The 72,089-nt window shown below is 36.0% G+C and overlaps 2 protein-coding genes across 3 annotated transcripts; one reads left to right on the top strand and one right to left on the bottom strand.

Annotated features, from left to right (window-relative positions):
- The first annotated feature begins 45,193 nt into the window (after nt 1–45,193).
- Nucleotides 45,194–50,187, top strand: LOC120629123 (protein ALP1-like). 2 transcript variants are annotated; one of them, XM_039897910.1, is made up of 3 exons: nt 45,194–45,263; nt 45,489–45,605; nt 46,678–50,187. In XM_039897910.1, exons 1-3 carry the CDS (start codon nt 45,217–45,219, stop codon nt 47,555–47,557), a joined length of 1,044 nt encoding a protein of 347 aa, XP_039753844.1. In that variant the 5' UTR covers nt 45,194–45,216; the 3' UTR covers nt 47,558–50,187. The 2 variants fall into 2 exon arrangements, with proteins under 2 accessions (XP_039753844.1, XP_039753843.1); XM_039897909.1 differs by lacking the exon at nt 45,194–45,263 and having other exon boundaries at nt 45,291–45,605.
- Nucleotides 45,603–50,950, bottom strand: LOC120629124. Its single transcript, XM_039897911.1, has 2 exons — nt 50,469–50,950; nt 45,603–46,357 (listed from the first exon to the last, which is right to left on the bottom strand). Exons 1-2 carry the CDS (start codon nt 50,653–50,655, stop codon nt 45,744–45,746), a joined length of 801 nt encoding a protein of 266 aa, XP_039753845.1. The 5' UTR covers nt 50,656–50,950; the 3' UTR covers nt 45,603–45,743.
- Nucleotides 50,951–72,089: the final 21,139 nt, after the last annotated feature.

Raw genomic sequence — 72,089 nt, 5'->3', positions numbered from 1 at the left:
GTTTATGTGGTGTACAATAAAAGTGTATTCATTCATTCATTCATTACACCGGTAACCACGGTCGTCAAACCCGCAGGGTGATTACGTATCCCACGACAGGCATACAATAAAAACACGAAAGTGACGTTTGACGGCAGTGTTTGCGAGAGTTACGACAAGCCTGCGGACAAGCTGCCTGTGTAATAAATAATCACCCTGCGGAACACAGCATTGCAATAATGCTGCTTAGCCGCAAAAATAAGCAGTGGACAAGCTGTCACAAAAAGCTCAGTACTTCCCCGGACAAGCTGTCACAAAAAACTCTACTAAAAATAAATATTCATGTTGCCATCATCATTATTTCTACGTGCCTTAAAATTCCACATGAAGCTTCAATTTGAAACGGGTTCAAGGGTGCTTGGGGTTCATTAAAATGTCGCAGCGTTGTGTGAAGTACGGTCCAGTAGCCTTAGTACAAGATTTGCTCGCTCGCAATCGAGGAGTCGTTTTCGAGTATGAGTTAACTTGAACATCGTTGTATAATGGATCTGCTTTGTAATAAAGCTCAAATTTGCCTTAATTCTTAAGGCCAGAATTATGATAATAGTAAAGGATTTGTGAATCTAATACGACTTTCATTTCCATATCCATATTGAGGTGACAAAAAAAAATCACAGTGGTGGCGGCCATATTGGACCTATTTTCATCAAACATAGCTAAGAACACTCTCGACTAATTAAACTTTAAAACGAAAGAAACGTAATCCAAAACGGTGTATCCGTTCGGGAAATACAATGCAACAAACACACACAGTGGCGTGCAATGAGGGCATGCACAGGCAAGACAAGCAAGACAAGCAAGACTTAAAAAATCTTCAGTACTAGTTATAAAAAACTTAAGGAATGCCGCAATAATGAACTTAAATAACGCCGATTATTGTAAAAAACATAAAATGCCTACCCTAAAGTTTTTATTAAATCTTACTGGAGTTTTTCTTGATTTTATATTACCTGCATACCCTGTGCATACCCTCTATGCACGCCACTGCAGACACACTCAAACACATACACATACACACACACACACTCACACACACACACACACACACACACACACTCACACACCCAGATACGTCAAACTTATAACACCTTGTCGGTTTTGTGTGTTGAGGTTTTTTTTTCTAGCCCCAAAGTAAGCGTAGCTTATGGTATAGGTACTAAGATAGCTGTTGAATATTTTTTATCAATATAATACATAAATACTTATAATATAGATATAAACACCCAGACACTGAAAAACATCCATGCTCATCACAAACATTTTCCAGTTGTGGGAATCGAACCCACGGCCTTGGACTCAGAAAGTAGGGTCGCTGCAAACTGCGCCAATCAGCCGTCTCAGGTTCGTCAGGTTAGAAATGACCCCTCGATTACGAGTTTGCAAAACTTGTGCTAAGGCTACAGGACTTGCGGCGCGTCGAGTGGGGCTGTGGAAAGCCCGTTGAGAGCCAGTCGTGTTAACAAGACACTGCAATATGTACATCTACTGTTATGCATGTTTTTCAGGTCTTCGACAAGTAAGGTATGATATCACAATGTTTTGAATGATTCAAGTGCTGCTGAAAGGTTGGAAGAACTGAAACTATTAATATATAGAAATTTTTTGCGCGATTAAATAATAGACAAATACTTTTTTTCTTTGGGGCACAATAAAAGTGCATTCATTCATTCATAGATAAATAAATTAATAAATAAATATACTACGAAAATACACACATCGCCATCTAGCCCCAAAATAAACGTAGCTTGTGTTATGGGTACTAAGATAGCTGTTGAATATTTTTTGTGAATATAATACATAAATACTTATAATATACATATAAACACACAGACGAATGAATTTACACAAACATTACATTATGCAAAGGCAGTCTTATTGCTAAAGTATTTCCATTTTGAAAAGTAATTTTAATTTTAAAAAATTATGAATATCCACTGTAAAAAAAATAATATTAAATTATTAATATATAATGAATAATTAAAAACAAAATTGAGAGAATGAGAGAGTTAATTAATGGCTATCCGACGACTTTTATAAATATAAGAACTAAGTGTTTCCCATATTATGAACAAATATATTATTGTGCCATTGGACCTAATTTATAAAAATAACTAATAAATATGTAGTTAATATGCAGTATACTGCAGTTAAGGTGAAAATTATGTAACTAATTAGTCTGAAGGCTAGAATGTAATTTAAATAAAGTAAACAACAACTGGAAAGTTTGAAAAAAAAAGAAAAAAAACAAAGAAAAACAACAAAAAAAGTCTATGTATATCAATTGTTACTATAAAAAGTGGGTTAAGGCATTTCTGCTGAACTAAGTCCAATAACGGTACCTTCAAAGACAAAAGAGCAAAGACGTCAGGTCTTCATACGCTACGCATGTAGCTCAAAGTTAATATAGAATGCTTGAAGTACTTGAAGCTCATTAGAATGTCGCCCCACGTCGTCATGAACTCCGGTATGCAGGACTAGCGGCTTTTAAGTGGTTATCAGTGAAGAGGTTCTTTATGTGCCACGTTCGGACTATAAATCGTATTAGCTGTGTAAAATTATAGGTGCCTTACGAGCCTTTACTTTTTTTATGTCTTCGAACTTTGAATCTAGAACATTGATTTATATAATCACCATAATCATCATCATCATGCCAAGCAATGGCAAAGTAACGAGCCATGTAATTCATGGAATTTTTTTACACAAAACAACAAAACACAATTATTACAGCGAGGTTACTATACAATTGATGAATTTCTTAATGACAAGGTTGCTTGGAAGCATCCAGCTCCGCTTTCATCTCTCACAAGACAGAAACATGAATTATAAAATGTAAAATGTAAATTGTTTATGTTGGAAAAGAGCAACTGCTGAGTTCCTTGCCGGCTTCTTCTTGCTAGAATCTGCCTTCCGAACCGATGGTAGAGTCTACACACAGACAAACTTGTCGTTTTAAAAGTGCTTATATTAGGCCCACTTGAAATAAATGTTTTTTTTTTTTTTTTAATACCTCGCTTTTTATATACATAAGTATAATTGACGGACCTAGCCGTTAGAATCTGCCTTCCGAACCGGTGGTAGAGTCACTACAAACACACAGACTTGACGTTTCAAAAGTTCTTATATTAGGCCTTCTTCAAATAAACCAACTTTGAATTAGATTTTGAATTTTTGAATTTATGACCTTGCCGATGGTAAGTTGCAAACCATCGCCTTTAAACAGAGCAACACATCATCATGTGATGTTGTGTACTGTTTACTCATTACTGTTTCTTTTCCTGTATGTTATACGTGCAAAAAAGTGTTTCTTCTTCTTCTTATTATTGAAAACCTCATGATCCGTACTTGAACCATTTACGAGGCATACGAGGCATTTGTTTCGTTATATTCAGGTATTTAAAAGTAGAGACTGCGAAGACATTTTCACAGAAATAATTCAATTTATATCTCAAACCTGACACATAAAAAACCTCTTCACCGATAGCCGCAGAGTCCTACGGCAAAGGGCTCTTGATTACTTGGGGGCGTCATTTTAAAGAGCTGCGAGCACTTCAAGCATTCTTTACCAGCCTTTGAGCTTCATGCACAACGTATGTCTATACTTGAGGTCTTTTTCCCTTTTGTCTTTTGAAGATACCTACTGCAAAATGCTTTGAATTATAACCATTTTAATGAGTACTTTAACTGTTTACGGCTGAGAGCGTCGCTGGTGAGCTCTTAGACTCTGTCTATCTATGACTCGCATAACCTGATTTTGTGCTAAACGTGCGGCTGCATTCGCTACACGTCAATATAGTTATATGATACGTTTTCGGGTGGTCAGGCCTTTAACTCATCGCGTTTAGCATCAAGCTTCATAATGAGGTTCAAACGATAAATCAACATCGTCATCATCATCATATCAACCAATCGACTCGACTTATAAAAATATTCGTATGTTGTCGCGGACTGTTTTATAGAACTTTAAAGAAACAACAATTACGACAATTCCGATATATTTACTACCTACTTCCGTCGTTTGGCGTAACGTTTACTGTTCACGCATCGCACGCATCAGAATCTCTCAAAAAGGATATGTTTTGCAGTTCTTGCAACATTTCTCATTTATGGTAATAGTCATTGTTACTACGAATCCAAAAAAAATAAAAATCAAAACTGAATTTTCTGAAATTAGCGTTTTCAACCAAACAACATTTAAAAGTTTTATAATATTTTAACAATGCCTATCCAAAAAACCACGTCAATCTAAAACTCCGTTGCGTGGATTTTGAAAGACAAATGCAGGAAAAATAGCGATGCTCTCCTGTAGAAGCTGTTTGCTTTTCCAGGATAAAAAAAGCCTATGAGCTATTCCAGACTATATTGTAGGTATCTCTGCCAAATTTCAGCCAAATCGGTTCATTCGTTGTGGCGTTAAAGCGTAACAAACATCCATCCATCTAACCAAACACAAACTTTCGTATTTATTATATAAGTCAGTGGCGGTACTACCATACAAGCCGAAAAGCCGGGCTTGCGTTACAATAAATATCTCTTTTAAATTTTTCTCGACTATTCCGAAATGAAATTAACAAAATAATTAAAACTTGATAGCAATGAGGATATAAATACAATGTTTTAACTTTTGCTTAACAATATATATACTCTTTGTCTACTTTACTGCAAGCACTACGTTACTGTGGCAGGTAGTCTCTGTGGTAGCAACCAGCCGAACGTACCAGTAACCAGCTTCGCGTGTCTTCGTACGCGATCGGAGGCCCCGCTTTGTCTCGCTCACACTCATTTGCTTATATGGGGCTTTTATTTTACTGCTCTCTCTCATAGAAATTTCAATGTATTTAGCAGAGACAATCTAGATTATTTAATAATTTAGTATGGAGATCAGATGCCAGATTGCTAGTTGAAGTTAGTGAAGATGACCAGCGAGCGAATTGAAACAACTTCACGCGTGTTATTGTTTGCGTTACAACTAGTTGACACTTGACAGATTCATTATTATTGATTAGTAACTACTTAGTTAGGAGTTTATTATTGTTTTTTTGAGTTGAATAGTGCATTTTACTGGTTTGTTTTCTTAAAAAATATAGTAAATATTGTTAAATATGAGCTCAATTTGTGTGCAAATTGTTTCTGTGGCGAAATCAAAAAATAATTGGCGAACAACAGGTACATTTTTGCATATTTTTTTTCTATAGAAAATATTGGTTGGAACGCGGCTGGTTACGACATAAATTACCAGGCATCATAAGAATTAAAGAGAGCAGAACTCAAATAAAAACACTTGGGATTACTATGATTACTTTTAAATTTTGGCAAACATTGCATAGAAACTACTTTATCATAATTCACGTGCTGACCCTAACCGTAGTATTTTTCAAACATTTGTTGATATGGTTTGTCATTTAGCACAACAAGAATGGTGACTTAGAGATCATGACGAGTTAAATTTGTCCTTTAGGTAACTGGGCTTGCTCAAATTCAAAACCCTAGGAACGCCACTGATATAAGTAGGATGGTATTCATACTCTGGTTGTACTCTGATCGTTGTCCCATATGCCTTGCGACTTGCTGTAATCTGAGAAGAATTATGTCCTTGATCTCCGACAATATTCATCAGATCTTCATTAAAATTAGACAATACATGGTTGGTAGTATACAGTGTCAAAGACGTACGACCTACGTAGGTACTTGAAGTGTTTTTTTTTTATTTTTTGAACTTGATGTGGTGTATAAAAAAAAGAGTATAAATAAATTGTCGCAAAGCTATGTTCCGGTCTGAAGGGTGTGGTTGCCGGTCTAATTACTGGCTTAACACCTACGCCTCCAGTTGATTCAGTTAAATAAATAATAAAAATTCAAAAATTCAAAAATTCAAAATTTATTTATTTCAAGTAGGCCTAATATAAGCACTATTGAAACGTCAAGTATGTAAATAAAGAAATAAATATACTACGACAATGCACACATCGCCATCTAGCCCCAAAGTATGCGTAGCTTGTGTTTTGGGTACTAAGATGACTGATGAATATTTTTAAGAATATAATACACATAAATAGTTATAACATACAGATACACACCCAAACACTGAAAAACATTCACGTTCATCACACAAACATGTTGCAGTTGTGGAAACGAACCCACGGCCTTGGACTCAGAAAGCAGTTTCGCTACCCATTACGCCAGCCAGCCGTCAAATGCCAAATGCTGGCCGTAGTGGCAGGATGTCCTTACATGACTTTGGAAGTGTTGCTCTGTTTATAGGTGATGATTTTCCACTTACCATCAGGTGGGTTATCTGGTTGGTCAATCAGTTAATAATTAGAAAAAAAAATCCCGCTCCGATGCACGGAAGGTACAAATGGGTAGTGGGTACCGGTTACAGAATCGGAATTTCACGACATCGACTTTGTTGCATAGCCGTATTACCTCTACCAATGGCCACACTACGTGTACCAAAAACCTGTCGCAAACACAAAATTCTATACACCACTCAAATTGAAACTGTGTGAACACGGCGGAGTCAAATGGTTCGGAAACGGAGCCTAGCAATTTTATAAGCGCAGCATGCTCAATCAGTTGGAAAACCACTTGGTAGCGAGCGTGCGGCCAAATAAATATGCTCCGCACTTGTTCAGCTTTTGCGCGATTTGTTTTGGTCTAAAGGCAAATCCTGAAATATTTGACAAACTTTTTAACGCAAAGTTTAGCTGACTGCGAGCTAGTTATTGAATAGATTTCCGACTATATAAATGTGATATAGCTCGGAGAACCGATGGACGTTGGGGCCTACTGAAACTGGTGACTGATGCCGTGTTAACTCTGTGCTTTTTGTAAAAATATAAAAAAGCAATGTGTCATCTCTAGTTTCAAACGTGAAGCATTGTAATATGGACCTTTGAAAAAGTTTCCTACTAGATGACGCTACAGTCGCTATGAGACTGATGTGAAAGGCATATACTAATTTCGGCATCGATGGTAGGAGAGCCGTAGCTTAATTGGTGAAAGCGCTCAGGCCGCGATTGCCCGAGAGTCGCAGGTTCAAGTCCTGTCAGTTCCTTTTTTTTATATGCATTTTAAATTTATTAAACTCTGTGCTTATTATCACTTAAATATTGTACTAATAGGTTTGTTATCTATCCAATCAACACATTTCCCCGCGGATTTAAAAAAATAAAATAGAAGATCATTTAAAATAAAAAAATAAAATAAAAAGCCTTTTATTATTCCTTGATTGAAAATACAAACAAAAAAAACATAATAAACATAAAAAAAATAGATAAGAACATAAGCTTTTGCTAATTTGTTACGTTAGATAATTTTTTTTTGACAAATACAGTTATGAAACCAGGGACCCCTTGTGGGTAAAGGCCTCCTCCATTTTCTGCCACTCATCTCTGTTTAGCGCTCTTTCAAGCCAGTTCTCGCCAGCCACACTCGCAATTTCACCCGCCCATCGGACCTTAGGTCCACCCCGTTTTCTATTTAGAAGAAGAGCATTTATTGAGGTTAATTTAGACATTTCTTCATACTGTCAATATTGACCCTGTCCATATGGACACTGTTAATGGTTTTTAAGCCGTGGTCAAAGCTAAATCTATACTGAATTGAATTTCATCCACAGAACATAGATCAAAGCCTAAAAAAATAGAGTATCCATAGAGGCAGGCTTAAAACACGACCGGCAATCCACAAAACGCAATAAATCTTCACTAGAAAGAATACTTCATGGCCTGTGTAAATTTCTGTTACAATACAATCCAACGTTCAAGCTGTAGGCTGCCGGCCGAACTTTATGGAGGACGGAAAATTTTCAAGGTATTTGTTCGAGTGAATTATTTTTGAACATCCATAAAGGTGATTTTTGATGGGTTTTTTTATTCCACTACCGGTTAGCCCTTGGCTGCAATCTCACCTGGTTATCTAAATCGGTTTATAATAGAAGGGGTGATCGCGTAACGAATTTACAAAAAGAAAAAAAAAGTATTCTGTCGATTATTAAGTCCGTTGAAAAATTTAAGTTACCATGTAAAGTTTTATCAAAATCTGTTCTGTAGTTAAGGCGAGAATACGTAACAGACAAACAGAGTTAATTTGGAATTTATAATAATGGATTACTATTTACTGTTTATCTCAATATAGTATCGTACTAAATGTATTACTATACTTTAGATAAAACATCTAATCCCATCATAAAATATATATTTAGGTAGAAATAATATATATTTTTATCAAACACCTTACCCAGAACATGAAGTATTTTCCGAGAACCGATATTACATTTCCCTCCCAACTTCCAATAAAAAAAAAATCACGTCTATAAATTGATCCCATTTCCCGATATGAACGTGGAGCGTGCAAAAACCTTCTTATTGCATCTCAAAAGTCTGAGATTCGCGATAAAACCTTGATCGATTCTCGTAAGTGGCCGTCATTTGATTTATGTCCAGTAATTTGAGAACTTCATGAACGTGGAGACGCTTTTAATAAAGGGCGCTAAGATGAGTGGTATTGAAAAATGACGTCAATATAATTTACGTAAATCGTGAATTTGATATCTTTATAACTCGCTTTCCTTGTATTTAAAAGAACAATTTTTAATTTCAGGCGTAGTCCACATGTATTGATATTATAATTTGAAAGATACAGTTCATTAACATTAAAAGAAACACAAATGAAATTAAATGCAATAATAAAAGTAAAAAAACTATTGTATGAGAAAGCGTTAGAGCCAACCAAATGTATTAGTAGAGTATTTTCTAAGAGCTTTATAAAATGACATAATAAAAGGATTGTGTGGTCTTACGATATTCCATTAAGGGTAAAAATCGCTTTATCAATTTTAATTTTTTACTTGGACAATAGGAATGATAATGGGAAATGGTAAAAGTAAACCGGGTCTCTAACTAATAGTTTTATTAAACTCGGCATCTACGACAGAGTACGACATACATAATACTTAACAATTATTTAGATGATATACCTACACATATTAAAAAATTGAAAACAATATTTTACACTCGTGAAATCATTTTGATCCGTTTTTCAATTTCATTCTATTATCAATTCCATCTTCATCATGAGTTTCACAGTTTATAAATGAAACCAATATTTCATGGAGCACTGGCACAAATGAGTGATAAGTAGTCTATACACTACACGGTCAGCTGTTGCGAACTATAGGCGCCGCCATATTGGCCTCGGCTGCTGTGACGAGCGCCTGTCACTTTATTCCTACTCCGCGGCCGACCGTCACGCGACATGCAACACACCGTCGAAAAAGTCTGAAACGATGTAATAAAAGTTTCACTTTAATAAAATAATCACAAAATAACTATTAAAATAAACCACTATCCTAAGTTACCTTAGCTACACCGGCCCAACAAACCTTAAAATGGGGCCCCACGATAATATTTACGCTGCTCCACGTTCATCATGCAATGGTACATCGATTATGTACCATAAACAATTAGTCACACAGTCAACAATAAGTAACAGTCTAGATATATAAAATCAAATATAAATCGCCTTTCATAAAAAAAAAACCTTACCATCTATTTTCACAAACAAACGTATTTGTTTCATCTAAAAACTGATGTTACATATTGTTTTAAGGTTCCATATTTAAAAAATACGTTGACACCCATATCTCTCTGCAAATTTAAAAACCTTTGTACCTCAGAAGAACGAAGGACAAAACATTGATCAATTCGCGTAACGGTCGCGCAAACGGACTAATAGACGACCTCCCTTGCGCAACGGTAAGCGCAGTGAATTTAAGTAGGAGGCCCCGGGTTCGGGTCTATTTGGGAAGTTATAATTTCTGAATTTTCTCTTGTCTAGTCTCGTGGGAGGCTTTGGCCGTTGCTAGTTACCACCCCACCGACAAATACGTGCCGCTAAGCGATTAAGTGAAAATTCAGACACCGATTACGGGTATGACTACCATACTCCCTATTAGGTTAGCCCGCCACCATCTTAGACTGCATCAGCACAGGTGCAGTATAGGGCTAACTTGTAGTGGAATAAAAAAAAACAGACGCCGAAACGGTTCGACAAGGGGCCTTAGCAACGCAACACCCATTCCTTATCTTTTTCATTTTCGAAAAACCATCAGACAGACGTAAATAAACGTTGAAACGGGTTTCATCCTGCTCAAGATTGATAGCTCTCCCCATCGCCCGCTGGGTGCGATTTGCGAACACTACACTCCAACATTTTTTCTAATTTGTCCTCGGCGCAATCAAATCTGAACTTTCAATCATATTTATAAGGTTCACTTCCGATTGTTAAGTTTGGATAATGCGTGATGGTAGGCAGTGTAGGGAAAATTGCGGACATTTTGAAAGAATGATGGGACGTTTAACGGAACTATAGTACATTATTCACGAATGTCTCAGTTACCTGAGGTCTCATCTTCCCTGGTGTTAAACAATTCATACTTCTATACTTTTAAATACTATACTATTGACGGCTGACTGGCGCAGTGGACAGCGACCCTGCTTTCTGAGTCCTAAGCCGTGGGTTCGATTCCCTCAATTGGAAAATGTTTGTGTGATAAACATGATTGTTTTTCAGCGTCTTTCTAAAAATTTTCATCAGTCGTCTTAAGACACATAACACAAGCTACGCTTAATTTGGGGCTAGATGGCGATGTGTGTATTGTCGTAGTATATTTATTTTATTTATTATTTTTATAAAAGCTATGATAGCCTAGCGGTTAGTTATTCAGCTACCATTTAAAGGGGACCGTGTTCGATCCCAGGTACGCAACTTTTTCGGAGTTATGTGCGTTTTTAATTAAAGCGATTTAAATATCACTTGTTTTAACTGTGAAGGAAAACATCGTGAGGAAACATGCATGCCTGAGGGTTCTTCTGAACGTGCTCAAAGGCTTGTGAAGTCTACCAATCCGCATTTGGGCAGCGCAGTGGAATACTGCCTAAGCCTTTTTGATTCTGAGAGGAGACCCGTGCCCAGTAGTGGACCGGAAATGCGTTGATAATAATTATATTGATGGTATTTATTTATTTATTATTTATGTACCATAAATTGTGATTTTGAACATAAAATACATGAAGTGTACAAAGAGAGGTAGATTGGAAGCAGCCAGCCTCGCTCTCATCTCCCGCAAGATAGAAAAATGATTGTAAATGTTGATGTTGGAAAAGAGCAACAGGTGGTAGAGTCACTACAAACATACATACTTGACGTTTGAAAAGTGCTTATAAAGTAGGCCTACTTGAAATAAATGAATTTGAATTTGAATTCGAAAGGAAAGCTTATCTCTATAAGAGATCTCTTCCAGCTACCCCAGGATGTGAGTAAGATGGCACTTTTATATTCACCCGTACCTGCTAATATTTAAAATAAAAATTTATTTATTTATACTCTTTACTTGCACACTGCAAGTTCAAAAAAAGGAGAAGAATAAAAAACACAAACAGAAGCAATATACATAAGACAAGGCCGTCTTAATCGCTTAGTAGCGTTATCTGCGAGGCAACCTTAGGATAAGGAAAACATGAGGATAACAGACTGCAGGTTGTGCAAAATTAAAAAAAATATATACGAATAACTACATACTAATACTTGAACAAGATTACACAAATAAAATAATAAATAATACTAGCGGACCCCAGAGCCATCTGTCGGGCTGATTTGTAAATCTAAACCATCCAGGGTGCCACCCAAACGCATACCAAAAAATTCATTCAAATCGGTCCAGCCGTTTAGGAGGTTCAGTGACATACACACGCACACAATAAATATATATATATAAGATAATAAATAGTAAAAAATAAATAATAATAAACTAATATATAGGTACTCTAACATATCATAAATACATCATCATCGTCATTTCAACCAATTGACGTCCACTCCGCCTCCAGCGGCTACCAGCGTCTCGCCTGGTGTCATCTGTCCACCTCGTTGGCGGCCGACCTACGCTGCGTTTACCGGTGCGGGGTCGCCGTTCCAACACCTTATGTTCTCCGAGCTATGTGCCCTGCCCATTGCCACTTCTGCTTCGCGTCTCGCTGAGCTATGTCCGTAGCTCTAGTTCTTCTACGGATCTCCTCATTTCTGATTTGATCACGCATAGCTCTCTCCGTCGCCCTGCCTTAGTTGTGGGTCTAATAAAGAATACTAAAAAGTCACCCTAATCTAAAAACAATTGAAGAATAGCTTGTGCACCATGGACAGGCATAGTGTTTTTTTTTTCTGAGTAAAGTGATGAAAAATTTGGCGTGTGCTTCTAGTACTTAATATATTAATCGTAAATTCGACAGGAACCCTGGTACGCGAACCGCGGCCCCTAGAGGCCTATAAATTTTAACTAGAGGCTCTATTTCATGGCCGTTGTAAAGTTTATTTACAATAGTGCCCGCAGAAGTTGTAAAACTGTAGTTACGTATCGAAGTTTTAGTTTTTTATGGGCGATACCTTCGCATGACTTCGATTTTGTGTGAACTACTTTACTAAAAAAAAGAAAACAAATGTTTCATAGAAGCAAATTTTAAAACCCCTCAAGGGGAGTTTTTTAATAACAAATAAAAGTAGATAGCGTTGGAATACTCATTCCGTGCTTTGTCACGTTCTGTCATTTAAAAGGTGCTTTCAGTCGAGCTGAATAACTGTTCCAACGTGATTTTACTATAAGACTTATTTTTACACTATAAGAAAAAATATTCATTGATATAATTTTATCAATGAGTACTTTTTTATAGTCTCTATCTTTGTTGTAAAGCAGGTGTTGCTTATTTTTTTACTGTTACAACTAACTGCAATGTAGCTCTTGACTTCAATCTCACCTGGTGATAAGTTAAGATGCAGCGCGAGATTGTAGCAGGTTTAGGGCCTTATTATTATTACTAGGTATACAAGGGCTACGATAGTTGAGAAACAATAGTCTATGGACGCAGCGACAGGTAATGTTTTCTTAAGGTAGCTTTTAGGTTACTTTCACTTTGAATACTTGTGAGTAGTTTATATTAAACCGATACCCTTAAGGTAATTGGTAAATGCAAAATACTAAATCGTTTGCAGCACTTATTTTTTAACCGACTCCAAAAAGGAGGAGGTTCTCAATTGATTGGAATATTATTTTTTTTTCACCATCCCAGAACCGAAAAAATTTAGAAATTACCGGTACTGCACTGAGAAACACAGTGTACACCGCACAGACACCAAACAAGTTGCAAGCTGTCGCTGGACACATGCTGCACTGGACTGTTGAGTATCGAAGTCCTTAAAAAAGTCGAAACAATATATAAATATACTATAAAAACAGGCATGGCAGGCAGGCATTCCTTGCATCTGCTTTTTCCATTAATTAATATAAATAAAAAATAATACAATTATTAAGATACCAGAAAATAAAACGTGTACAATCCCTGTTACAGTTCACACTGCAAGATAACTTTAGCAAATACCATATAATATACTTTCTAGTTAAGATTTACAGCACCCGTAGGACTACCGGGGCCGCTACAGCTTCGCCCCGCTGGATTTTACGTTTTAATTTTCAACGCGAAATATTTGCTCCATATTGAGTTTCGTCGGCAAAATTTTGCTTTTAATAAAGGATGAAGTTAGCGTAGGAATTTACTTGCTAAAGTTTCACTTCTGATAATGAGTGAGCGAGTGATTATCAAGAGTGAAATTTAATGGTTAACAAACTTATAAAATTTAAAAAAAATTCTAGGTGTTTTAATTTAAAAGTTTATTTTTTTTATAGTAATCATTGATAACCAAACAGATGGCAAGCAGAATCTAAATATAAGTATTATCTATTAGCGAATCGAAATTAAATATATCGTGAAAATTCATTTTGTACTTCCTACTGTCATAAAATATCATAAAAGACCAGGTATTGTACGAGTAGATATAGCAAACTTATTATGTTTTGAATACGTTACAATTAAAATCGAGGATTTTTCTTTCTCTTCTTCTTTCCTATTCCATTCAAAATTCAACTTAATACGAGGCAATCGTGGCAATGGTCACTGTTGACAGACATGGCGAAAACGTGGAAAACAAATTAGTGTTAACTTAGTATAGTCGTGATCTATTCCCTACGGTTTGTAGTTAAATCTGTAGTATCAGTATGTTGTTACTTATGATTTTCTTTTTGCATGGTATAAATTTATTTTACCAATTGTCATCTTGGAGATGTCTCTTAAAAAGTTCAAAGTTTGTATTAAACGTAAGCTTAAAGAAAAGTCCTATTATAGTATAAAGGACTACGTAAACGATAAAAAAGCTTGGGTGTAAATTATTGCTCTAACCAGGTTGCTCTTCTAATAATTTAAAATGACATTGTGAGATGGTGATAACAAAAAAAAAAAAACACCCGGCTAAGTTTGTTGTGGGCTTCTTCTTAGACCAGGACGCGTTTGGAACCCTCTTTAGGTAGCTTTAGTTTTAAGTTTACGAATGTGGTTATCGCCATCATCTCACTACCGTGTGGTTCTTATGTACGCATCAAAAGTGCCACCTGTGGGCCTACTTGAATAAAGATATTTTTGACTTTGACGTTAGAATTTTCTATACTCTGCGAAGAAATTATAAATTACACCATGCGTAATCATCGTGAGGTAACCTGATTAGAGTTCTCCATTAAATCCTCAAAGATGTTTTTTTCGAGAATTTTAAATACAGGTCGTATTTAAAATTCTTGTCACTGTCACTTCCAGTAAGTAAGTTAGCTATTTAATACGAAAACAGGTTATAATTGTCAGTGTATTAACCAAGTGCACGTCAGCACGGTGCTAAGTCTGGGTACGAAAAAAAATACATATACTTCGCTGTGAAGAACTACACAGATGAATTATGTATTAATATTTTTTTTGTGAAAAGAACAAATCTTTATTAATAAACCAACGAAAAATATATTTTTGTTGGGAAATAAATAAATATACTACGACAATACACACAACGCCATCTAGCCCCAAAGTAAGTGTAGCTTGTGTTATGGGTACTGAGATAGCTGATGAGTATTTTTTTATGAATATAATACACATAAATACTTATAATACAGATAAACACCCATACACTGAAAAACATTCATGTTCATCACACAAACATTTTCCAGTTGTGGGAATCGAACCCACGACCTTGGACTCAGAAAGCAGGGTCGCTGCCCACTGCGCCACTCGGCCGTCAGAATCAAATAATAATTACCAACTAAAATTAATATTTACAATAAATATAAGCCGTCTAACAGTTCACTTATGGGCATGGTACCCAAAATGCTGGCGCTATTGCCCCTTTGTATAGCTAGACTTAGCCGTTGAGCTAAATAAGCGCCAGCTCTTGGGTCACCAGACGTAAGGACCAATTTTTGTGACACTATGTTAATATTTTTTTTTTTTAATCCTCTAAAGGTTAGCCTTCTACCAATACGCACTGGGCCAGCGTGGTGGACTTTGGCCTTAGCCCCTTCTCATTGTGGGAGAAGACCCGTGACTTGTAGTGGTTCGATAATGAGTTGAATATGATGAAGTAAAGTGCAAAGTCTAGTATCATCAAATAACTCACCACATTTATTTGGTCGTATACCAAAACTTTTCCAAATGAATTCTCTTTAACCGTAAAATGTTAGTCTCTTCCGAACCGTTTAATTCCGAGGTTCTCAGTTTATGAGTTTATTTAAATGGATTTTATTTTTGACCGAGTTTGATATCCGGTTTGCACCTCTAACTTTTCGGAGCTATGGGCGTTTTTCACGTGAAAACATCTTAAGGAAACTGGTATGAGAGAGAGAGAGTTCTCCATAACGTTTTCAAGGGCGTTTGAAATCTAGCGATTCGCAATTGGCCAACGCGGTCGATTACGGCCCTAAACACGTCTCATTCTGAGAGAAGACCCGTGACTTGTAATGGACCAATAATGAGGGTATTATAATGATGATGGTAACAGTTTTATTGTTGACAAAAAACTGTTTCTAAAAAACTAAAAAGCAATTAGGTAAAGAAATACTAAGTATCGATATACTTTGTATACGGTTTCCTGTTATATACCCAGTAGCAAGGAACTGGAGGAAATGTCCTATATTTTACTTCGCACCCACTTGAAAAATGTCGGTTACTAAAATTAAAAAAAAGAAATCCACGCTTTGTTAAAAAAAATCCACGCATTTTAGTGAGTAGGTTCGCAATTGTATCTAAGTTATAACAGTCAAATGTCAAGTGCTAGTAATTTTTTACAAAATATTGCTTTTCCGGAAACCGGGGCGTTGATGGTCGAGGAGTTCCCCCGGCGCTTCACCATCAGGTCCTTTATTGTTACGAGCATAAATTGCTTACCTAATATGGACCATAATCAAACCGCAACTAGCTTCATCATCAGTTTTAGTTTACCGTATTGCAATTTTTGAAAATAATCCTCAAATTACCTATATAGTGTACACATAATATTTGAAAAAGCCCACTTGATTTTTCCAGGATCCCTTGAATAGATTTTTACCAAATCAAAATGTTAACAACTCGTATGACATACGTAACAAAAAAGCATCATTAAAATAGATTTATAACAAACGCGTAACAAATATACAAAAAAAAACATACAGTCGAATTGAGTACAGTACTTCCTTTTTTGAGTCGGTTGATATGGCGCTAGATAGATCACATAAGTAATATGCTCACGCTCGCTTACAACTCTGTGGCCTCGTAGTTAGCATAATAACGACTAACGAGGTCCTGCATTCAAAGAAATCTCAATTTCATCCTAGTAAAGTAACAATAAATAAATAAACTATGACAATACACACATCGCCATCTAGTAGGTTGTGTTATGGGTACTGAGTCACATGGTATAAGGCCGTTAACAATAAACCTACAAGAGATACTTGTGAAATCTAGCAGTTTAATTTCATCAACAGGGTGTAGGTATATTCACTTGATACTGAGCTTTTTTCAGGACCTATATCACTACTTAGATGATTGATGAGTACTTTTATGAATAATATACATAAATACTTATAATATACGGGTAAACACCCAGACACTGAAAAACATTCTTGTTCATCACACAAACATTTTCCAGTTGTGGGAATCGACACGGCCTTGGACTAAGAAAGAATTGTCGCTGCCCACTGCGCCAATCGGCCGTCTAAAATAAATTAATTGGATCCAATTTTCCGATATGAGCATGGAACGCGCAAAAACGTTTACGGATCTCAAATCTTAGATACCCGATAGGGTCCTAAACGATTAGCTTAAGGGATCGTCTTCGCTTGATTTAAATCCAACTATTTTATGCCTCCATCGAAGCGAAAACTTTAAATTCATTCAATTTCAGTTTATTAAAATCTTCTGATAGAAGATGGAGATTTTGGCGATATTGACAGCTGCCTAAGTCAAAGTCAAAGTCAAATGGGCACGTAAATGGCACTTTGATGCGTTGATTACATACAAAATATGTACATTGTAGTGAGATGATCGCGATAACTACTTTCGTAAACCTAAAACTAAAGCTACGAGGGTTCCAAACGCGCCTCTGGGCTAAGAAGAAGCCCACAACATACTTAGCCGTTCTAACTTACTAGTTATTTTTGCTATCACCATCTCACATACAAAGTCCTTTCTACAAAGGTTGCCTGTAAGAGATTGCTTACGGCAATACTCCTTAATGATTATTTTCATGTGTGTTTACCTGCAATAAAGTGTTTCTTCTTCTTCTTCTTTACATAGTAATTTTAAACTATTCAAGAAGCGACCTGGTTAGAGAGATTGTTTGTCCGACAAGTGGCGGTATAACTACCGTGGTAAGACCTATGTCCAGCAGTGGACGTCGATTGGTTGACATGACGATGATGATGAAGATTGTTTATAGGTACTAAACGTTTTACCATTTGTTTTTTTATGAATACTTCTCATCATTCTCTGGCTGCTATCGGGGTTCGATATCTCGTGACTTAGACACCCTACCGACTTATATATAGTTTTAGTATTTATATTACACGCGTCCTTTATGCTTACCAAATACCCTTGTGCTAGATGCTTCTAGAATCTGGACCTTGTATTATAAAATTGACGGCCGATTGGCGCGGTTTTCTGAGCCCAAGGCCGTGGGTTTTAACTACCGCAGGGGACAGGGCTTCACACTCATGAAATGTACACGTTTATTTTGATAAAATAAAGATATTATTATAAAGATGTTATTATTATTATTCATCTACCACTGAGACTTGAGGCCTTATCAATTTAGTATAGTTTAAACATCATGTCATCATCATCATCATCACATCGACCCATCACCGGCCCATTACAGGGCATTAGACTCCTCCCACAATGAGAAGGGTTAAAGCCGTTGTCCATCACGCTGGCTCAGTGCGGATTGGTGGACTTCACACGCCTGTAAGAACATTACAGAGAACTCTCAGGCACGCAGGTTACCTCACGATGTTTTACTTCACCTTTGAAGCAAGTGATATTTTAATTACTTGAAACCCACATAACTTAGAAAAGTTAGAGGTGCGTGCTGGGATTTGAACTCGGCTTCAGAAAGTGAAGCCGAAATCCTTAGCACTGGGCTATCACCGCTTCTAATATTTTTGTGGCAGTACAGCATTCGCACTGATACCTCAATTAATTAAAATGTGGTTTATCTTAATGTATGGGATGAATCGAAAATGTATGCTTTGGATATTAAATTATAACAGTGCCGAGCGCTTGTGTTATATAATACATACTCTTTCATAACTTTCAAGGTTCAAATTTTGTAGGTAAGTTTAAATTTATTCATTTTGTGTTTGCCTACAATTTGTTAAACAATAAATTTTGCGTTCTAAAGTACTTAATATAAGAAAACTTTTGTATTTAGGATCAAACAACTTGTACATAATAAGTTATTCGCAAACATTCATTTGAATTCAATATGAAATACCTATAAGGACCAATTTTGTTTTTGAAAAATTGCCTCTTCTTATTTCTTTCAAATTTAATATGAAATACTTACCTATACCCTATTTTTATTTTGAAAAATTGCCTGTCTTATTTCTTATTTCTGTCAAATTTAATATGACATACTTTTATTTATCAACTAACGCTGCCATCGTGGCTAGTTATCACCCTATCGACTAAGACACCCTACCGACCAAGATAGCCTACCGATAAAGACACCCTACATTATATTAATTTTATTCGCAAACATTCATTTGCTTTATTAATATGAAAAACCTATACGGACCTATAGTCATCCAAATAAATAAATTTGTATATTTTATCTAATATTTAAAAAAAAATCCTCGTATTTCTTTTAACTAAGGCTGCGATCAGGGTTCGTTATCTCGTGACTTAGACACCCTACTGAGTGATATATAGTTTTAGTGTTTATATTACACGCGTCCTTTATGCTTACCAAATACCCTTGTGCTAGATGCTTCTAGAATCTGAACCTTGTGTTATAAAATTGACGGCCGATTGGCGCGGTTTTCTGAGCCGTGGGTTCGATTCCCAGTACTGGAAATGTTGTAAGATGACTGATGAATATTTATAAAAATATTCATCAGTCATCTTAGTACCAATAACACAAGCTACGTTTACTTTGGGGCTAGATGGCGATGTGTGTATTGTCGTAGCATATTTATTTATTATTATTCAAATAGCAATTACAAATTGACAGGTAACCGAGACATTCGTGAATAATGCGCATAGTTCCGTTAAATGTCTCATCACTCTCCCGAAACGGTTGCAATTTTCCCTACACTGCCTATACTCACGCATGACCATCCAATCCACGATGTATAATCAACTGTATTGTTTCCACATAAGATTGGTTTTTGTATAACAGTGGAGGAAATTAGAAAAAATATAGGCACGTTGTGTCCACAAATCGCGCCCAGCGGGTGTCTAGGAGAGTTATCAATCTGGAACCGGATGTAACCCGTTTCAACGTTTATTTATGTCTGGTCATTGATAATATAAAACCATAGATAAAGTTTCGCGCAAAAAGCGACGTGACTTTCCCATTCCTATCCAAGATTGTAAGACTGCAGGGCTAGCACGGGCAGGAGATAAAAATTATATCCCTCGATTATATCCTTTAACAATAGATATAATTAACCTGCTCAATCACGGGAATATGTATATGTTTACCCCCGTTTTTTTATCTATCATTTTTTTTTTAATTCTTAATAATAAAAATATATAAAAAAAAACATCCACCCTCCACCAGGGCTTTTGAATGCCCAAGCAACCGGCGGTCAGGGCTCCAGAGTCAGGAACCTCCACACAATAAACGCCGTTTCAAGGACTGCCTTCTGTATCCGACCCTTGATCCAACAACCAAGCGAAAGCTTCTTAAGATGTTGGTCGAAGCTTTTCGCTAGAAGGCCATTGACTGAAACGACGATCGGAACAATACCGGTCGACTCAACATTCCACATGGCGGTAATCTCGTGAGCAAGGTCCAAGTATTTAGATATTTTATTACACATATATTATTGGGATATTATTTCGACTTCTGCTCCAGTGCTCTGAGAGTTGATAAAGCTGTGAGTGAAGATAATATTTTATCCTTTCCCCGCCGATATAATTGTCTCCTGACCATGCTATCCGGGCAGGTATAGTTTATATATGCCAATGAAATGGGTAGGGCGATGGCCCAAGGGTAAGTCTGGAGCTTTCCTTTCGGGTACAAGTTCGATACCGGAACGCACTTCGAACTTTCCAGTTCATATGCGTTTTAAGCGATGATACTCCAGTGTGTAGGACTTCGACTTCACTTTCAGAAGGCCAAGTTTAAACAATTAAAAAATTTCACTTGCTTCAACGAAGAAGGAATACGTTGTGAGGACATCTCCAATGTTCGCAAAGGTGTGTAGATTCCACCAATCCGCACTGGACCAGCGAAGATAACTACGGCCTTGACCACTTCTCATTGTGGTGAGACCCGTGCCCTGTAGTGGGCCGGCAAAAGGTTGATATGATGAAGCAATTAAAATAATATAATCACAATAGAGAAAACCTACTCGTTATAAAGGCGGACGTTCTAACCACAGGATTGTAGCAAGAAGTATTGTTTTTGTATACGTTAAGACTAAAAGTTTTACCGGTTTTGGGAATTCTGCTACGATATTTAGTATTAATACATATATTGACGGCCGAGTGGCGCACTGGGCAGCGACCCTGCTTTCTGAGTCCAAGGTCGTGGGTTCGATTCCCACAACTGGAAAATATTTGTGTGATGAACATGAATGTTTTTCAGTGTCTGGGTGTTTATCTGTATATTATAAGTATTTATGTGTATTATATTTATAAAAAAAAAAATCATCAGCTATCTTAGTGCCCATAACACAAGCTACGCTTACTTTGGGGCTAGATGGCAATGTGTGTATTGTCGTAGTATATTTATTTATTTATTTTTAATATCTATCAAAGATAGCAGGACAGAAGTTTATATAATTTTTTTTATTTAGTTTTTTTATTTTACTTCGATGTTCAATTATTTCCATACTCGATAACCCTACCGAGGGGTAGCGAGTGAGTAAATCTTGTATTAGGGCTACTGCGAAATTGTATTGTGCGTTCTTCCCCCCCGATGTCGTCGAGCCCTGGGGCTCTTCTCATGGCGAGCTTTCGCGCTCGCCCCACTCCCCCGGTGACGCCGTAGCAACCCCTCAGGTGGTTATCGGCAAGTGTCCTTCCGAAAAAGCAAAAAAAAAAAGTATTGTGCGTTCGTGGCAGTGAAGTTTTGATATAAGCAATTTATTTTTAACTAGCTGTATATCTTTGATTTTATACATCATTGGCTCCGGTCGATGTTTTATTTGAAAATGGGAAAGATAAGGGTGGGCATTGCGTTATCAATTCCATTGTCGCACGGTCCTGCGGTTTTGCGGCCGCTTTCAAAGGATCCGTTAATTATGTCCGTTGCTCGGCACAATGGAGCTTAGGACATTTTATTTATTTATTGCTCTGTATTCGATTTCGTCATCAGATGAGTTACTGTTTTTAAAAGCGGGACGGAATATATTAGAGGCGTGTTGGATAATGCGTGCATTATTACTAAGTACTATTGTGTTTAAACAAAGGGTTTTAATTATATTATATTATTTTTGTTTTTTAATTATCGAAAAGGGTTATCGAGTCTACCGGTGATCCTAGAGCGGGTAGTAACCTTGGCCAAAGAATTAGTTTGGCCATCCAAAGGGGCAATGCTGCCAGCATCTTAGGAACTGTGCCTCGCTGCGGTGGTTTCGAGGACGTTTTAGATTTTATTTAGTTTTTAAATAGTTTATTTTAGGTTATTGTTATGTATTAACAATTATATTTTAGAGATAAACAATTATAAATGTATTCGTTTTCCCTAGAAGATGGTTGAATTCTTTAAGTGTGTATTTCATTAAATATTTATTTGTTGTTTAAACAAAGCAAAAATAAACTTGCAGTGAAATGTACTAGACTACATAAATAACTAATTCATTTATAGGAAACTAGCTGTCCCGGCGAACTTAGTACCTACCGCGGATATATATTTTTTTTGATGAATGTTATATTTTAATACTTATTTTCCTACTCCGGTCTAAGAGGAATCCAAATAATCACATATCATAAAAATTGGTCCAGCCGTTCTTGAGTTATAAATCGTGTAACCAACACAACTTTCTTTTATGTATATAGATTGTACACAATTTAACAATAAACTATCAGTTGATATCCTTTAGATTCTAAAGGATATCAACTGGTAGTTTATTGTTTAGATGTCTCTCAAATAGTTGAAAGTTTATATTAAACGCAAGCTTATAGAAGTCCTATTATAGTATTAAGGACTACGTCAACGATGCAAAGATGCAACTAAGCGTAAATTATTGCTCTAACCAGACTGCTTATTTAATAGTTTTAAATGACAATGTGAGATGGTGATAACAAAAAATAAACAACCGGCTAAGTTTGTTGTGAACCCTCATAGCTTCTGGCTTAAGTTGGCGAACGTAAAAATCACTATCACCTCACTATAATTATGTAAACATATGTGTATGGACGCTTCATAAGTGCCTGTGATAGGCCTTCATGAATAAAGAATATTTGAATTGGAAATTCATTTTTACAATTTTTATCAGTGTTTTTACCTACACTTGGAGAAATTATCAAGTTTATAAATTTAAAATGCATATAAAAATTTTCAGTCAATTTTTTACAGTCGCTATACGACTGATGTGAAAGGCATATACTAATTTCGGCATCGACGGTAGGAGAGCCGTAGCTTAAGCCAGAGAGTCGCAGGTTCAAATCCTGTCGGTTCCGATTTTTTTTTATGCATTTTAAATTTATAAACTTGGAATAAAATGATGTTTGTTTGAATTCGATATTTTTTTTTTTATAGCAATTATTGGCGGACCAAGCAGATGGCCCACCTGATAGTATGTGGAAACCCATTGGCTATAGACAGAGCAACACTTCGCAGAGCATGCAAGGATCACGTCCTGCAACATGCCCTGTGTCCATCAATTTGGGGCGTAAGTGTTAAGCCTCATGTGTCTGTTATCACACCGGCAACCATGCTGCTTCGTAGCAGGAATAAGCATGACGGCTGTAGCTGTCTCCACATTTCTACACTAGATGGCGCCACAAAGATCTTGCATCGCACTAACGAAGTGCTCACCAAAATTATCCATATATACAACTTCCAAAGGAGGAGGAAGAACTCACTATCGTTACGGGTAAGTACCTACTATCGTACATTGCCCCGCACGAGCTCTGTCACAAAAAACTGTACTACTGCAAAATGTTTTTCAACTTGACGGCCGATTGGCGCAGTGGGCAGCGACCCTGCTTTCTGAGGCCAAGGCCGTGGGTTCGATTCCCACAACTGGAAAATGTTTGTGTGATGAACATGAATATTTTACAGTGTCTGGGTGTTTACATATGTATTATAAGTATTTATGTGTATTATATTCATAAAAATATTCATCAGCTATCTCAGTACCCATAACACAAGCTATGCTTACTTTGAGACTAGATGGCGGTGTGTGTATTGTCGTAATATATTTATTTATTTATTTAACTATCAGACAAACAAAACTGTGGCAAAAGTTATTAAACGGGAGCACAGCTATTGCCTGTATAGCGTACGCGCAAAAACCCTAAGCCTACAATACAGAATTGATAACACAAAGCCCCTATCTTTTTCATTTACGAAAAACTGTCCCCCGGATTTAAATATATTGAACCGGGTTTCATCCCGGTCAAGATTGATAACTATCGCCGACACCCATCGGGGTCGGTTCGTGGATATTACAAAGCAATTTTTCTTCCTATCATTTCCTTTTTCCCTGGTTAGCTAGCAATCGCGGCCTGAGCGCTTTCTCCAATTAAGCTACGGCTCTCCTACCGTCGATGCCGAAATTAGTATATGCCTTTCACATAAGTCATATAGCGACTGTAAAAAATTGACTGAAAATTTTTATATGCATTTTAAAGTTATAAACTTGAGTGTAGGTAAAAACACTAATAAAAATTATAAAAATTAATTGGATTTTTATCGTTCATTCAAATACATTTTTTTTAGTCCACCAATCCGCACTGGGCCAGTGCGGTGGATACGGCCTAAATCCCTTCTCATTGTGGAAGGACACTCGTGCTCTGTTGTGGGCCGCTAATGGGTTAATGTGATGAAGATGACGATGACAGTTAACCCATGACTATAATCTGACTTGATAAAAAGTAATAATGCAGTCACAAGATGGTAGCGGGCTAACCTGTTATGGGTCTGGCAGTTACTCTATATCTAATAGGAATTTAAGCAATGTCGTGCGTAAACGCTTAGTAAGTGTATGTATCTTATATCTTTAAACGAGCAATTCTTGTATATATATAAATGGAATGGCGGAATCGGCTCCAACGATTTTCATGAAATTTAGTATACAGGGGTTTTGGGGGCGATAAATCAATCTATGATCGATAGATCGATCTATCGATCTATCTAGGATTCACTTCTAGAAAATGTCAATTTATTCGTGTTTTCTGGTAATAACCGATTTGGTGCAGACGAAGTTGCACGGGTCAGCTAGTGTATATTTCTTTGGCACGCCCTAGAGCCTTGTCGTTTTTTTATGTGAGTGGTGTCAATAGATTCGTCTTAGTCGTGAGAATGACTCAAAATTAAAAAGGAAACTAAATTAAGGATTTTTGGCGAGTACGGCTAAATTAAAAAAAAACATGAAGGATTTATGGCCCGAAGAACTAATATCAAAAAATTATGTTTCCAAAATACATGCAGTGTGGTATCGAGATAAAGGATTTTTAACGTTGATTACGAATATACAACGTGTAAATGAAAACCGAAATATAGAGGTAGAGGTAGAGGTACTTTATTAACTGTATCTAAGACTTATCTGTGAAACAGAAACGCTAATAGTTTCTGAGTAAACCACTGCCATAGTAGCCCTAACATCATTTGCAAAATTAAATCAAGTAACTCCTGCCAATTTATTAGGTACGCGACGCGTAGAGTAGGTACTATACGCGTGTCGGTCTTTTATCTTCGATAGGGTTGTCATAAGTAAACACTTTGAATGTTTTGAATTAGTTTGTATATTGGATAGAAGCAGGCGTTATTTGCGGAAATCCATAATATATTATGAAAATTAAGCTTAATTTGCTATAGCTATTAATTTGCTATTATAATCCGCGAACAGCAGGAGTATCTCAGTGGCGTGCTCAGGGTTTTTGACCAGGGTATGCATAAAGAAGGAAGATGGCATAAAATTGAAAAATCCTTCCCCTTTATGAGTTATACAAAAATTTTAGGGTATGCAGTGCTTTTGTGCTTGTATGAAGTGCACGCCACTGGAGTATCTGTATGGTGTAATTTATAATTTCTTCAATCCGTATACTCCACACCAAACAGATTAACTTAACAATTATTCATTGAAGAGTCAACATCTCAGGATGCTGCGGTTTCGGAGCGAAACGTGCGTAGAGAGTACATTGCCGAGGATCTGTTTGGTGTGGAGTATACGGATTGAAGAAATTATAAATTACACCATACAGATCCTCCTACTGTTCGCGGAGTATAGCAAATAAAGCTTAATTTTCATAATATACTAGCTGTCCCGGCGAATTTCGTACCGCGGATAATTTTTTTTTTTTTATGAATTTTATCTTTTAATACTTATTATCCTATTCCGGTTTAAGAGAAATCCAAAAAAATCAAATATCATAAAAATTTGTCCAGCCGTTTCTTAATTATAAATGGTGTAACTAACACAACTTTATTTTATATATATAGATTAGTTTGTATGGAAAAATAAATTGTGTACACTGTCACTTAGTAAAACCTTTTTTTTTTTATATAAATAAATAAATATACTACGACAATACACAAATCGCCATCTAGCCCCAAAGTAAGCGTAGTTGTGTTAAGGGTACTAAGATGCCTGATGAATATTTTTATGAATTATATACATAAATACGTATAATATACATATAAACACCCAGACACTGAAAAACATTCAAGCTCATCACACAAAAATTTTCCAGTAGTAGGAGTCGAACCCACGGCCTTGGGCTCAGAAAGCAGGGTCGCTGCAAACTGCGCCAATCGGCCGTTAAATTAAAACCTAAATAAAATATTTAAATTAAAATCTTGTTAGTAATGCTTCATGGCAGCAGTACTTCCATAAACCAGCTCTTATCGCAAAAAGCTCAACTACTACTGAAATACATGGAGTATGCCAAGCCGATTTAATTTATTTTTTATGATAATAGCATTAGGTACATAAACAAAGATAAATGTAGAAACTAGTTGTAATGCAAGACGTAAATTTTAATTGCCTTTGTTGGCGCATCGGAGTCGTGCGCTTCGAGGTGTCTTCGTTCACTTATCTCTACAATTGGATTCTGGTGCAAGTCACAAACTTCGGCTTCTAAGTTTTTTTTTTTTTTTAAATAGTAATAATTGTGGAAAATCGTTGCCTTTGAATATAGCAACACTTGCACAGGGTATGCAAGGAGCACGTCCTGCAACATGCCGCCCAGTTTCCATAAATTTGAGACATAGTTGTTCAGGCTCAAAAGCCAGAAATAAAACCGGCAACCGGAGCACAGAACTGCAATAATACTTCTTAGTGGCAGAAATAAGCATGGTGATAGTGAAGTGGTGATAGCGCATTGGGTAGAAGCTTGACTTCACTTTCGGGGGGCCGAATTCAAATCCCAGTACTCTAACTTTTCTAAGTGATGTCACGTGCGTCAACGGTGTAGAAAAACATCGTGAGGAAACCTGCATGCCTGAGAATTCAAAGTCAAATTCATAATTCATTTATTTCAAGTAGGCCTACTTTATAAGCACTTTTGAAATATCAAGTATGTATGTTTGTATTGACTCTACCACCGGTTCGAAGAGAGTTCGGAGAGAGAGAGAGAGAGTCCTACATAATGTTCTCAAAGGTTTGTGGAGTCCACCAATCCGTTTCGGGCCAGTGAATTGGACCTACGGCCTTAACCCCTTCTCACTGTGGGAGGAGACCCGTGCTCTGTATTGGGCTGGTTATGGGGTTATGTGAATGAACTGTGAGTATGTAACCGCGAATGTGTCGTAATATGTAGTACTGATAATACTAAATTAGTTTTAAAGTTTCACAGATTAAAAAATAAAAAAGTTTTGGTTTTTTTTTTATTGCTTACAGTCCTTCTCGCTTCTCGCTTATGCCATAGAGACGACGCTATTACGCGCGGTTAGTGAGCCGCGACTGATAACAATGCAGGAGTTGATTTGATCTGCAGCACAATGCTCCGGGCGGAGTTTGCATTACTTCTAGTGGCGTTCAGCGCCGTTTGTTATGATTGAATTTATAAAAGTTTAGTTTACAGTGAAAATTACCAGATAACGATATTTATGCCTAATAAAACTATTACACAAATACTAAAAGTATTTATTTATATTATTCATTAAAATATTCATCAGTCATCTTAGTACTCATAACACAAGCTACGCTTACTTTAGGGCTAGATGGCGAGGTGTGTATTGTACTAGTATATATAAAAAAATATATATATATAATAAATCTTCAGGACATAGACAGAGAGATTGACTTAGACAAAAAACTACTCAAACTACTTAGACTTTAGTCTGGTGGGAGGCTTCTGCCGTGGCTAGTTACCACCCTACCAACAAAGATGTGCCGCTAAGCGATTTAGCGTTCCGGTAAGATGTCGCGTAGAAACCGATTACAGGTATGGGTTTAACGATAAAAATGCTTGGGTATAAATTATTGCTTTAACCAGGTTGCTTCTTTAATAGTTTTTAAATGACATTGTGAGATGGTGATAACGAAAAAAAATAACAACCGGCTTAGTTTGTTGTGGGCTTCTTCTTAGACCCGGGCGCGTTTGGAACCCTCGTAGCTTTAGTTTTAAGTTCACGAATTTATTTATCGCCATCAACTCACTCCTATATGAAATAGGAGTGAGTTGAGTTGTAATGCACCCATTAAAGTGCCATCTATGTGCCTATTTGAATAAAGAAATATTATAGTATATAATAGTTCTCTTAATTTTTTTCTTGAAAATATATTTACTTTTTAACCGAATAGAAACACAATATGAGCTTAATTCAAATCTTTAAAACAAAGCTCTACCCTAAATCTAAGAAAAACACGGCAATCTCATCTGAGAGCCGTGTAGCTGTCTGCTACCCCATACCTACAGAGTATGGCTTCTAATAAAACAAATTAATTTTATTCAAATTAGTCCATTCCGAGTGGCTTCTGCGTAAACATTTACTTTCTTAATTGAAAAATTATCTCGAAAACACTCTGCCTTTGTTTTTCCATTCTATATCTTTAGAGAACCGTTCATTTAGATTAAGTGGTTGTTTAGAGCTTCTGTTTTGGTTGTTTTCAAATTCAAAAGTTCTTTATTCATGTAGACCTATCACAGGATGAAAATGATGAAAATTTATATGAAAGTTTCTGATTATTTAAGTAATTTCTTAAGTAATGTCAATTATTCTTGGTATATCTATATAGGCAAAGGCAACTGACTGACTGACTGACTGATGTATAAACCGATTCTAATTTATGTCCAGTAAGGCGATTACGATTTTGCCTGGCCGCCTGACCGCCCGCCTGTCTGCCCACCTGCCTGAGCAGAGCAGAGTAGGTTTTTAATAAAGGTGTTTGGCTTACGCTGTCGTTCAGTTAATAGGAGACTAACAAAGGATTTTTGAGAGATTTTTTAAATTTTTTGTGATCTTTAAAACCGTCTTCAAAATTTAATTAATTTTAAAAGTAAGCTGTCATACAATACAAGAGAAACGCTATATTCGTGGCCCCATTTTAAGTTCAAATTGATACGGGTATCAATTAGGTAGGAGGCGGGTAAATAAGGTCTGATCCGCAATTGTTTTTGTCGCATTTTCCGCTGACTGCGACATTTCTTGTACGGACTAGACCACAATAGCGATACTTTGGTAGACAAATAGTAACAAGATAATTTAACAACCTTATTACTATGGCAAATTTGGTGATGCATACTCATATGTGCGAGGACCTTAATCAGCTAATTGCAGTAGGTATGGAGTGCACGGAAAGCAGATTAAAGGCAATACTCACTCTTTGTCCATTTCTGAATCAAAACCTCCATCAGATGATCAGCAATCATACAAATTCTAGGCTGCAAAACTTAGTTTATTCTTTGTTCATTTATTTGTTCTTTACGGCCGATTGTCACAGTGGGCAGCAACCCTGTTTTTTGAGTTCAAGGCTGTGGGTTCGATTCCCACACTTGGAAAATGTTTGTGAGATGAACATGAATGTTTTTCAGTGTCTGGGTGTTTATCTGCATATTACAATTATTTATGTACATTAATTATAAAAAAAAATATTCATCAGTCAATAACACAAGCTACGCTTACTTTGGGGCTAGGTGGCGATGTGTGTAGTGTCGTAGTATATTTGTGTCACCGGTCATTGAAACTAATACAAGATAATAATTGTTCTTAATAATTCTTCATTCAGAAGAAGAAGAAAAATACATATTTATTGTACATCAAAAGAAGAACAGAAGAAATAAAAAAACCAACAAAACACAGCGCATACAATTTGGCGGCATGGTTATGTAGAGCAACGTGGTTCCGTTTGTTTCCTTCTTTTTGTTACTGTGAGAGAAGCTTTACAAGTCTCATTACAGATATGTGCCTACCTAAAAAGAGATGTGGGAGAGGGTGGGGAGAGATTTAGGGTCTACCCACCTCTCCTCTCTCAGTGCAGGATAGCGCGCTTATTATTATATTACTACTTCTGCTTCTAACTTTGATCGTCATAGTTTCTGCAGAACAAGACAGAATAAATTTAAACTTACCTAACTAAAGTCAATGTTGGTTTACCACTGCAATACACCTCCATACACTCTTATTGACAGCACTTTGCAAAGATAAGACAAAAAGTATTAGGACAAAAAGTCTCCACACTGCTCTTAAACTTATTGTAAAGAGCCCTAGCGAAAAAATCCTGACAAAAATGCTTTAAGTAAAAGTGCCTTTTAATGGATCTTTTGGAGCAAATGGTACGAGAGAGAAGAGGGATTTTAAAACGCAGTAAAATGTTGAAGTAGTTATACAAAAGCCAATAATTTTTATCGTACTTTCCAGCGAATCCATGCTAATATTCTATATATGTAACTGTGCAGGATTGTCTGTTTACTCCAAGGCTCAAATGCTGGACAGATCTTGATTTAATTGGACACTGAGATCTCTTAGAGACGGATTAAAAAATAGTATACTTTTTTATTTATTCCGCTACAAGCCCTTGACTGCAATCTCACCTGGTGGTAAGTGGATGATGCAGTCTAAGATCACTGGCTAACCTGTAAGAAAGTATTTTAGTCATACCCCTAATCGGTTTCTACGTTACATCGCACCGGAACACTAAATCGCTTAGCGGCACGGCTTTGTCGGTAGGGTGGTAAATAGCCACGCCTAAAGCCTCCCACCAGGCTACTATTACACATACATACTATTTATCTCATGGAATTTTGAAAAGCTTAAACTTACGCCGATGAAGTTGAAGGCTACAGCGGCTTTATGGGCATAAGGTACAATCCGCTAATACGGATCAAAGCAGCGTGGATAGTCATTGTTCTAATTCCCTCTCTTCTACTGTGAGATAGCCTTTGCGCAGTAGTAGAAAATTATAGGCCAGAGATGTAGAATAAGTTTTATCGAAGTAAAGAGTACAGTGAGCTTTTGGCCCAAGGCGTTTTTTCACAAACATAAATATACTACGACCAGTGGCGTGCACTTCATACATGCACAAAAGCACTGCATACCCTAAAACTTTTGTATTACTCGTAAAAGGGAAGGATTTTACCATTTTATGCAATTTTCCTTCTTTATGCATACCCTGGTCAAAAACCCTGTGCACGCTACTGACTACGACAATATATCACCATCCAGCCCCAAAGTAAGCGTAGCTTGTCTCAGGAATAATATATAATATAATTTTTTTAAGTTTTATTAGTGTTTTTACATACCATATGCATTTTAAATTTATACTTCGTACCGCGGATCATTTTTTTTTTTTACGAATGTTATATTTTAATACTTATTATCCTATTCCGGTCTAAGAGGAATCTAAACAATCAAATAGCATAAAAACTGGTCCAGCCGTTCTTGAGTTATAAATGGTGTAACTAACACAACTTTCTTTTATATATATAGATATAATATACATACATAATTCTTACAATTCGCAGATAAGCATCCAGACACTGAGAAACATTCATGATCATCACACAAACATTTTCCAGTTGCGGGAATCGAACCCACAGCCTTGGATTAGAAAACAGGGTAGTCTTAAAATTATTAGGTTTAATCAGCTACACACTGTCGAAAAAGAAAGAATATCTGTTTTGTATGAAGTATATAGATTGCAGAAATGATACGTTAGTAAAATAATTATTTAATCAAAGTATATATATATATATATATATATATATAACACAATACACCATGCAGATTCTCCTGCTTTTCACGAGTAGCAAATAAAGCTTAATGTTTATGGTACATCCTGGAATGTCGCGAAGTAACGCCTGCTTCTATGCATATTTAGCAAGCCTATAAAAACTTATTTAAAATTTATTATCATTCATACACATTTACATTAAGATACCCCCTGGTTAACCCAGTGAAATAGGTTATTCTGGCCCCTAATTATTCGTAACTTTAAACATACATGTCCTAATGACCCACAGACGCCCCAACTTACATATTTATATAAATAAACTGGAGTAAATCGACCATAACTTCATACATTTAACATACATACAAAGTTTGGGGTTCTAAGGAACTTTATATGTTACGATCTTAAATACCCGACGCAAATACGACGGAGTGCTATACGTTTGGTATGTCTTTGTGTGTGTCTGTCTGTGGCATCTTATTTCCCGAATGGATAAACCGATTATGATTTTGATCTTTTGTTTGAAACGTGAATACGTCGGGCGTGCTGTTAGCTGTTTGATGAAAATCGGTCTCAGATGGCCACCAACACAAAATGGCGGATTACATATTTTTTCAATACTCTCTGAATTTTTTTTGTTTGTTTGAAAACTTTATTCCACACACACACATTTTATACAGAACAGAAAAATATACAGTATAAACTTAGAATAGAAAATGGGGCGTGCAAAGGCGGTCTTATCGCATATGGGTATCAATTGAAAGGGCTTGACTGTTATGAGAATAATGTAGACAAAATCGATAGTCAGGGATTTTGACATTTAAAATTTTATATTATTTGAAAATAATGAACAGCCAACAATTCAAATCGATTAATCGTGTCGCAGCACTAGAAGGGGTTTGCCAAAATACCTTAAATTAAGTGTACGTAATGAGGTGTAAAACAGCGTTGTTTAGTGAACTAGTTACCGAGTTGATAACCGAGCGGGCTTTGAACTCTTAAAGGACTCGTGTTTTACTGTCATTTCGTTGTTTTCTAGAGATCATAGTTTAATTCACATTACAATGAATACTCATCTTATTTTGCTACCATCCACGACTCTGTTCTGAGCTTTTTGTGATAAAGCTCGTCTGGGTAAATAATTATTACCATCGAACTGTGAGGTAACAAAAGAATCTGCACCGTTACGTTGTTGAAATACCATCAACACGTGCGAAGCGTTTTGCTTCTTCCTTTCTGATCCGCACCGCAAAGGCCTGGAATGCTCTCCCATCTTCCGTCTTCCCCGATACCTATAATCTGGGTATCTTCAAATCAAGAGTGAATAGGCATCTTCTAGGCAAGCGCGCTTCATCTTAGGCTGCATCATCACTTACCATCAGGTGTGATTGCAGTCAAGCACTTGTCTATATATTTAAAAAAAAAATCTAAAATTGCCGCCAAACAGCATTGCCGATTTTTTTTATTCAAAATTCAAAATTCAAAATTCATTTATTTCAAGTAGGCCTAATATAAGCACTTTTGAAACGTCAAGTCTGTCTGTTTTTAGTGATTCTACCACCGGTTCGGAAGGCTGATTCTACCGAGAAGAAGCCGGCAAGAAACTCAGCAGTTGCTCTTTTCCAACATCAACAATTTACATTTTGCATTTTAACATTATTGGTCTATATGCTAGACCTTTTACTGCTATCTTACCCGATTGAACGTTATGATGCAGTCTAGGAGAGTATCTGCTAAGGGTAGGTAAACCCAAATTGCTAGTCGGTTTCTATGCCACATCGTTCCGGAACGCTTCATCGCTTGGCTTGTCGGCAGGGTGGTTACTAGCCCGTCTGAAGAATCTCACCAGACCGGAGAAAATTCAGAAATCATAAAATCCACTTTGACTAAGTATAGATAAACTTTGTATACTGTTTCCTTTTTTATAGTACCTAACAAGGAAAGTACCTAGTATTTTTTTACATTTTACTTAGCTTATGAAAATCAAGCTTAATTTGCTATACTCCGCGTACAGCAGGAGAATCTTTACAATGAATATTGTTAAGTGTAGCTTAGCAACGTTGCAACAGTAATGAACGGATCTTTACTGGTCTGACTGATGTACTGGTTGAACCCGAAGTACGTTAGTCCAATGATCGTCCAAATGGTACAGGAGCTGACAGTTTACATCAGAAGGCCAGCTTTAAAGAGATCACTGTAGTTCGGCTTCACTGCGGAAGACTTTTCCTTTATGTCTTCAGACATCTTCTTTAACGTCTCCCGTACATTTTCTGCGGGGAGACCGTTCCTGGAGTAAAATATATATTTATTAGAGTTTCTGACATTTCATCATCCCTTCAACCGATTACGTCAACTGCTGGACATAAGTCTTTGGTAGGGATTTCCAAATTCCACTGTGTTGGGCTACATCTCCTACCACCTCCAAGAAAAAAACTCAAAAAACACTTATTATCGGTGAGTTAAATTTTGTGTTAATTTAAGTTTACATGACGCTTTGTCAATGCTATGTGCACTTGTCATTGACGTGCATATCAGTCCATGTTTTTGTGTGTGTGCTATGTGTAAAAAACGTGTAATACGCATGTTGTTAGTGCTCTTAATAAATAAATAATATAAAATCTCCTGAGGATGCTCCGGTTTCGGAGCGAAACGTGCGTCGAGGGTACATTGCCGAGGATCTATTTGGTGTGGAGTATACGGATTAAGGAAATTATAAATTACACCATACAGATTTTCCTGCTGTTCGCGGAGTATAGCAAATTAAGCTTAATTTTCATAATATATTATGGATGTCCGCAAAGTAAAGCCTGCTTCTATCCAGTTTTACTTGGCACCGAATTAAAAATGTTGAAGAAAATATTTATTTCTTGCTTTTTAGCGGTTCTTTTTGTCAAAAAATTTTTTCGCGCTTTTTTTGTGGGTGGGTAATTTTGCAATTATAAAATTAAAATAACCAGATGTCATCTGCTTATAACCCTTTACAAGATATTGCTTATCCCAAGTTTGGGGTGCTAATGGTTGAGGAGTTCTCCCGGTACTTCACCATCAGCTTTTATTGTGACAAGCATAACTTGCTTATCTTCTTTATACCAGTCGAAACGCAACTGGATTAATACTTATAATTGTATAGGTTCGGTGCCATTCTTGGTACGTTTCGAAAGAAAATACTTAAGGTACATAAAAAATACTCAAATCGTATATTATTAGCACACCTATATATATATATATATATAGGTGTGCTAATAATAAAATATTATATACGTATATAATTCTATATTATTTTATTATTAGCACGTATATATATATATATATACGTGCTAATAATAAAATAATTTAAGAAATAAAATACATGTATTCATGTTAAGGGTTACAAACAGTTCATAGAAAAAACCTATTATAATATTAAGGATTACATGTACGATAAAAAAGCTTGGGTATGAATTGCTCCAACTTCATAGCTCAACATTAACTAGACTGTAAGATGGTGATAACAAAAAAAATCTGGCTAAGTTTGTTGTGGGCTCTTCTTAGACCAGGGCGCGTTTGGAACCCTCGTAGCTTCAGTTTTAAGTTAACGAATGCAGTTATCACCATCACTGACATTAGTTTAACATGTTAAATGTATGAACGCCTGTAATAAGGTCTACATGAATAAAACATTTTTGAATTTGAATTTGAATTTGCATTCATCTTATATTAGTATAGTAACAGAATATTATTCTTCAAATACTCTTCAAATATAATTATAACAATAATCCAGGAAATCTATGAATTTTCCAGGATCCCACCAATAGATCTTCACCAAATTAAATTAGGACCACCTCTGAGGAAAACAAACCCATCAAAATCACTCTGTAATTGGCGGAGTATTCACGTAACAATTAAGCAAAAAAAAAACATAAAGTATAAATATTACGGCCGATTGGCGCAGTGGGCAGCGACCCTGCTTTCTGAGTCCAAGGCCGTGGTTTCCAGTCCCACAACTGGAACATGTTTGTATGATGAACATGAATGTTTTTCAGTGTCTGGGTGTTTATATATATATTAAAAGTGTCTATGTATATTATTCATAAACATATTCATGAGTCATTTTACCACTCATAACACGAGCTACGCTTACTTTGGGGCCAGATGTCGATGTGTGTATTGACGTAGTATGTTTATTAAAATTTATTATTATTTTTAAATTAAGAACCTTCTCGTTTTTTTTATTTCGGTTCAAAACAAAGATCTCTTTTGATGTCTTCGGACACTGACTCTCATATAAATTACATAGCAATTCCATCTACACATTTACGAGGGCCCGGATACTAGCTATCAACTTTTATTATATCGCTCTTCCAAACTATCTCTTCCCACGTCCATTCTAACTCGAAACTATCATGAACCTTTAGCAACTGCCACGTCTCTATGAAATATTGAACTTTCAACTTCCCTTTGTCTCAATTCGACATTATTGCTGAAAGCATTAGGTCTAGTTTCCTTTGAGCTTTAATCGAGGGAAGTTTTGTGTTGTATAGTTTGACAGTTTTGCCAACTGTTGTTTTGTTCAGTGAACTTTGCTTGTTTAGGTGTGTTTGAAACGTCATCAAAGTTGGGATGATATTTTAGAAGTTGTTTTCTAATTAATTTCCTCAGGTGAAATGCGATTTTTTTCACTACGATCACATTTATAGAAGAAATCTTTATTAAATTCAAAATATTTGAATTACCCATCTGGCCTACTTTATAAAGCACTTTTGAAACGTCAAGTCATTCGGTTTATAGCGACTCTACCACTGGTTCGGAAGGCAGATTCTACCGAGAAGAGACGTCAAGAAACTCAGCAGTTTGCTCTTTTTCACTTAATGACAGGAATGACTCTTGCACCCTGCTCTAGGCATGTCTCTAGCTTATCAGGACAATATATTACTTAAGTCTTGGTATATACTAGATATATCTTCAAAATAAGTCAAGGTCACTAGACATATTCAAAAATGCTGTTAAAGCCCATTATCTTGAACAATAAAGACGACAGTGATTAATTCTTACTCATATTTAAGTATGTTTTAGTATATATTAGTTTATTATATTTTATATTTATTATTATTAGTATTTTATGTGTGTAATCTTGATAAGTATTAGTGTGTAATTGTTCGTAAGTATGTATATAATAATAATACACCCCACCAATCGGTTTCCCTTGGTTTTCCTAATCCTAAGGTTGCCTGGAAGAGATCGCTACTAAGCGATAAGGCCGCCCTTTGTATCCTACTTTTTAAGTTTATTTTTGTTGTGTCCATAGTTTTTTTTTACTATTTGTGGTGTACAAATAAAGTGTATAAATAAAATAAATAAATATCTTGAGTACGCTGACTTTTATTTGCTAATGGCTCAAAACCAGCCATATTTTAGGTACCTAAGGCTAACAACTCATCAGCTACCAGAATATGTTCATTAATCTGCTTTTGTGACAGCTCAGATTTAATAGTCATAAACTGTTAGTCTTCCAATTGTTGAATAACATAATAGTGGATTTCACTCTCATATTTCTCCCTACTACTTTTAAAAGAAAGAGGTATTTGACTTATTAAAAAAAAACTGAAGGATTAAGGATTCATATGTGAGTCAATTCCTCATAATGGTTGCCTTGAAGAAATCACTATAAGTGATTTAAGGCCGCCTTTGTTACACAAATTTAAATGACTTGTACCTTTGTTGTCTTTTATTTATTTCTCTTTTTTTTTTTATTGATTGATTGATTGATTGATTGAACGTAACCGGTTCTTAGTGCTATTCTTCTGGTTTATTTTTATTAAATTTAGTCTGTTCTGATCTTTTTTAAATGTTACAGAACAATGAGCTCTTGGTTTTGGTATTAGCAAGCTGATAACAATAAAAACTCATCGCAAGAAAAATGCAGTGCACCACCAAGTAGGTAAATGTTTTCACAGATTTAACTGACCATCGTCATATGATTTCCAAAATAATGGTTACATTACATTAAATAATGTTTTGAGCCCAAAACACTCGATGTTTTTGCTCTATAAAAATACTATGTTAAGTACATAAAACTAAACAATTTTTCATTTGAAACAAAGGTCTACTTTTGACCAACGTAGGATTCACTCGTGATTGCCCAAAAGCCTTTGTAAAACAAATTGTTGATTCCTTAAGATATCAGAGCCCACAGTTTAATGCACATCCTGAACAACGTATAAGATTAGATTAAAAATATCTCGATATACTATCTGACGAAGACATGGGTACCGTTATTTTTCATATAAAATCTAAAATCGAAGATAAACTACAACTAAATTTATCTCCACTTTTACGAGGCAACGGACACTTGCTATCAACTTTTATTATATCGTTTTTCAAAAATATCTACGTAGATTCTAACTCAAAACTGTCGTGAACCTTTAGTAACTTCTCCGTTTCTATGAATTATTGAATTTCCGTATTACTTTATATCTACTGTTACAGTTCTACATTGTGTATGTAGAATTTCTGCTACTTCGTGAGATTAAAAAATGAGATTGAAAAATGACGGACATATGCACTGCGGGCACTGCAAATAAAATCAAAGTTACGGGAGATTGCAGTCAAAGGCCAACTTAAACTGAAATGAAAAGAAAATCCTGTACAATTTATTCACACACGGCAGAAGTGTAACTTCTGAAAAGTAGCCTACAAGAGATTGAGGTGGATGTAGATTATCGGAACTATTAGGATAAATGTAAGTTAATTTATTATTTAGTTTCCATGGTAACTAGAATAGATAAATAAATGTATAATGTTTTCTATTTCACTCTTCTTTTTTAATAATAATACACCGCAAATTTCTGTTTTTTTTTTGTGTCCATGTGTGTCATTTATGTGTTTGTTTCTTTATCTGGATATTATTCGGTTTCCTTGGTAACTTAAATAGGAAACAAAATTCAAAATGTATTCTATCTCATTCCCTCGCCGGCTGAATCCTATACATTTATTTGTTTTTGTGTCTATGGACTTATTTTTTCGTTTCATCGAGTTTGAATCACAACGATTCTAAAGAAGTTTCACTTCAAAAAGTAGAAAAAAAATAGGTGCTTCATAAAAATGTGGGTAATATTTTGGACCCAAGCCCATCACGTCCACCAAAAAATCGTCCCTCACGTACCTACTTATAACATACTTATACAAATCCTGTCAAAATCGATTACGAAGCTTAGCCCAGACCAACAGACGAATATTTTATTAAATATTTATTTATTAATTAGCTTTTTTAGGGAAAAACACAGTTCTTTTACACAAAAGAGTAATCTTTCTCTTTTGTGTAAAAGAACTTTGATTTGATTTTAGAGTCTTTTTGATTTTATCACAAAAACCAATAAAGTTTCCACAACATCTTTATACATCAATGCAAAATCAATATTACTTATTTAGGACATATGTTTGCTTTCGTTCAGTTATTCTGAAATGACAGACATAATACTCGAGGTTATTTGTTTTTATTAGTGCGAGAGTAAAATGGAAGAGCTCTTAGTTTATACAAAGACGTCCTTTACGTACTTTTTCAATGTGTGCGGAGTGAAAATTCAAGAGTCCGAATGAGGGTCTATGCAGATACATCATTACCATAGATTTACGGACTGCAGGTGAATTTTACAGTTTTAGGAACTATAAAATCCACTTGTGGGCTATCAGTTACTATATATTATATTTTAAAACAAATCAATATGGTAAGTTTGCATCAAAGTTTGAGTCGATTTCTACTGTCGATATTTCATATGGACCTGGTTATGTCAACGGGGAATACTGATCAAACATGCGCAAATCTGTGTTTAGTTTTAACGCTTGCACTCTGGCAAAGAAATTTCGATACTGCAGCCATAGATAATGATTGTAGCTCCCATCTACGATTTTTCCTCAAAATCTATATTATTATTCCGCTGCAGACAGATTTGTTTCTCATAGGACAGTGGTATTAAGGATTCAGTTCTTTGACTCCACGCTAACTCGGATAGTTGAGTTTTAACGATTATTACACATATTAATGGTAAAACGTGTCAATACGTGTAACATTCGGTAATCGAATGATAATTAGTATTTTCTTAGCTACGAGAACAGATTGAAACTGAAGCAAATATAAATTTTTATATTTCATCATTTAATTTTCGATTGGATTGGCCAGTTGGCGTAGTGGGCAGTGACCCTGCTTTCTGAACCGAAGGCTGTTGGTTCGATTCCCACTATTCGATACTGGAAAATGTTTGTGTGATAAACATGAATGTTTTATAGGGTGTTCATCTGTATATTTTTATTTATGTATATAATTCATACAAATATTCATCAGTCATTTTAGTACCCATAACACAAGCTACGCTACCTTTGGGGCTAGATGGCGAACTGGGTATAGTCGTAGTATATTTATGTATCTATTTATTTTTGGGTTTGTGCATATCAATATTCTTAAATTTGTAGGTAATTTGTTTTTTAGGTAAGAATAATAAAGTATTTGACAGCCGGATGAACTGACGAACAGACAACTATACGAATTGAATGCAAATATTCACTTTTACCTTCCGTGCGGAAAACTAACCAATCCTGATATATCTGGATGGACCATAAGAATACATTTTATCCTTTTCAAAGAATTTCCTTACAATTTAGTACAAAGAATGGATAAGCTAACAGAAAAACAGGCAATACAGCCAGCTAGTTTGTGTTTTCCTAGAAAATAAAGCAGGAAGTAAATTGTGACATTTCTCGCAAGAAAATATCGCGTCTTTGTGCATTCTGTAAAAAAGAAAACGACTGCATGGCAAGAATAGGTGCTTTTGCAGTACTTAATGTAGTAAGGTTATTTTGTATGGAACAAGCCCTATTTTTTTTTACTAGTCCCATGAAAGTCCCCGGTACCAATTTTAACTGATTTCCCCCCTTTTTTGTTCTACAACTAGTTAGCCCTCACCTATTTTTTGTTTCGAAGACCCCCCGGTCTTCAAAGATACCGACCTCAGGGAAGATCGAGTTACGTGAGATTTTTACCCACTAAAACCTACCCTTGGTGGTAGTTAAAATGCAGTCTAAGATTGTAGCGGGCTAACCTGTTAGATATGTATGGTAGCTTTAAGCAATACCCCGGTCTGTTATTTTCTATTGTGTTGGTCGACACACCAAGCACATGGTCCACCTGATGGTAAGTGAAAGACAAGCGCCTATAAACAAGACAACACTAAGCAGGGCGTGAAAGGAACCTGTCCTGCAACGTTATGACCTGTGTCCAGCAACCTGAGACGACCTGGCAACCACGTCCTTCACACCGGGAAATTGCTGCTTTGTGGCAGAAATAAAAATGGCGGTAGTACTTCCCCGGACGAGTTCTGTATATTTTAGAGGTTTAAAAATAGGTTTTATCACTTACAACGAATAGTAACCGTTATAGAGGCAGCATTCAAATCATTTTTATCCACAACACTAGTTCTCTAATACTGTTTCGTTTATTCTCAAGTGAGGGGCTCGCTGCTGTCCGCTGAGGAATTATTTCCTCTACCAATTATAATATTGACCTGATCTTGAATGAATGACAACACTTTTATTGTACACATCATAAACATAACAAATTAAAAGTAAAAATTTAAAATTTAACAAAAGGTATACAATTTGGCGGCCTTATCGCTACATAGCGATCTCTTCCAGGCAACCAAAGGCGTAAATCTTCATAAAATTGTGGCAAAATTAAACTGTAATACCATCTTTCCGGTGAAATACGAATTGTAAAAATCAGTTAAGGTGGAGTTATGAAGAAAAATCTAATAAAACATTCATCGCATATCCAGAAGTCAGAACGAACCCTATTGTTCTGGATATGCCAAGATTTTTTTATTTTAATCCCAAGTTTCAGCTATGAATGTACCAAATTGTAGTAGTTTTTGCGTGATGCGCGCACAAACCAACAGACAGACAGACTTGACAGCGGACTGGCGCAGTGGGCAGCGACCCTACTTTCTTAGCCATAGGCCGTGGGTTCGATTCCCACAACTTAGAAATGTGTGTGTGATGATTATGATTGTTTTCAGTGTCTGGTCTGGATGTTAAAAATATTCAACAGCTATCTTAGTACCCATAACACAAGCTACGCTTACTTTGGGGCTAGATGGCGATGTGAGTATTGTCGTAGTATATTTTTTTTTTTATTTAAATCTTTAATGTATAGGCACGGCTAGTCTACAATTTTATTATATGTATAATGTGGTCTATATATTAATAATTATTATATTTATCTATATATTAATAGATAGTATACTTATTCTAGATTAGACAGATTACTGACGTAGAAACAGCAAGACTTGTTTACTTTGCGTACTTTCATAGTGTGATGTCTTACGGGATCTTATCATGGGGCAAAGCTGCTGATATTGCAACTATATTCATATTGCAGAAAAGAGCTGTACGGTCAATATATAAACTTAAATCACGTGAATCCCTCCGTGAAAAATTTAAAGAAATAAGTATCCTTACGGTAGCCTCACAATATATTTATAACGATATAGTATTTGTCTTTATAAACAAAAAGTGGATATAAACAGTCGACTTACAAGAAATGGTCATAAATTAGTGACATCTGTAATTTTGGACCTTCCAATGCATAAGTTTAAAGAATGTGTTAAAACACATTTATTACAGCGAGGTTATTATACAATTGATAAATTTCTTAATGACAAGGTTGCTTGGAAGCATCCGGCTCCGCTTTCATCTCTCACATGATAGAAAAATGAATTTTGAAATGTAAAATGTAAATTGTTAATGTTGGAAAAGAGCAACTGCAGAGTTTCTTGCCGGCTTCTTCTCGGTAGAATCTGCCTTCCGAACCGGTGGTAGAGTCACTACACACAGACAGACTTGACGTTTCAAAAGTGCTTATATAAGCCTACTTGAAATAAATAAATTTTTTGAATTCTTTTTTAATAACAATACCCCGCAAATTTCTGTTTTCTTTTTGTGTTCCTAATCCTAAGGTTGCCTGGGAGAGAGTGTCTTAGCGTCTATTGTATCCAATTTATTAGAGTTTTTTTATGGTATACAAAAAGTATAAATAAGAAATAAGAACGCTAAGCCTTCATACTCATGCTATAATGATATTTACTTTATCTGTGGCTATAAATTATGAAGTTGCGTTATAAATGTATAACTTATTTTTTTTCTTGTTGTCACCAGTTTGTATGTATTTTGTATAGCGGTGATAGCGCATTGGGTACGAGCTTGACTTTTCTTCTGTATTTTTATTTGTGTGCAAATAAAGAGCTTAAATAAATATAAGTGATAAGGTCTTTGCTTTTTAATTATGTTTATTTTGTCCTTTATTTTTTATTCGTTTTAATGCAATAAAGTTATTTAAATAAAGTTATAATATTTGTTTATTTGAATATTTGTCTAAGTTCGCTTTTGTGTTGTTTATTTTTTTTTAAATAAAGTAATTGCGATGTGTTTTTAATTGCGATTTTTCATCTGCCATGTATATTTCTATAGTTTAGGTGATATAGAAGAGATCACTTTTAACGATAAGGTCGCCTTTACCTATAAATTTTTTTATGAATATTCTTAATTTATCCTGCGCAATAAAGATGTTAAAATAAATAACTGTTTATCTTACTTTCTATAATATTTTAAGCCAGTTAACCCGCACTGGAGCAACGTAAAGGGTCTGAGCTTTTAATCCGTCTCTCCTATTAGAACCAGCAGTATAACGTTTGTAGGCTGAGGATTTAAGATAATACTATATACCTTGGTAGTAGTATTTACATAAAACCTAGGCATTGCCTAAATTGAATGCCTAATGATTTAGGCCGTGTCTATAGACAAAATACGTTTCACCAACTCTTAGGTGATAACTATTGGTGGACAGTCGATGTATATTATTTGGGTTGATTTAGGAATAGCCTTGTTTGTCGTTAGTAAAAACTGGCAGTGGAGCTTGTCTGGGGTAGTGCTGACTCAACATGGAGTATTTGTACCGCTAAACAGTATTGTTGCAATGTTCCGGTATGTAGAGCGTGGGTGCCGGTGTAATTACAGGCACCATAGCCCAGTGGGAGGGAACTCGACTTAACTTTCGGGGGCCAAGTTCGAATCCCAGCACGCACTGCAACTTTTCCATGTTATGTGCGTTTTTAAGTTATTAAAATATCATGCTTCAACGGCGAAGGAAAACATCGTGAGGAAACCTGCGTGCCTGAGAAATTTACCTTATTAATGGAGAACTTTTTCAATAAAAATCTCCAAAAACAGATTAAACTACCAATAACGCGCAGTATGTCAAACGCCCAACTCATTATTCCCCAAAGTAAGTGCCTAAATTTTCTCAAAAGTGTGTGGAGTCCACCACTACGGCCTTAACCCCTTCTCATTATGGGGGGAGACACGTGCCCCGTTATGTAGTGGGTCGGTAATGGGTTGATATGATGAGGCTTAACACCCACGGTTCAGGTTGATGAACACACATGCCCTGCGAAGTACCTACCTCCTGTACGATCTATAGAAACCATAGAGATTTGCAGTAATTGTCATACCTCTTTCAGGTGAGCCCGTTACCATCTTAGACTGCATTATCACTTGCGACTTTTCCCGTCTATCGCAAATTCATGTTTCAATATTCACTTAAGCTAAAGACTCGAAATATGAATTTGTGATGGACGAAAAAATCGGAACTTTTTAACCATTTTGGCAGCGTAATCCGGTAATCAGAAATCACTGTTGAAATGTTCCTGAAATCACAACATCGGCATTATCTCAATGTTCGCAGATAAGTTAAATTCTAAGTTGTGGAGTTATAATTCCGTAAATCCTTTGGAACATTAAATGTATAAGTTGGGGACTGGAAGTCGGAAAGATAAGCGCTGCATTTGCGATGAACACGAATGGGAACTGACGACGTGTATCTTGGAACTGTTTTATGCATCAAGGAACTAGGAGCTTCTAAATTATACCTTATCTCACTGTTTAAAAGCGTGACATGACCGAATTGGATTTATCACGATTTTTATAACGTATCTTGGAACTTTTTTATGCGTCTAGAAACTAGGAGGTTCTTAATTATACCTTATCTCACTCCTTAAATGCGTGACATGACAGAATTTGATTTATAACGCCAGGCCTAAAATGTTTTATAGCCGCTCAGTGCAAATTTACATTTCCATTATGTTTTTGCAGCAAACTTAAGCTCCGTCCACACGGCGCGTTGCGTTGCGTTGCGTCGTCGCAACGCAAATATTTTGACGCATAGCCGGCCACACGGGCGCTGCAGCGTTACTATGACGCAGTCAACGTTCCGTCGGCGCAGCGGCGACGCACAGTTGCGGCAAGTATTTTGAAAAAAATTCGCAGTCAGTCTATAGCAAATCATGGATCGGAAAAGACGTCTAGCATTGCTCCTATTACTACGTCACCGCCGAAATCGACGCAAGATCACAAGACGGTACTGGATCAGTCCTTTCATTTCATTAAGAAATCGTGATGGACAGTTTTTTTTTTTAGAATATCGGGAGTTGCTATTAGACGAAAAGAAGTTTTATAATTTTTTTAGAATGAGTGTATCCAGCTTCGAATGTTTATTGAAGTCCTTAGAACCACACATACGAAAAAACTATACTAATATGAGGAATCCAGTGGAACCAGTAGAAATGCTGGGAATCACTTTAAGGTAACTATATAAATATATTTAAGTAATAAAAATATAACAGTTTTTTTGGTTTGTTTAATTAGTAATCAACTCACAAATAATCAGCAATTGTCATAATTTTAAATTTAGACATTATTTAAGAGAGATATCATCCAGTAATTACAAATTAGAAAAATCGTATTCAGTTTCTTCACTTGCTTGAGATGTTTCTGGAGATGTAATTGAATTATTAAAATCAGAAATGTATGTACTTTGAAAATTTGCTGTTTGATACCCATATGGTGGTTGGTGAGACGTTGATGGGCCACTCACATATGATGATGTTTGTCCATACCGCATTTCATCTATAATTTGTATAACTTTACTTTGGAAACGGAGAGTTTCTCGGTCGGAAAATTCTTGAATAGATGGCAATATAGCTCTGAAAAAGGACATATGGCGATTTTCCGGCTCCTTGAGAAGTTTTAGTCCTTCTCTTTCAAACTCATCCATTTGCATTGCCCTTTTGCGCGCGACTGGAACATAGCGCGGAGTGTTGTCTGTGGTAATGTCATCATTTGTAGACGTAGATTCATTGTTGATTTCTCTAGGCGAGTCTAAGCTAGATTCGGTGGCATTTTGTTCCACTTTTCTCAAAAAAAGGAGTTGATTGTATAAATGATACTTCTTCAGTTTCGTAGCGCCCGAGCCCGATTTTGATGCTTCTTTTAATTTTTTTGAATATCTGAAGTAATTATCTTTTACACTTCTCCATTTTTTTATTAAATCATTACCTGCAAAACCAATAGTAAACATGATTTAATAATTTATACATAGTGAATTTCTCGATAAAATTTAATGACATATTCAGATATCGTTAACAAACACTATGTGACCGACTCTGGAATCGTGAAAATATAACAGCTGTTACATACAAAAAGCAATACCTACTGAATCAAAATGTATGCAACAGCTGCTATTTTTTTCGCGATTCCAGAATTAATTGGTTACATAGAGAAAGTTATTTGCTATCGATGTCTGAATATGTCAGTATTTTTTTTCGGGTATCTATCTATCTCATAAATGCATATTATAATAATTATTTTCTTTTCAGATACCTAGGAAGTGGAAATTCAATAACTGATTTACATTTCAAATTCAAACGGGGAAAATCTACTATTGCATATATAATACAAAGAGTTTGTCGTGCTATATGGACCAATCTTCTTCGAGACAACATCCCTGAACTGACAACTGAAAGTTTCCAAACAATAGCGAGGGGTTTTGATGTAAAGGCAAATTTTCCTCAATGTGTTGGTGCCATCGACGGCAAACATATCCGCGTGTGTAATCCTGCAAATAGTGGCTCACTTTTTTTTAATTATAAAGCCTTTTTTTCGATTGTGTTGCTAGCTATTGTGGATTCAAATTACAAATTCGTATTTGTCGACATCGGTGCATACGGAAAAGAATGCGATTCAACCATATTACAAAATTCTAAACTGTACGAGCTAATGATTAACAACAACTTACCACTACCTCAACCCCAGCCACTCTCTGGTAGCAATATACCAACCCCGTATGTATTTGTGGGTGACGAAGCTTTTGGACTGAGCAAACATATTATGCGTCCATATGGCGGTCAAAATCTCGACTTACAACAAAAGGTTTTCAATTACCGTCTAAGCAGAGCCAGAAGATATGTCGAATGCGCTTTTGGGATTATGGCTAACAAATGGCGCATTTTTCACAGACCGATAGACGTGTCCTATGACTTCGCTACTGACATTATAAAAGCATGTTGTGTATTACACAATTTTGTCGCTGATCGAGACGGTTTTAGACAAAGAGATAAATTTGCTATAAGTGTTGATGAATTTCTCCCAATACAACCCGTACATGAAGAACAGACAGCACCGAATGTCATAAGACAGCAATATGCGACCTATTTTATGACTAGAGGAACTCTGCCTTGGCAGCTAAATAAGGTATAATTGTATTATGAGGGTTTTCAAGATTTTCTTGCACCGCCAATTCCGCGATCAGTAAAAAAATAATATTTTATACCTACTCAGCGTAGTCTAGGTTAGTTTTGAGCTAAGTAATAAAATAGTACTCACGCTAATCTAAATTCCCTAAGTTTTAAAATTTTAGAGTGTCGAGATATTAATTGAGTAGTCCACTTTCAAACCCCGTTAAGTTTATGCAGCAATTAATTGAGAAAACTAATTAAAATGTTTAGACTTAAAATTACGATATTAAGATGCATTTTTTTGTGTATTACATGAACTTAGTAGCACATCGAATTAAATTATGTTAGCAAATAAAATCACTCTTTCATAATAATCATTTAATTTGCATTTTAAAATTAAACATAGCTAGTTTTGCAAAAGATTTTTTAACATAGATAGTTTTGCAGTTGTATGCAATCAACATAGGCAGTTTTGAAATAATCAAATATAAGCTTCTATTTTCCTCTACTCTTAAGAAATTACAATTTTTATCTATTATTACACTCTTAAGTCTATTTCTTCGTGTATTATGGTTTCTTCATTATCAGTCTCTTCTATAACAGTCTCATTTGGTTCTTCTTGAAGAAAATTGTAATATTGTAAATAATCGTAAGAAGCCCAATCTTCACCGAAATGTTTTTTCAAAAGATTTCGCACATCATTTAACTTTACTGGTTTTACTGGAACTCCAACATTCATCATAACGGGCACAATATTTTCGAATGATTTGCCTCTTTTGCAAACGTTGCCATAATTTATTACCTCAGATACATAATTAGGTTCCCCTTTAATGGCAATTCTATTATTTTTATCCTTTCTTAAAAAGAATCTTTTAGAGGCATTAAATTGAAAGTGCCAAGATCCAGGTAACTTAAGTACGTTTTTAACGCTTGATTTCCAATCATAAAAATGGAAGTCGCTGCCTAGTCTGAGAACCGTACCATACTTTTTAAAAATATCAAAATATGTCTGGGGTTCCACAATGACTTCTAAAGGACGTATTTCTCTTTCGATATTTCCAAATACACGGTCGGGGGGCAAAAATGAATGCCCCACTACAGGGAATATCAGCGTAAGTTTCTTGATGTGACGTGGAGCTTTTGTTTTTAGCCAATATGCCAACATTCCCAAAACGATTGAGTTTTTATTTTGCCCCCCACAACCGTCGCAAAATAATTTAATATGACTAACAGTGTCTTCAAAATTGGTATTCATTAGCCGATGAAATACCGCCGAAGCAATCTGATTAGATCCTTTCTTTGCCTCAGTTTCCAACCACGTGTAAATAAATGTGTTTAAACAGTTTTGAGCCCCACGAGATGGCCCTTGACATACTGTTAAGTTATACGTATACAATTGTCGGCTAAAGTAGGCACTCTGGTCTGGTACTTTTGGTAAAACCAAATTCTTTTGACAGTCAAAAGAGAAAATTATTTCGTTGTCGCCTTGTGTTTTGAGGCTAGTGTAAAAGCATTTGGCCTTTAGCTTGTGAATACGAAGCTGAGCTATTTGCAGCTGTTTTTTTGCTGTGTCGCGTTCTCTTTTAATAACTTCTTTTAATTGAATGCATTTAGAACATGCATCTGTAGCGGGAGACTTAAAACTCAAATTAAAGTACTTGTTAAAGATACGTCGGAAAAATTCATATCTCACTGACACATTCTGAGCGTCATCGTTGTAAAGTTTATGCAATTTTTTTATACTTAGATCGCTGCTCAGATATTGCACAGTAGATCTTCCTCTAACATAATGTGATTCCAAAGCTTCAAGTCCCTTTATAAACGATTTTACGGATTCTGTGCGATCAGAATACAGATTGGACTTTCTATTACCTCCTCTTCTTTCTTTCGGCATTGCCATCGTGATTAAATGCTGTTTACAAATTCTTTGAATTCTGTCCCTAGAGATTCCCAGAATTGTGGTCATTGCTTTTTGACACACCTTAATTAATTTGACGCGGCGTCTTCCAGCCAAATTTTCGTGCTTTGGTATAAAATAGCATATAGTCTGGGATTTTCTCTTTCCTTCTTTTTTAGGAGTTTGCGCTGTACAGTATTTTAATAAAAAAGTATCTTGGGTGACTTTAACTGAAGTTGAATAAAAATTCCGATGAAATTTACTGTAGTCTTGAACCGTTAAGTCGTTACACTTGTATCCCTGTTTTGAATTTCCATGTACACATTGTGGTATAACTGGCAGTCCCTTAGGCATATGTCTAAAACAAAACAGATAGGCACATTAATAAATAACAATAGAGCAAAAAAATCCCCAGCAAATAACCAGGTATCTATCCTATTTACAAAAGGTAACCATAAAATAATAATCTTACCGTTTCGACTTCTCAAGTTCTCTCTTCCATGTAGATTTATCAGCTATCTTTTTACGTCCTCTTCTGTTTGGTGCCAAAACAACTTCTTGTTCTTGATACTCCATGATAATTTTAATAGAAAATACCTCGTTTTTAAAAGCCTGCAGTATCTGAAGAAAGCAACGCGTGCATGCACTTCGACAGTATTATGCGTACTGGCACTCAAGATGGCGGCTTTTGCAAAAGTCACCACGCAACTTAGCGTCGTTTGCAAGTTAATACAAACTTAGCGATTTTTGAAAGTGGACTGCCGATCAACATAACGACTTTTGCAAAAGTATTGAGATTTCAATCCCATTTTATTCTTATCATAGCGAGTTTTAACACAGTATATTAAATGCTGACGTTAATATTTTAAATCCTTAACCGATTGGCGCCATTGGATAAAAAATGTTTTTTTTTTAACATAACGTGGTTTGCAAGTGGACTACTCAATTTTGTACTGATCGCGGAATTGGCGGTGCAAGAAAATCTTGAAAGCCCTCTTAAATAAAAAAAACATAAATATCTGTACTGTGAACTCACCAACTTTATTTTTTCGTTCAGCTGTGAAATTCTCGTAATCAGGAAATAAAACTTTTGATATGTCTTCCCAGGCTTTTGTTTTTAAATTTTTATTTTTAAAATCTACGTTTGACTTGTCCCATATAATTTCCCTTTCCTGTATCAATGTAATCAAGTAATCTATGTCAATTTCTTCAATGGTATTCATTTTACCCTGCAAATAAAACTAATTACCCTGCAAATAAAACTAAATACAAAAACGTAAACGTAAAACGAAATGAGCTTCCGTGTATCCTCTCTGTCAACGCACAAGCAACTGAGCGCTGACGCTCCGACGTCGCACGAGTAAACCCCCTCCCGCTTCGTCTCGGGGGCTGCTGTCCGTCATGTGTGCGTTGCGACGACGCAGCGCGCCGTGTGAACACCTTGGTTATTTGTATGTAAAACAACGCAGTGGTAGCGCTGCGTCGACGCAACGCTGACGCAACGCGCCGTGTGGACTGGCTCTTACCCAGAATAATAATAGTATGCACAGATATTTAGTATTTGTATATTTAGTACCATAAAATTTAGTAGCAAAGAAAATTTTATTAACTTATTTTTTGAAATTTTTTGGTTTATTTTTAAAGGTAATATATGACTTTGCATTTATAAATCAGACATTATTAAATAAATCAATTTTTTATTGATAAACAGATGCGGCTGAAGTCGCGGACAACAGAAGTAATAAAACGATTTCAACGATGTTCAACGGTCGTTAAATTGTTTTGTACTGCATAAACCTATCCCCTGCTCTGAAACTTCATCTAAGCTTAAAGCTAAATTTAGGCCTAAGTTGGATGGATCCCTTCATACAAACTCGTATACGAAGGTTTCTTTTCAAAGGACGTATTATATACACTGTTGGAAAATAGACTTTCTGAATAAAGTAGCTAAGTTAAATTTACAATAACATTCGTTAAAACTTTGACTGGCGACAGAAACCTTTTCATTTTGAGTTTGTATTTTAAGCCCCAATGTATTAGACCATAATCGTGGTGTAACAGGCTTTTGAAAATCGGATTTGAGTATCCTTCTAATGTTATAAGCTAGCCCTTAATCTTGTCAGATTTTTGGTTTTTTATGAGTTTTTAACTTTCACGGGGTAAAAAGTATCCTCCAGGATGCAAGCTATATCACTGCAAAATATTATCATGATTGATTTTACACAAAGCGGAACATTTTTTTTCGCAATAAATTTATGATTCCTTATAATCGGTGAAAACTGGGAAAATCTGTACGTAAAAATAAGTAAAAAGTTTTTGTTGTATTTTTACACCACAACAAACAGATCTTCAAGAATGTACTCTCTGGACCTGGTTTTCGCGGGTACATTGAAATTATCATATCAACCCATTACCAGCCCAGTGCAGGGCACGGGTCTCCTCTCACAGTGATAAGGGTTTAAGACCGTAGTCCGCGCTTCCCTGTGCGGCTATGTGGACTCCACACACCTTTGAGAACATTATGGATAACTAAGGCATGCAGGTTTCCTCGCGATGTTTTCCTTCACCGTTGAAGTAAGTGATATTTTTTAAATTGCTTAGAATGCATATAACTTATAAAAGTTAGACGTGCGAGCTGGGATTCAAACGGCCCTCCGAAAGCGAAACCGAAGTCCTAACCACTAGGTTTCAAATTGTTCAGTGTGTATCATGGAATCCCACAAAGTAACGCCTGCTTCTAACCGATATTTGGTGCAAAAAAATAAGTTATGTTTGGGTCGTTGTTATCTAGCTTCACTGTATAGCTATGCCTACTTTATAACATAATAATCTTTTTTATTTTCAACTAGCTGATGCCCGTGTGATTACGGTTTTTTAGAAATTCCGTGGGAACCTTGGGTTTAATATCTAAAAAGTAGCCTTCATCACTCTCTATCCTTTCAACGAACTCTTGGGCAAAAATCAAGTAAATTGGTTTCTTAGTTGGATTGCAAAGTAACGACATTGAAACACACTTTCGCATTTATAATATTTAAAAAGAAGAAACATTTATTGTACGTAAAAGATACAGGAAAAGAAACAGTAAGGAGTATACAGTAAACAATATAAACATGCAAATGCGGCCTTATTGCTGCAAGCAATCTTTTACAGGCAACCTTTGTTGACAGGACTTACACCTAGATAACGGGACATGAATAGATAGACACAAACACGTAGATAATTTAAATATATATACGTAATATATAAACATAAAATATACATAATATATATAAATATAAACATACATAATATATATGAGTAGATTTTAATACATAATATAAAATAGTTGGATTTTAATTTCAGCATCTTAGGAACTGTGCCTCGCTGCGGTGGTTTCGAGGACGTTTTAGATTTTATTTACTTTTTAAATAGTTTATTTTAGGTTATAGTTATGTATTAATAAAAATTATATTTTAGAGATAATCAAATAAAAATTTTAATTATATTTGAAATATAATTTATTCAAAATTTTAATTCTAGATTTTAATTAATTACTGTTTTTTTTTTCTTTATGTATTTTTTTTTTAATCTGTTTTTATATTTATTTTGTGTTAACCTCTAAATTTTGTATATGGGTCCCCGACCTGAAATAAAATGGTTTTATTTTTTTATTATTTTTATAATTTACAAACAATAATAAAGAATCTACTTCAAATGCCATCACTCAAAGAGAGGTAGTAGACCTTAAGATGACCTAATGACTCTTAAATATAGGAAGGGAATTATTCATCCTTGCATTTGATACGACTGACGGACGACTGGCGCAGTGGGCAGCGACCCTACTTTCTGAGTCCGTGGGTTCGATTCCCACAACTGGAAAATGTTTGTGTGATGAGCATTAAGTGTTTTTCAGTGTCTGGGTGTTTATATGTATTTTCTAAGTATTTATGTATATATAATGTATAAAAATATTCATCAGTCATCTTAGTACCCATAACACAAGCTACGCTTACTTTGGGGCTAGGTGGCGATGTGTGTATTGTCGTAGTATATTTATTTATTTTGATAGCTCAATTCTCGAGAATGGTTACAGGTCATTTTACATAACTCTACGACTAACAGTTATAGTTATATGACAAGCGGCGATTCGACCCTGTGGGTCGGGTGTATGGTGTAGGATAGCGATAGGAAGTTTATATGGTCGAGCTAGAAATTGTATCTTCGTGGACGAAGTCGCAGGAGAGCGATTGTTATTAATAAGTTATATTTCCCCCACGTCCTTGGGACGCAGAAGGGTTGAAACACAGCAACCCTTTGAAATATGGCGCTAGTTTATCTCTTAAGCTATGATTCCGTCTTCAAACAAACTTGTAGTTTGTAATTTGTGAACAATTCTCAAGAAGTAGGTACTCTGTTTCTTGTTTGTTAACATTACTCATTTGCCAAGTTGGTGTCTGGTTTGGATATTACATTTTTATTATACTACTGGAATATAATAAACTAGCCTTAATGATGTAGTCTCAGATTTAAGCGCGCTAACCTGTTAGGGAGCATGGTATATTAAAAACGTACCTCTAATCGGTTTCTACGCGACATCGTACCGGAACGCTAAATCGCTTAGAGGCACGTCTGTAGGTTAACTAGCCACGGTCAAAGAATTCAATCAATCCAGGCCATAGAAAACTGAGAAATTATAAATTCCAAAATTGCCCCTGCTGGTAATCGAACCCGCGAACTCAAACTTAAAACCACAAATCACCGCTGCGCCAAGGATTTCAGGTCTTCAAGTCGACCCTATCATTGCTTTCCATCAGGCATTTTAAAAGAAACAGCGCTAGATTCTCAAAAAAATAAAGGTTTGAACCAAAAAATACCTAATTTCATCAAAGCATGACCTTATTACATAAAAGAGTCTTCAAAACTCGAAAATGTCAACGTTTCAGAGCATCGACTCTGAAACGTTGTCAAGCAAGTCTCGTATGCCTTGAGTACCAAGACACAGTAATTGGACGTCTATTCCAGCCTGAATCCAATTACGGATGCTTTACAATGACTCTTTAGCGTATCTAAGTTTAGATGGAAAATTCGTTTATAATTTAGTTTTTCTACACTTTCTGAAGGAATAGTCGATTTAGAAAAATAAGTATAATAGTAGTTGTGTGGTTAAGACTTTGGCTACACTTTTGAGGGACTGAGTTCGGATCCCAGCACCTCTAACATTTCTATGTTATGTCCTTTTCAAGCGATTAAAATATCACTTGCTTCAACGGTAAAAAAAAATATCGTGAGGAAACCTACATGCCTGAGGTATTATATAATATACTCAAATTCGTATGGAGTCCACCAATCCGCACTGGGCTAGCGTGGTGGACTACGGCCTAAACCCTTCTCATTGTGGGAACCGCCTCCCGGGTGTGATGGATGAATAAATACACTTTTATTGCGCACCAAATAAAAATTTTAAAATAAAATTGCTACATAGTGATCTCTTCCAGGGAACCAACACTGGCGGTTCTACCATACAAGCCGAAAAGCCGGGCTTGCGTTACAATAAATATCTCTTTTAAATTTTTCTCGACTTTCCGAAATTAAATTAACAAAATAATTAAAACTTGATAGCAATGAGGATATAAATACAATGTTTTAACTTTTGCTTAATAATGTATATACTCTTTGTCTACTTTACTGCAAGCACTACGTTACTCTGGCAGGTAGACTCTGTGGTAGCAACCAGCCGAACGGTGCGGCGCCGCGCCGAACTACCACTATCGCGCTCTTCGCGTGTCTTTGTACGCGATCAGAGGCCCCGCTTTGTCTCGCTCACACTCATTTGCTTATACGGGGCTTTTATTTTACTGCTCTCTCTCATAGAATTTTCATTGTATTTAACAGAGACAATCTAGATTATTTAATAATTTAGTATGGAGATCAAATGCCAGATTGCGAGTTGAACTTAGTGAAGATGACCAGCGAGCGAATTTAAACAACTTCACGCGTGTTATTGTTTGCGTTTCAACTAGTCGACACTTGACAGATTCATTATTATTGATTAGTAACTAGTTAGGAGTTTATTATTGTTTTTTTTGAGTTGAATAGTGCAATTGTTTCTGTGCCGAAATCAAAAAATAATTGGCGAACAACAGGTAAATTTTTGTATATTTTTTTCTACTGAAAAGAATGGTTGGAACGCGGCTGGTTACGACAAAAATTACCAGGCATCATAAGAATTAAAGATATGATTACTTTTTAATTTTGGCAAACATTGCATAGAAACTTCTTTATCATAATTCGCGTGCTGACCCTAACCGTAGTGTTTTTCAAACATTTGTTGATATTGTTTGTCATTAAGTAAAACAAGAATGGTGACTTAGAGATCATGACGAGTTAAATTTGTCCTTTAGGTAACTGGGCTTGCTCAAATTCAAAACCCTAGGAACGCCACTGGGAACCAATGGTGTATAACACAGCTCAAGAAGAGAGGCAAGTGGTGCATATAAATATATACCTATATATACATAAATACCGACTTCTCTTCTTTAGCTGTTTTTAATGCCTTTGGTTTCCTGGAAGAGATCGCTATGTAGCGATAGGGCCGCCAAATTGTATACTTTTTGTTAAATTTTTACTTATAATTTTTTATGTTTATGTACAATAAAAGTGTATTCATCATTCATTATTCAATACTATAGTTGTGGTGATGATGATGATGAAAAGATTTTTGTAACGCTTATTTCTGTAGGCGATGAATTTCTGCTTACAAACAGAGCAACATATTAGGACATGTTTCTGGCATACCCTTTTACCCGAAGGGCAAGTGTTAAGCCTCTTGTGACTGTAATTGCATCGGTAACTATGCCCTTCACACCGGGACAAAGCAATGTTTCTTGGCGGAAAAACCACGGCGGACTCAACCCAACCTCTGTCACAGTAGTACTTCTAATTTTTGAAGGGAGCTGCTGCGTTTCTTACCGGCTTCTTCTCGGTAGAATCTGCCTTCCGAACCGGTGGTAGAGTCACTACAAACAGATAGACTTGACGTTTCAAAAGTGCTTATAAGCCTACTTGAAATAAATGAATATTGAATTTAAATGTTTTTTGAATTTTTGATCTGTTCTTTTGTTAATACTTTGGTCCCCAAATTCTCTCTCTACACAGTTTTAAAGTCAACATTTGATCCCCAAATATTAATACGAGTATTTCCTTAAACGAAAACGGGATACGTAATTTCGGCTCCGCCCCCACACCCACTAATTGGGTGTCTATTTCCCGCCGTATCCAATTACTGGCGAAAATACAAATGTAATGAGTACCAGCGTACCCTCTTTGAAATCTGCGAAACGTAATTCCATAGATTCCTCATTCTGTTTTGCGTTTAGTGCAAAATTTGTACAATCTATTTCATATTTATTCAGTTTTGAAGGCAGATTTCCACTTAATAATATCAAGTTGGACTAATTGCTTGAGCTGACACTGTAAGATGATTACGATTGTTATTTATTAATATCGTCGTTCGTCTAGTAGGAGGCTTCGGCAGTTGCTAGTTTACTCCTACCGACAAAGACGTGCTGCTAAGCGATATAGAGTTCCTTCGACATGACAAAAACATAAACATGGGCTTAACACAATTGTCAAACCTTTAACATGTTAGCCCACCATCAAGTGAGATCGTAGCCAAGGGCTAACCTGTAATGGATTAAAAAAAATTGCGTGAAGCGGTTACAGATTTGTGGCAAGAGCTTCCTTTCGGGGCCGAATTTGATTCCCAGCACAAACTTGTAACTTTTCGGAGTTAAGTGCGTTTTAATATAGACATTTACAGTAAATACATACGACCAGATCAGAGATGGCTTAATGTATAAAAAGATGTAAACTTATATTGCCAATACACACATATATTTTTATGAATAACATACATAAATACTTATAATATACAGATAAACACTCAGATACTGAAAAGCATTCATGTTCATCACACAAACATTTTCAGTTGTGGGAATCGAATCCACAGCTTTTGACTCAGAAAGCGTGACTCAGAAAGTGACTCTCACTGCGCAAATCGACCGTCGAAATTTGTCGCATTTTTCGCATCTATCTATTTTTTTATTTCGCATTTAAATCGCATTGTCAAGTCAGTATTCCAAGTTTATCTCACATACCCGCCTTTATCTTTAGTTGAGCATAAATAAATTGGTGCCATTTAGTGAACCAAACAAAATGACCGCGTAATAACTCAAATCTATGCGAATCAACAATTTAATTCAGATCAGGGATCTACAACAATTTAAATTAAAGTTAACTTGTCATTCGATTCGATTTTAATACCATCAGTTGATTACAGATCGGATACGATCCCCATCAGGGGTCGACAACATTTTTATTCAATGCATACCCTAATTTCGTAGCAGTGTTTAGTGAGCATTACGTGGACCGTTTATAAATTCGCTAATTCATGAATTCCGTGCCCGAAGGGCTGACCACAGAGTGATAAACGACGGTTGCCGGCCCGCTACGATTTGATACAACCCTAACTATGTATTTACATTGCTGTAATGAATTACGACTTGGCTTTTAATGCGTTTTTACTTACTTATGGTATAACTGGCCTTTAACTTTTGCCTTTGTGTTTCCGTTTTCTGATATAATTTGGTGTACGATTAATTATATTCATTCATTGGTTTGGGTGACATTGAAGCAGTTATACCACTCCTCCTATTCACGCGGGTGTCTTAGAGAATATAACAGAGAAAGGGAGAGAGGGCAGCAGTGTCCTCAGATTTCAAAAGACAGAGCAGCCGGACAGATAGGAATAATCCAAAAAAATCTCCAAGATCTGTTAAACTGTGATGAAGTACATAGATACCTGCTCGTATAAAAGGAAAAAAAAAATTAATCCCCCTGCAGGGCTAGCACGGGCAGGAGACAAAAATTATATCCCCCAATTATATCCCCCTATTATATCCCCTGACAAGGGATATAATGATCGTGTCCACCTGCTAAAGCACGGAAACATAAAATAGGAGAAGTTAGCCCGTGTTTATTATTACATATTATTATTTGGATATAATTTCCACTTGTGCGCCAGTGTTCTAAGAGATGATAAAGCTGTGGGAGAAGATAATTTTTTATACTTTCCCCGGGTATATAATTGTACCCTGCCCATGCTAGCCGTGCTGTAACGTTACTCTGGTACTTTCTGGGGTTAAAAATGTATTAATATATTATCTATCTTCAGGCTATCTCTAGCATTATTGGAGGGAGAGTTTTAGAGCTAAGACCACTGCATTGCTCTAATGCTGGTTGGTGGGCTTTAATGGTTATTATTGGTGAAAACAACCACGGTCGACAGCTTAGTGTGCTCGTTAAAGCTAGAACTAGTTCTAAGAATCGTAAACAGAAAAATCCAGTATCTAGTATTTTTAGTATATCGACCTGAAAATCAAACCATCCTAATTCGAAGTTAAACATGTTTAAATCAATTATCTAGAACTGATTTGTTGTAAAGTTTTAACATCGTAATTACTAATAAACAATTGCTTATATAGAGCAACAACAAAACTATAAAGAAAATTACTCAGTTATTTAATAAATAATTAGTGAACAGAATAAAATTTCGCTTACTTAAGTGAACATAAAAAAAAAAGATCAAAAGTAAATATTTAATTAAAAGCAAAATATTACTAGAAGTTCACCATTTTTTATTACTTATACTTTCTTTAATAATGAAAAGCTGAAAACTCTTCGTCATAATTAAAATGTAATCATCTTTTAATTTCAGACTTCGGACTGAACTGGACGGAATCTGAAGATTACTTATTAATTAAAGAAAAATTATTCTAATTATTATACTTTTCAGTTAAATTAAAAACTTTTAATTAGAAAAGAAATTTAAGGATGCTAAGCTTTCTTTACATTTACATTTGTATAACAGCACTGAGATTTATGCCATTTTTTAATAAACTTTAGGTATTTACATCGAAGGAAGACATCGTGAGGAAACCTGTATGCCTGTGAGTCCTCCGTAATGTTCTCAAAGGCGTGTGAAGTATACCAATCTACACTTGACCAGAACGTGTTGGATAAGTATTGGATAGAAGCAGGCGTTACTTTGCGGAAATCCATAATATATTATGAAAATTAAGCTTTATTTGCTATACTCCGCTAACAGCAGGAGAATCTGTATGGTGCAGTATGACTTTACAATGAATAATTGTTAAGTAAAGTTAACATCTCCTGAGGATGCTCCGGTTTCGGAGCGAAACGTGCGTAGAGGGTACATTGCCGAGGATCTGTTTGGTGTTGAGTATACGGATTGAAATAATTATAAATTACACCATACAGATTCTCCTGCTGCTCGCGGAGTATAGCAAATTAAGCTTAATTTTCATAATATAGTTTTGGATAAAGCTCAAATCCTTCTCATTGTCATAGAAAACACGTTCCTTTAATGAGCCAGTGATGGGTTTATAAACTGTATAGCTTTTATATTTAGAGTGGCAATAGAAATACAACTTACGTGAAAATTTCGTCTCGCTTTTACGGTACTTGAGATACAGCCCACTGTTAAATGGGGGACGGATGGACGGACAGTTGGAGTTAACTAATAGACACCCAGTGACACCTTTCGGGTAAGGTAAGGCTAAGTTTGTCTAACATGGCCTACACCTAAAAAGTGTTAACATGTTAAATATATGAACGCTTCATAAGTGCCTGTGATCTACATGAAAATAAACATTTTTGAATTTAAATTTGAATTTGGAACCCAAAGCTGCCACAAAAACTCGAAAACGGCTGGACCATTTATAGAGAAGATCTCCCTCTGAGCGGGTGTTAACGCTCGAGGTCCGAAGTCCAACGAAGGCTTGAAAGTTATAATGGTACATTGTTGTGAACACTTCGCTAGCGTGATGCAGAATCTTTGTGGCGTATACAGTTTGGTAATGCGCACACCGCCACAATGCCAAAGGGAACCCATTTCTAAGCCTCTGCTATCAGAGGTTTGTCTGTCCATCCGTCCTTGTAACCATACATCCGGCAGTTTTTAAAATAGATAAAAGGAATATGAAATATTTTACTTATAATTCTAGTATGTAAGGAACATTAAACGTTAGGAATTCATGTAAGGCTATTAAGATAGAACCTTTAGGAGATTTGGAGATAAAAACTATTTAATAAACATTTCATACTATGTGATCGGCATAAAGGTCATAGAATACCGTAAACAAAAAGCACTGTTGAGCTTAATTAAATTGCTACGTTACATTTTATATATTTTTCAATCGATTTGTTATTTCGCTAAGTAAGCCACAAGTATCATTATGTCACTAGCAGAACCCCCCGTGTTCATCTCGGCCGATTGCTCAATTTATCAATACAACCGTCGCTTCAAAGAATACGATTCTATTTAATACAGAGGTGCCATTTCCTATGCCATTTAAAAATCAATTTCTGGCTAAGTTACTATTGACGGTTATAATTGTATACCTCACAAATGAGAGCAATTTCTTCAACAAACAGACATTCTCTTAAATTTCCAGTAACGATTATATGTACATTCCCTTGAAAAATATATACCTACCGTTTTCTGCAGGTGGGTAAAACGTTTATGTTATTGTTGAGTTACTCAGCAGATGTAAACAATCGATTAATATATTATGAATATGCGAATATTTTTATGAATATGCGAGTGCACATAAATACTTATAATATACAGATAAACAACCAGATGCTGAAAAACATTCATGATAATTCCAAACCTGAAATAATATCAAATAGTTGAATTTTAATTTCATTTCATTTTTGATTTTAATTAATTTTTGTTTTTTTTTATTTATAATTTTTTTAAATCTGAGTGTCATTTATATTCATTTTATGTTAATAATAATATGGGTCCCCGACCTGAAATAAAATTAGTTGTGAGAATTGAACCCAAAGCCTTGGACTCAGAAAGCAGGATCGCTGGCCATTGCGCCAGTCAACCGTCAATTAACGTGTTGTAGCCGGCTGTTGTTCCTAAATTTTAAGACGCATCTACGACATTTAATTGTTCTCGGGCAGGCGATTTATTTCGAGACGGCTTCAAGCAGTATCACTTACGTAAGATTTACCCGATTCGAGATATTGCGTCCTGATCGTTGGCTCCGGTCACCGAGTGCGGCCATTTTCAACGCAATTACACCCCGATTTGGAACTTCTTTACCAGTATTTAAAAAGTTAACTTTTTTGGTTTTATATATTACTAGCCCCAGCACCATCTGTCGGGCTAATTTGTGAATCTAAACCATCCAGGGTGCCACCCAAACGTATAACAAAAAATTCATTCAAATCGGTCCAGCCGTCTAGGAGGAGTTCAGTGACATACACACGCACGCAAGAAATATATATATAAAAGATGTACCGGGAATACTTGGAAATTAAAATGAACGAGCCTAAGATATAACATATGTTTATCGGCATCTACCCAAAGTTTTACTGAGCAATCGCAGAACAGCTCTTTCTGGGCTTCAATATTACTATAATAATCCTTTTAGAAAAGACTCTTTCACAAATGTTTTTGTAAGAAATCTGTTGACTCGTGACTAAATTTTATCACATTATAACTTAGAAGGATGAAACGGTGATCACCCAGTGGGCTACTTCGACTTCACTTTCGGGGAGGCGAGTTCCAAACCTCTAACTTTTTTAATTTATGTGCGTTTTTAGCAATTAAAATATCACTTGCGTCATCGATGAAGGAAAACATCGTAAGGAAACCTGCATGCCTGAAAGTTTTCTTTAATGTTCTCAAAGGCGTGAAGAGTCTACCAACCCGCACTGGGCCAGCGTTGTGGACTACGGCCTTAATCTCTTCTCATTGTGCGAGGAGACCCGTGCCCTGTATATGATTGTCTACATACATTACAATTATACCTTCAAAAAAAATAAACTGTGAAGTAACAGATGATCAAAATACAGTTGTTACCACTCCTCGTCCCGCAGCCACCCTAGCATGGGCATGAGACAATTATGTTCCCGGAGAAAGGATAAAAATGTATCTTCTTCCACAGGTTTATCAACTCTCAGAGCACTGGCGCACAAGTAGAAATAATATCCAAATAATATATCTGTTTTAGACTATGTTTGTTATTAATAAAAATACTCCCCAACTACTCCATAACATTTTTAACCTGGGCTTATACTTAACGATTTTTTGGTGCACTCGAAACATCGAATGATCGTTAAAAAGCCGTAGTATTCACGCCAACGAAGCGTTTTCACACCGATCCGAGCATTCCCTTTACAATCGATGTTCTTGATTTGCAATTTCACAGATCATTTGGCGTTGTCTTTTAAAATGGATGCCGTTGACTGTTGTTCCATTTTTGTTTCGCCTCCATTAGGAAATATTATTGTTTCGAAAATAATTGTTACTTCCTTTCCGATTTAATTGAGCGGTATTTCGATTTGACGCTGCATATTGCTTTGTTAAAGTAATAACTACTTACATATATTTTCAGGTTGCTTAGTTTTTGTTTTACTTGTAAAAATGTATTTTTTACTATGAATTAACGAATGAAGGAATTGATAAAATAAAAGTGTGTTCATTTATTTATTCTCCGTCTGCATATTAGTTTAGAAGTAGAAAGCTTTCCTTTGTAATTTATATTCCTTAACCATTTAAGCAAGTGATATTTTGATTACTTAACACGCACATTACTTAGAAACTTTAGAGGTGTATGCAAGGATTCGAACTCGGCCCCCCGAAACTGAAGTCGAGCTAGGAACTCGGCTGAGCCCAATGAGATATCACCGTTTAATCAATCATTATTCAATAATTTAATGTACTTTGGAGGATAAATTCTTTAAACCTAAACCAGAGGCTAACCTAATCTGTCGCTTGAAATCTAGTTATTAAATTGAATCTAAATATAATTCAATAATAAATACATGTTTTTATTTTCCATTTACCGCACATTCTTTTCTAACTTTAACTACCTAAATAATTAAACAAACTTAATAGCAAATATTCTCTAAAAATAGATACGTGTGTAAGAAATATGTTCGCCGAGTGTTTACCAGTATAACAATATTGAGGTCATAAAAAAGGCGACATAAAAAACGTACACACTCAGTCCGTCAAAGCGTTCCCGTATAATTCTGACCGGTTGTACCCGCAAAGTATCCGGTAATCTCTGTTTGTACCGCGGTCCGAGTTTCAGCGGATCTGCGGCCCACCAAATATATCTTTATTTTACACTACTTACGCGCCCCAGCTTCGTACGGGTGGAACGTAGATACTAATTTGGGATATTTTTGAGGTATCACATACATTTCTGTAGAATATTAGCTTAATCTTAAAAGGTATAGTCAGCGTTTGCAATGTAAGCACACAAAAATATGTTTGTTACGACATCACATCACCAATCCTTGAATTTATTTGCTTTTCTCTCCTATACTATGCATGTTTACTAGAAATAAATTAATTATATGTCAAATTCAAATTCAAAATCATTTATTTCAAGTAGGCCTACTTTATAAGCACTTTTGAAACGTCAAGTATGCATGTTTGTGTGACTCTACCACCGGTTCGGAAAGCAGATTCTACCGAGAAGAGCCGGCAAGAAACTCAGTAGTTGCTCTTTTCCAACATCAACATTTACAATCATTTTGCTATCTTGCGGGAGATGAGAGCGAGGCTGGCTGGCTATGAGTATTTATATTATATATTTACATGTTTATATATGTCTTTAATATATTTTTTTGAATATGATTTCTAGTAGATTATAGCGGACCCGCGCGACTTCGTTCGCGAATGAGTCAACTTCAAAAAGTAGTCTTATGTTGTCGCGGATTGTTTTATAGAACTTTAAAGAAAAAAATCCGATACACTTACTACATATTTCCGTCGTTTGACGTAACGTTTACCGTTCACGCATCCCAAGCATTGGATTCTTTTAAAAAGTATATTTTTTGCAATTTTTGTAGCCTTCGTTGATACTACCAATCCAAAAAAAAAATCGAAGTCAAAACAGCATTTTCTGAGATTAGCGAGTTCAACCAAACAAACTCAAAAGAGGCATAATATTTCAACTATGCCTATCAAACAAAAATACGTCAATCAAAAACTCCGTTGCGTGGATTTTGAAAGACAAATGCGGAAAAAATAGCGATGCTATTCTGTAAGAGCTGTTTGATATTCCGGGATAAAAAGAAGCCTATGAGCTATTCCAGGATGGTACGCATGCATTCGATCGTTGTCCCATATGCCTTGCGACGTGCTGTTATCTGTGAAGTGTTATGTCCTTTATCTCCGACAATATTTCTCAGACCTTCATTAAAATGAGACAATACATGCTTAATAGTATACACTTTCAAATAAAAAAATAATTATAAAAATCGGTGCAATTTTAACGGAGATATGAAGTAAAATTGACAAAAAATTTCATCCCATTTCCCGCAGGAAGCTTATTGTTTATCGGGATAAAAAGTATCCTATATGTTGACCCGGAATATCAGCTACAACTATACCAAATTTTATTTAAATCCGTTCAGTAGTTTTCACGTGATGTCCGGCAGACAGACATACAGACAGACAGACAGACAGACGGACGGACGGACGGACAGACGGACGGACGGACGGACGGACGGACAGACAGACGGACGGACGGACGGACGGACGGACGGACGGACGGACAGACAGACAGACAGACAGATAGAAAGACAGACAGACAAAAATTCAATAAAAATCTGTTGTAGACCCCCGGCATCAAAATATATTAAATGTACAGAAGTCATCCAGTTACAGTTTTATGTTAGTATACATATATATATATATACTTATATGTTTATATATTACAGTTATAGGTTATATTTATATATTTGTGTTAGCATTATAGCTTATTTATTGCCACCTAACTCTTTCCTATGTTTGCTTTTAGCGATAAAACATAACACATTTTTATACAGATAAACACCCAGACACTGAAAAACATTCATCTTCGTAAAACAAACATGTGTCTATCAGTATTGATGAATGCCAGCTAACACTTTGACCACAACACAATAAACCCGGATATAATGCACGAAAAACCTCGTTTGAAACGGTCCTTACCCGGCTTATGCGAACCGTTTGTAACCGACCGTGGCATATTTATAACGTTCCCTTTAAAACTCATTTCGCATTATGACTGTTACGGATATTACAATTTAGTTTTAGTGGAAACTAGTGTTTTAAACGTAATAGCCTAGTGGTTATGGCCTCGGTTTTCCTTTCGGAGGTTAGAGTTCGGTCCCAATCATACATCTCTAAGCTTTGGGAGTTATGTGCGTTTTTAATTTATGCAATTAAACTAGCTTTTGCCCGCACTCTTTATCCGCGCTTATTGCTGTACAAACCCCAGGGTGATCCCGGGGCAACCCAATTTGTGCCGAGGGTGGCCACAGAGGAGGTTATTTTTTTTTTCCACTGCAAGTTACCTTTTTGTATTTCTTTTACGTTTTCCTAATCTTAAGGTTGCCTGGCAGTGATCGCTATTTAGCGATAAGGCCTCCTTTAGTATCCTACTACATACTTAAAGATTTTTTTTTGTTTTTCATAACTGGAAGCTGTACAAATAAAATGTATAAATAAATACATAAAAGCAAGTTAGCCCTTGACTGCAATCTCACCTAGTGGTAGTGAATGATGATGCAGTCTGAGATGGTAGCGGGCTAACCTTATAGCGAGTATAGGTAGTCATACGGTTCTCCTAATCGGTTTACGGAACATCGCACCGAAATACTAAATAGCTAAGCGGCACGTCTTTGTCAGTAGGGTGGTAACTAGCCACGGCCAAAGCCATCCACCAGACCACAGACAGTTCAGAGATTATAAATTCCCAAATTTCCTCTGCCGGGAATCGAACCCAGGACCTCCTACTTAAATTCACAGCGCTCACCGTTGCGCCGGGGAAGATTTTTTCCCCCGTATCAAAAAAATAATAAAAAGTAGCCTTTGTTACTCTCCGTCCTTTGACCTAAATCTATGTCAAAACTCAAGATTGTTGGTTGCTTTGTTAGAACGAGAAAGACAAAAAAAACTTACAATCACTCTTAATAATATGAGTAAAGAAATCACTTGCTTCAGCTTGACTTACAAGAAATTAGTGACATCTGCATATCGTCTGCGAAAGGTGCAGAAGTCATTTGTGGGATTGAGTATACGCTTTTATAATATGATTCCTAAGGTAATTTTGTACCTACCAATGCATACGTTTAAAGCATGTGTTAAAACACATTTATTACAGCGAGGTTATTATACAGTTACACGTCGATGAATTTCTTAATGACGAAGTTGCTCCGCTTTCATCTCTCACAAGATAGAAAAATGAATTTTAAAATGTAAATTGTTGATATTGGAAAAGAGCAACTGCTGAGTTTCTTGCCGGCTTCTTCTCGGTAGAATCTGCGTTCCAAACGTTGGTAGAGTCACTACACACAGACATACTTGACGTTTCAAAAGTGCTTAAATTAGGCCTACTTGAAATAAATGAATTTTGAATTTTTGGAATTTTGGTGAGGGAAAACATCGTGTGGAAACCTGCACGAGTGAGTTCTCTATAACGTTCTCAAAGGTGTGCGAAGTCTACCAATCTGCACTTAGCTAACGTAGTGGCTTAAACCCTTATGGGATTCGGAATTCGCCCCTCCCAAAGTGAAGTCGAAGTCCTACCCATTGGGCTTTCACCCAGACGTATAAAGCAAGTATAAAATCAATAAAAAAGAAGCTAAAGATGAATAGCGCATTTCATAAAATTCCAAAGGGGAGGAAAAATTAAAAGACTCCGCATTCCAGACGCCGCTAGCTGGAAAATAGTCGTGAGGGAATTTTTCTTTCAGCTTTATTAAATCCAATGGGAAATAATTCCGCGAGTCATTATACGGGACGGGTTATTTATTTGCGAGTGCCTTTTTGGTGATATGGTTGAATTATAGTATCATCAATTTATAGTTAATAAACCCCTGACTTTCAATATAGTGTGAATAATTATAAAGTCAAAGTCAAAAATATCTTTATTCAAGTAGGCCCATAGGTGACACTTTTGATGCGTACATAGGAATTACACGGTAGTGAGATGATGGCGATAACTACATTCGCAAACTTAAAACTAAAGCTACGAGGGTTCCAAATGCAAGACAATTTCCAAACGAAGAAGCCCACAACAAACTTAACCGGGATACTAAACAAGTGCTTTCCTTAGATACTGGTATTAATGGAGTTTTGGAAAAAAATATGTAATTCCCCATTTTGCGTTGGTGGCACTTGTATTTGAAATTTATCATAGTGTTAAGTATTCAACTAATCAAGTCCTTTTGCGGCCATCTTGGACACGCTCCCAACTAATTCACCTTTCAAACGAAAAACGAAAATAAAAATCTGTTCACCCGTTCGGGAAATGTGATGCCACAGACACACGCACACACACAGACACACACACACATTCACACACAAACACCCACCCACTCCGAAACGAGTTCAATCCCCGGCACGCACATCTGACTTTTCGGAGTTGTGTCCGTTTTTAATTTATGCGATTAAAACTGCTGAGTTTCCCGCTCGCTTCTTCTCGTTGCATTCTGCAGTGGTAAAGTAGCTACGTATACCTGACATTTCAAAACTCAGTAAATTGTGTAAAATAGCAAATAACAGTTGCTACTTTTAATACCTAAATAAAAATTTACGTAGGTATTCTAAAAACTATGCAATATCATGGTAACATAACACATCTTGAGTTTTTTAAGTTCAATATTATACTTGAGAAGAGGTTCTAAAAGCAGTAGATAAACAAACAAACTGTAAGTGACGGTAGGTTGTAATTATGTAGATAAGGCTTTACGATAATGCACCCTATTAGGTAACCCAGCCCTCCCAATGGGGGTAAAAATGGACAGGTGTCTGCAGGTTTATTATTTATTACTCGCCGGGTTCATACTACGCATTAAGTGGTGCAAATAATTGATGATTGAGCAAATAAGTGGTGAGCAAATAAGTGGTAAGAGATTCTTCTAGTGTTTATAATTGTACTTTAATAAAATTTATCAAATACTAGCTGACCCGCGCAACTTCGTCTGCATTATTATCGGTTTTAATATCTTAAAAAAACCAAGAACCTAATTGCAGCGCCCCGGATAAAAGATATCCTATATTCTGACCCGGAATATCAGCTACCACTAAACCAAATTTAATTTAAATCCGTTCAGTAGTTTTCACGTAATGCCCGGACAGACAGACAGACAGACAAACAGACAAAAATTAAATAAAAATCGGTTTTGGTTCTAATTATTAATTAAAATTATATTAATCTCCCGTTACAGTTACAGTTTTATACATTTTATAGATAAGTGGACCCTCGCGACTTCGTCCGCTTAATAGTCAACCTTAAAAGATAGACATATGCTGTTGCGGGCTTTTTTTGCACTTTTAAAGGGGAAAAAATTGTCGTACCCAGCGAAAGCTCTCCAAAGGGAAAAAAACCCTGATTTTGAAACATTCTTCATTGGTGCTATGCTCCTGTTGGCCTTAGCGACAATATATATATAGCCTATAGCCTTCCTCGATACATAAGCTATTCAAAATTAAAATAATTTTTCAAATCGGACCAGTAGTTTCGGAGATCATCGCGTTCAAGTAAACAAACAAAGTCTTCAGCTTTTTATACTAGTATAAGATAAAATGCATCTGAAAATGTCGGTTAATATCCGTCTTGATATCTATGTCTTATACTTTTAAGCATTTCAATATCTAATAATAGATATTAATGTATTTTTAAATAGAATATAAAATGAAATAGTAAATATTAAATGGAATAGCGGAGTCCCACGAACCTTTTACTCTTTCATCAATAAATAATAATAAAAGTTTTAAGTTTTTTTTTTGTTTTTTTTTTTTATGTTGAGTCGACCGTTATTGTTCCGATCGTCATTTCAGTCAATGGTCTTCTCGCGAAAAGCCTCGACCAACATCTTAAGAAGCTTTCGCTTGGTTGTTGGATCAAGGGCCGGATACAGAAGGCAGTAGTCCTTGAAACGGCGCGTATTGTGAGGAGGTTCCTCACTCTGGAGCCCTGACCGCCGGTTGCTTGGGCATTCAAAAGCCCCGCAAGCGGAGGGTGGATGTTTTTTTTTTTATAAATTTTTATAAGTGATTTAGAAAAAAAAATGAAAAAGTATAAATGATAGAATTAATAAAGTCTTACTTCAATCGCGCGTAAAGGTTACACGCACACATTTTTTTTATTACTGTAAGCAGATACAATAATATCTCATTTTTAACCGTAGATAATGATTTCTGGCGACGGGCATTTGGCAACTTGCATCTTAATTCTACGCAAACGAATATTCTTACATGCGCTTATTAAACTACTGAGGTGTATATGTGGTTATAAGCTTTTTTATTTGAATTTAGCGTTTGTGTTACCGCGGCGCACAGCTTGTATTTTATAAAGCACTTCCCTCCTAAATTCTTTATGGTTAGACATCCACATCTGGGATAATGTATTCCGTGCACTTTCGAAGTTTTTTAGAGTTACTTTTTGCTTGTGTAAGAGTGGACAGGTGTTCGCGCGGAATACAGGGTCCATTATTTATGAACCAAGCTGAGGGCATTAAGTGGTGGTAATTATTAATGAGTGTGTATGTACTCGTCTGTCGCAGCGAATATCACTGGCTATATGTAAATGATAGAGAAATGATGTTGAATGTAATGAAATTGTTTTAATTATAATTTTCCTCCATGTAACAAAGATTTGCGCAGGTAATGACCACGCTGGGCAGGCGGGTTGGTCGTCGCTTGTCTAAATATTGGATAGAAGCAGGCGTTACCTGCCTGCTTCTATCCAATTACATTTAGGGTGTAATTGGATAGAAGCAGGCAGGTTACAGTTACACCAACAGATCGTTGGCAATGTACCCTCTAAGCACGTTTCGCTCCGGAACCGAGCATCCTTAGGAGATGTTGACTTTGCAATGAATAATTGTTACAACAAACAACAACAATTATTCATAGGTTGGCATTTTGGGAGGCTGACTGGTACTAGCCTCCCACTTACACCCCCTGGAGGCAAGCGGCCCAGGACCGTGTATTGTGGATCTCCCTACAAAAGACCTATGTCCATCAGTGGATGTCGATTGGTTGAAAATGATGAGAAAATATTCTAGAACTTAAGTCTGTCACATCTATTGGCTGCATTTATGTGTATATGCATATGGTGAGGAGTGGCCGGTAAATAAAAAAAAAAATCGTGATTCGTTTCTGAGCGTAGCCATTTTATTAACGAGGTAGTTAAAAATAAGTCTATTTATCGGCATCGGAGCAAAACAGTGTTTAAGCTCAATTTATGATTCTATTTGAGGAGACCAAATAATACCTGCTAATTAACTTCCTCTGTTTTATATATGCTGCTGATGTTTTTATCCGTGGCGTAAAATTAATATTTAATAAATATTATTTCAACATTTACCCCTATTCTGAAATTGAACCTTGTACCCCGTGATCTGTAGTCAGACACGCAACAAGGTCAACGAGGTAATATATATATATTTTTATTTGTGTAATTTTTTTATGTATTCGTATTTAGTTATTTGAATGTAGTTTTTTAATGATTTTACACTACCTGTTTGTTCTCGCTTGTTTTCTTAATCCTAAGGTTCTTAATCCTAAGGCAGCGATCCTGTCTACGTGATAAGGCCTTTTGTATTCTACTCCAGTATTGTTACTCTCCATTCGGTCTTTATTTTCCTAACTGTGTACTGGTGTACAAAAAAAAGAGTTTTAAATAAAAAGAAACGAGGCAATTCACCAATATTCAAATAAATCTCTTGATCCCATAAAGGGCCATATCATCGTTACCATTAAATCCTAAAGATATGCTCATAGCAGTCACACGAAAGCAAATTAATTGAACAAACAGACAATAATCCCGTATCTGAAGATGTCACAGGCACTTCAAATGTATTACAGAAATCATAATGTAGACCAGGAGCTCGCGGCCGCTTGACTTTAAATTAAATCAGCAATGGGATTAATTTCCTGTATTTCTAGAATATGGTAGCTAGTTATGGGCCTCATAAGAAGACTAAGAGTCACTCAGCGGGCGATGGAGAGAGCTATGCTCGGAGAATCTCTATGTGTTCAAATCAGAAATGTGGAGATCAGTAGAAGAACCCTAGAATAGATCAACGGGTCGCGAAGCTGAAGTGGCAATGGGCGCAGCATATAGTTCGAAGAAAGAATGGACGTTAGGGTCCCAAGGTGCTGGAATGGCAGCCCCATTAGCGCAGCGTTGTTCGACCCCGAGGTGGACAGACGACAAAAGGCGCGTCGTAGAGAGCCGCTGGACCCAAGCGGCACAAAACCGTGGAATTCGGAACTCCCTACAAAAGACCTATGTCCAGCAGTGGACGTTTATCGGTTGATATGATGATGATGAGTTCTAGAACATATGACAAAGTCAATCAAATTATTTAACAAAATGTTGTTTTATATTAAAGTTAGCCGACTCGTCGCTCAGGCTTATATCTATCTATATTTGTAGCAAAAACGTTGTACCTCTTTTTACGATATTTGCGCGCACAGAGGATTATGAAAATTGCACAGTACCACGAATTTGACACACACGTATTAAGGTATACTCCTTTGTAATCATTTTTATATTATAACTCCTTT

The sequence above is a fragment of the Pararge aegeria genome, chromosome 14 (genome assembly GCF_905163445.1).
Source record: "Pararge aegeria chromosome 14, ilParAegt1.1, whole genome shotgun sequence".
In the NCBI taxonomy this organism is placed as follows: domain Eukaryota; kingdom Metazoa; phylum Arthropoda; class Insecta; order Lepidoptera; family Nymphalidae; genus Pararge; species Pararge aegeria.
This window is presented reverse-complemented; position numbering and strand designations above follow the sequence as displayed.

What these genes read in the sequence shown, in the direction of transcription:
- LOC120629124 (XM_039897911.1), bottom strand. Translation starts at nt 50,655, where the DNA reads ATGAATACCATTGAAGAAATTGACATAGATTACTTGATTACATTGATA. An exon ending in TGAACGAAAAAATAAAGTTG is followed by an intron (nt 46,358 to 50,468) that starts GTGAGTTCACAG and finishes TTGGTTTTGCAG; the next exon opens with GTAATGATTTAATAAAAAAA.
- LOC120629123 (XM_039897909.1), top strand. Translation starts at nt 45,307, where the DNA reads ATGGATCGGAAAAGACGTCTAGCATTGCTCCTATTACTACGTCACCGC. An exon ending in ATGCTGGGAATCACTTTAAG is followed by an intron (nt 45,606 to 46,677) that starts GTAACTATATAA and finishes TTTTCTTTTCAG; the next exon opens with ATACCTAGGAAGTGGAAATT.